The 55,639-nt window shown below is 38.1% G+C and overlaps 2 protein-coding genes across 8 annotated transcripts; both read right to left on the reverse strand.

The window, feature by feature from the left end:
* Positions 1-1,697: 1,697 nt before the first annotated feature.
* On the reverse strand, positions 1,698-3,997 carry PHLDA1 (pleckstrin homology like domain family A member 1). Its single transcript, XM_019755059.3, is given in 3 exon segments — positions 1,698-1,837; positions 2,287-3,358; positions 3,361-3,997. Coding segments are annotated over 2 exon segments (1,590 nt in total). The 5' UTR covers positions 3,905-3,997; the 3' UTR covers positions 1,698-1,837; positions 2,287-2,312.
* An 18,465-nt stretch (positions 3,998-22,462) lies between these two features.
* NAP1L1 (nucleosome assembly protein 1 like 1) lies at positions 22,463-52,566 on the reverse strand. 7 transcript variants are annotated; one of them, XM_088800906.1, is made up of 17 exons: positions 52,388-52,549; positions 50,536-50,651; positions 43,204-43,240; positions 38,849-38,934; positions 36,810-36,912; positions 30,897-31,038; positions 30,556-30,636; positions 29,689-29,817; positions 28,816-28,887; positions 27,888-28,027; positions 27,316-27,461; positions 27,205-27,224; positions 25,453-25,575; positions 24,668-24,697; positions 24,112-24,159; positions 23,468-23,539; positions 22,651-22,783 (listed from the first exon to the last, which is right to left on the reverse strand). In XM_088800906.1, the coding sequence occupies exons 3-16, from the start codon at positions 43,218-43,220 to the stop codon at positions 23,504-23,506; spliced, it is 1,173 nt and encodes a 390-aa protein (XP_088657032.1). In that variant the 5' UTR covers positions 43,221-43,240; positions 50,536-50,651; positions 52,388-52,549; the 3' UTR covers positions 22,651-22,783; positions 23,468-23,503. The 7 variants fall into 7 exon arrangements, with proteins under 7 accessions (XP_088657030.1, XP_088657032.1, XP_088657031.1 ...); XM_088800904.1 differs by lacking the exon at positions 50,536-50,651 and having other exon boundaries at positions 22,463-22,783; positions 52,388-52,566; XM_088800905.1 differs by lacking the exon at positions 50,536-50,651 and having other exon boundaries at positions 23,496-23,539; positions 52,388-52,566.
* Positions 52,567-55,639: the final 3,073 nt, after the last annotated feature.

Below are 55,639 nucleotides of genomic sequence, written 5' to 3' on the forward strand. Positions count from 1 at the left end.
CCAAACTTGACTTAAGGACTCTTTAGATCTGGCTCTCTGAGCTGCCCATAATATATATGTTTATAAATGTCTGAGTTTTTAAATCTTTGCAGCATATTTTTCACAGCCACAACGTAAACAGCCATTGGAAGTGGGAGTCTACTTAAGTTCTGCTTGCCACTTGCTCAAGTTTCAGTTTTCCCCTGTAACTTTTTGGATTAGAGGTATGAGCTCAAAATTTCATCATTTATATATTGCACTAAAAAGTAATTTGACCATGAAACTCCTTTCAAGATGGAGGGAGAATAAAGACATCTCTGGCATAAAATTCTGTTTTCATTTTTGGACTACATAACTTAGCACAGGCCTGACCTGACCATTTCAAATTGGATGCTGGAAAAATACTGATCAAGACTTTGTGAAAAAGATAATGGAAAACAGAGACCTGTTAGTAAAGCCATGCAGATAGGAAGTGATTTTCAGCCCCAAGAGGATTTGGTATCATCTATGGCTCGTTTTAAACTGAAGTAGCATCTGCCCTTGTGGATTTTGACCATTCTTTTGATTTAACACAGAAGAGGGTTTGTTCTACCTTTAAAAGCACATCCTCCCCCACCCCAACCCCTCCTGAACAAGTGGCTGTTAAAACAAGACTGGGGTTGTTTTCTTACTGAAAATCCAGTGTTTATCCAGTCCTTCCCTTTTCAAGTTCTGAGTTTAGTTAACCTAACAACAAAACACATAACCCTCTAATTTTTCACAGAGCAATAAAAAGCAAAACAGTTGGTTTCTCTGATCAACATTATTTTCAGTGTGAAAACAAAGGTATGACTCCTAGTCCTTTGAAATATTTATAAACTGTGTTTTTGAACTCCAAGATTCTAGAGTATGCTTCTAGAGTAAAGTAAGAAACCGTGGTTCAAATAATGTATGCAAAGCCCTTGGAGAAGGGGTATCTCTAGTGTGGACAGAGCACAAACGTTGTCTCAAGCAAGTTGAATGATTCCCTTTCCCCCCTCACTATATTTTTGGAAATGAAACACCTACTGCTTTCATACTCAGAAAGCATAGAAATCTCCCTGTTAAAGCCTTCACACACAGATCGTATAAGCAAGGCTTTTCTTCTCCTCCAGTAGATGCAGCCCTACTACACATTCATGATAAAACCATCCTGCCATCAGTTGGGTTATGTTTTAAATATTTTGAATTAGGTATCATTACTACCAATTTCCTTGTAGAACAACAATTAGGTTTTCATAATTACACAATTATGAACATTTAGCTTCTTTAAACTTCTATTCTACACAAAATATATGCCCAAGGGGGGGAAAAAAGAAGTTATATCACAGAGTTTAATTTCAACCACCTGGTATAACAATGAAAGTGTCAGACACTCTGAAAATGCCCTAGAAATAATGAATGAATTCTTAATGCTTTCCCCTCCACTGCCCTTTTCTTTTTCAAGATTAGAACTTACTAGAGAATAGGTTTTTGAAAATAAAGTTTCCTTTTTGGAAAACGGCCTACATTCAGAAATGTCTAAGAACAAGTATTTAAAAAAAACAACTAATAAATAATCATAAATCAAAATACATTAAAATAAAATTACAGTACATCATCGCTCCTAGAAGGTCCCCGCTCTAGAAGTTCCTTTCAAAGGTTCATAAATAAAGCTTCTGGACTCAAAATCGTTTCCTGCATTGTGATGCGTATGCAGAAAACTAAGAAGAATTCCAAGTTATCAGTCGGGTGCCGTCCCAGATACTTGGTCTCGTGCGGGGCGGGGAGAATGTTTTGTTTTCCATCCAAGTGAAGACAATAGAAAGATGCTCGTCCCACTTCCTTAAGTCCTCAAAACCTGGAAAGAAATGACACGGAATGAAGTAGGTGGCTCAGAGTCCTCAAATACCCAGTTCTCTTCGGGCCAGTCGGCGGACAAAGCGCGCTCGGAAAGACACCACCATCGCTCCCTGGAGTGCCCAGACACGGTCCAGTGGCGCTTGTGACACGGAGAGAGTAGCGGCGTCGCTGGGGAGCGCAGGAGGGAACGCGTGCAGGGTAGCGTGGGCGGGGAGGCCACGGGCGAGGCCTCTTTGCCTGGCCAGAGTCCCCTTGACCCTACCCTCTCGGCCCGGCCTCTCCTGGCTCCAGCTTGTTTCCCTTCTTTCTACCTCCCCAGAAACTTGGAATAACTAATCATTTTTCCACCCAAGAGCCAAACCCGTGAACTCCTTTCTCCTCCTCCTAACAGCCGCGACACCCACTCCTCGGAACTGCCCTTCGTAGCGGGACTTGCCGGGACCTTACCTTGTCGGGCCCGTGTGCTGCCCCCTTCAGGCAGAGTTGGACGTGCTGCGGAGAAGCCGGTGGCCGTGCGGCTGCGAGAGCGGCTGTTGGTGCGGGTGCGGTAGTTGATGCGGGTGCGGGTGCGGGTGCGGGTGCGGGTGCGGATACGGATGGAGCTGCTGGGGCTGCGGCTGGAGCTGAGTCTGAGGCTTGGGTTGGGGCTGCGGCTGAGATTGCGACTGGAGCTGGGGCTGGGGCTGGGGTTGAGGTTGAGGTTGGGGCTGAAGCTGCGGCTGCGGGGGCTGCTGCTGAACCAGGTGCTGCTGCTTCTGCCGCGTGGACTTGACCGCCAGGATCGCCTGACGATTCTTGTACTGCACCATCTGCAGCGTGATCTCGGCGTTCCAGCCCTGGTCCTGTGGGCATCGAAAGTCGATCTCCTTGCCCTCGGTCATCACCACAGTGAAGTACATATACTTGCCCTTGCGCTCTACGCAGTCCACGGTCTTCATGTTGGAAAAGTGCAATTCCTTGAGCTTGACCGGCGGCTCGAGGCTGGCCACTGCGGGGCCTCCGGGTTGGGACGGTTCGGCCGGCCCCTGTCCCGGCTGTGGCTGCTGCTGCTGCTGCTGCTGGTGTTGCAGCTGCTTGGGTGGGATGAGCAGGAGCCCCTCCTCAGTGAGGATGCAGCACTTTTTCTTCCAGAGCTGCAGCAACCCGTCGCTTCGCTTCTCCAACACACCCTCCTTCAGCGCCTTGCAGCCGCTGCTCTCCAACATCCTATCGGCATAGGGGGGGCCGCCGCTCGGCTCGGCCTCTCCACTTCCAGCCGCCCGGGCCCGGGGCAGCAGCAGCAGCCGCGCGCCGTCCTCGCCCCAGCGGCTCCCGCGGCCGCCCGCCCGGAGCGCGCAGAGGAGGCTAACACGAAGGAAACAGAGCGGCCGCGGCTCGGGGTCCGGGCAGAAGGGCAGCCGCGTCCTGGTGCGCCACAAGGTCCCGGAGCTGCGAGCTGCCGGGCCTCTGCCGTCCTCTTGCGAGCGCTCACTGAAGGGCACTGGCCGGGCCCCCTCGCGGCGCTTTTGAATGGGCCATCCCCCCACCCCCGAGTGACACCCAGCGGAAAAGGCGGCTCCTGGCGCCCGCACCGCGGGGGAAAGCCCAGCTCCGAAAGGCGCTCTGCCGCGGGCGCACGCCTCATTAACTTGGGGCCTTTCCAAAGCCGGTCGCGTCCACGCCCCCCGCGTCCCTTGCTCCGCCTCTCGCCGCCCACTCGCTTCCGCGCTCCTTCCCCGGGATGGCAGCAGGGACCCAAGCCCCGGAAACTCCTCTCCTTTGCCAGGGGCGACAGCCGAGGGCGCCCCAGCTGCCCGGCGACAAATGCCGACGCATAGAGGGCGCTGACAGGCCATCCCCACCGTCCCGCCTCTCCCCGACCTGCTGTCTGCTGAGGGTGTCTGCTGAGAGCCTCAGAAATGGAAGATGGGGCTGCGCGGTGGGTACAGCTACCAGACAGTGCCTGGAACGCCAAGCTGTCTCTCTGCCCTCGGGAACCAGCCCTGGGGATTTGCGCTGAGCTCCGGGATCCCGCAGAGACAGTGTCCTGGCCAGGGCGTGCAAGGAGGCTGGGGATGAGGCTCATGTGCCACGGAGTCCCCGGGAAGTGTGCCTACCCCGGACCCTATGTACACATCAAAGGCCGAGAGGACACAGTGTCTCACATTCGCTCACGGTCATTAACTAGGTCTCCTTGGCATCGAGAGGGTGATTGGTAAAGCAATAGCGCTACAGTCTGTCCCTTTTGGAAGGGGTAGAGGAAGGTGACCCACTTCAGATGGCATCTCGCCTTCCTTTTCTCTGTCGGCAGTGCAGGCGCTAGCCTACCTTCATCGGACACAAGCTCTCCAGCGTCCTTCTGGACTTATCCGTGCAGTCTGCCACATCTCAAAACAGTTTAACTACTAATCAGGGAACTGTCCCGTCCTGAGACCCCACACTTCAAGGCACAGCCCAGCCCTTCAAACAGCAGATTGGCATCTGCGGTTCCTTCGCTTTGCAACCATCTCACGGGCCAAATCTGTTTCGCAGTCTTATTTGTGAGCTGGGGAAGGTAACGCTGTACTCGCCCCTAGCTCTCTCCTGCTCCCACATTCAAACAATTTCTATAGAAATTCTGGGAGACAAAGGAGAATAAAGAGCACAAACGGAAACCAAACCTCTTTTTGGGGGAAATTCATCCATTACGTAAACACAGACCCCCAACTACGTATTTTCCCTAAGGATACAAAGAATCACATGAAGAAGAAAACCGGGGGTGGACAAGCCAGAGTTGGCCAAGGTAAGAGGAAAGGCTGCGGCTTGTGCCTCAGAAGGAAGAAGGGAGAGAGCTTAGCTTATCTGCTAGATTCATGTGGCTGGAACAAAGAACTCAATAGGGGAAAAGAAGTGAGTGATGAGCTTGAAGAGCAGAGCACGAGTCAAATCCTTTGTGCCATGCTAAGAAATTCAAAGTTAATCCCAAGGCAATTGAGAACAAAGGGTAATTTTTAAACACAGGAGAGTCCTGAATCTTAATCTAAGTAAGAATGTTTTAGCAAACGGGACAATTCCAGCGCAATCCTGAGTCCTACTGAATTGTACTTGGCAGGTTCTCAGAGCCTTCACATTGTTAATGGATTAGCAGTCTTTTAAGGGAAAAGGAAATTATTAAAATTACATAAAGATTTCTAGTAAGATTATGAAGGAAAAAAAAACACCAATTCTCTATACCAATAACAAACACTACACCTAACATCTCAGTTCTTTCCTTGCCTTTGAAGGACAAGTGAGCATTCCAGAGAATTTTTACGTGACCAGCTGTTCGTCTTAACAGAATGCCATTCTTCAGTTCATTTGGAAAGGATACTTTCTTTAGGTGTGTAATTCAGAGTCCCTGAGGGCAGGTGTAGTTGGGAAAGACATTTCATATAGAAAAATGAAACAATACAAACTTGACTGGGTAAAAAATAAGACATAATCTGGAAGCCCAAGCCATTTCCTTAGGAGAAACTCAATATATTTGGAGTTATCTAACCTGCAGTTTATCAAGATACAACAAATGCAGTCTATCTAAATTACTTCAGAATGTCTGAACAAAAAGCACGGTTTTCAAACGCACTTATTTTTATTATAACTAGAGACTTTAAAACTCAGAATTTCCTGGTGGGTATTTCACGACTTTGTGACCAGCCTAGAAGTAAGTACAATGTGCTCACTGACCACAGTGCACGGATTATTGGAAATCTCAGTAGTATACAAATCTTGTAGATTGGTGACAACTTTGATAATTTATTTCAACAGTCACCACCAACTCACAAAACCGGTCATATTGGCAATGAGATAAATTCACAAAAGATGAATTGTAGCAAAAAAAACTATTTCCAACACTATTAAGTTTAGCTGTAGATGTAGTGAAAATCTACGAACGTCGCTTAAAATTTACTAGTTAGAAAGCTAGCTAACAAAATCATTGCTTTGGTAAACAAATTTGAAATGGCCAATTCAAACTGCACATTATGGATGGCTGCATCAAGTTGTCTTGTGGCATCTGACAGTCGATCATTTGCTCCTCTGGGATACACTTCTTCCGTTGGCTTCAAGGACATTACTCTTAGTTTTCCTTCTACTTCCCTGGTTACTGTTTCAGTCTCCTCCACAGGTTCCTCCTCTTCCCCCCAATCTCTTATTCGAGAGCCCCAGAGCTGAGTTCTCGGTTCTCTTATTTATCTACATTCACTGCCTTATTGATCTCATCCAGTCTCACCATTTTCAGTAACATCTATGTGCCAAAGACTCCCAAGTTTATATCCAACTGCTTATTTCCAAAGAATAAAATAAAGACTACCAAAGTTTAAAAAAAAACAAAAACTAATACGCCAGGCAAGAGAATACATACTAGTGAAGACGTTCGCTGAGTAGTTCACTAAAGGGAAAAGTCTGAAGGGATTTTAGGTCATAGAAAGGAGGGCTCATAAAGCTTTGGCTAATTAAAAAAATTCTGGAAAACTGGATAGGATAGAGACCGTAGGTTTATATACGATGGGTTAAAACAAATTCCTCAGTGGAACTGGTTCAGTAAGAGTCTGGAGTCACTTCAAGTTCATGGTTTTTTAACAGCTTTAGCTGGTTAGGATGGCTCTAGTGAAAAACTGCCTTCAGTCTCGCTTGATATATTATTCCAGGCCAGTATTACTGTGAATTGAAAATTTTCCTTTTACGCTTCTCTACGGTACCATTTGGGTATCAAACAGAGAACTTAGATATATGTGCTCCCAAGCTTATCTCCTCACCGATTGATCTCTACCTGCACCCCCCTTCTCAGCTGATGGCACTTCCATCTGTACAGTTGTTCAGGCCAAAATCTTGGAGCAGCACTGCCCTACAACCAGCCAAGAGGCCCTCACCCAGAGACCTGAGCTTTAGAAAAATCAAAATGACATGTCTATCTGGAGCTCATACCTATTCTAGACTATACTCCAGGTACTCAGGATTCCAAACACCCTGCCTATATGGCCTTGACATTTGCACGGTCTGCATTCTATCACCAGTGCGTGCGTTGGTATGTAGGGGGAGAGGATTTTGAAGACACAGGCTAGAAGGCCCACACAATATGCAGGAGGCCCCCTGCCATACAATTCAGAGCCAGGGATGGGAAGAGAAGGTGGGAACATGGGCTCTGCTCGCAACTAATGTTCTGGCACTGGGCTTTAAGAATCTGAAATTCAAACCGGGTCCTCCAGGTACTTTTGAAGGTATATTTGTCAAGATAGGAGTATTGAATGTATTTTCACTTAACAAAACTTCCAAATATTTAAGTATTGGTGTCTTCATTGTACTCTTGCCCCAGGACTGCAAGTGTTTAGAAGCCTACCTTGCAATACTCCTTTACTCATTTCTTTTTGATACCCAACCCACAAATTGAGTCAGGAAATCCCATCAGGTAAGCCTTCAAACTACATCTATATTCCATCCATTTTTACCCGCTTCTTTACCACCCTGACCCGAATCACCATCACCTCTCCCCTGAATTACTGCAGGGGCCTTCTAACACGTCTGCCTGAGGCTAACTTTGTTGTCTTAGAATCTATTTCAATACAGCAGTTGGGGTCATCCTCATCCCTTTCTTCATCTTTGCTCAAATGGCTTCTCAATGAGGCTTACCCGTCACTCTAAAAATGGCAACCACCCAATTCCCCTTAATTTTCACCATAGCATGTATTACCTCCTAACATACCGTGTTTCCCCGAAAATAAGACCTAGCCGGGCAATCAGCTCTAATGCGTCTTTTGGAGCAAAAATTAATATAAGCCCCAGTCTTACATGAGAAACTACATTATATAAGACCGGGTCTTATATTAATTTTTGCTCCAAAAGATGCATTAGAGCTGATTGTCCGGCTAGGTCTTATTTTCAGGGAAACACGGTAATATATTACGCCTATTGCTTATTTCTGTCCTCCCTTGTATGGAACATATAAGCTCTTCAAGAGGACAAGGATCAGATTCCAATCACCTAGAACAATTCTTGGTACATAGTAGGGACTCACCCCATGGAGAAATTTAATTTGAATTAGAAGTTCCTGTTATAAAAAGAAAATCAATGTCTTTAAATGCTTTGGGCAACTTTTCATAATATATCCTACTTTAAAATTTTTTCAAACTGTAATAAGACTATGAAGAAACGTCCAAAACCAATATGTATTTGGTATAATTTTCTTTTAATGGATTACTACACATGGTAGGCCTCTCTCTGAATCTTAAACGCTATTTATTCTATAGGTGCTACCTAAAGTCAGTCCTACAAACCTTTCCTTTTCAAAGCAACATATAATTTAATATTGTGAGGTAGTTACATAAACTATCACCCTATCGTTTTCTAGTAAGAGTAACAAAGGATGAGAAACACAGTGATGGAACTTAATTGGTAGCAATTTCTCTTACTTAGCAGTTAAGTGGTCCATTGATTAATACTGGCTTAAAGACATTTAAGAGAACTTCAAATTATTATTTACTTTCATTTTCAACTTGATTACAAGATCATAAAGTCTTTATAAACTTCACAATTTGCAATATACAGTAAAAACCCATGACAATGATTATTAGTAAATATTTGGATAGAGCGAAGTTCAAGTGTCTCTCAAAAAATAGTTTAAAGCCAAATAGTCTACGAAAATGTCAGGTTACCCTCATCAGTGCATAGACCCACGTTCAAAGAGCAATTTAGACTTCTTAGCCACTTATTTCTTCATTATTAAATACTATACAGTAAGAATCCATCATAAAGACTGTAACTTCCAAAATGCCGAGTTGAAAAGGTTAATTCTCTTCAATTGAATACGGAACTATCCAGACTTGTCAGGTGCATGGGCCAAGCTGCCTTACTTGATGAACTGACGCCTCCTAGTGATCAATTTGTGTAACACAGCTTACATCAAGTCAGAAAAGTCAACGGTGTTCAGTGCTGTATTCCAGCATTAAAACCCACTTGTCATTACAACCCACTTGTAGATCAAGCACTGTTTATCAGCTGTCTTTTCTATTCTGCCAATAGGCTAATTCAGGCTCTCACTTCTCTCATTTATGCTCTTGTAACAGCCCAACTACTTGAAACCACCTATTCCTAAAACCATAGAAAACTCTGTCACCTCCCACTGTATATAAGAGAACATTCCAATTCCTTACCCCGGCATGGAAAACCCTCCACAGAGTAAGTCATACTTGCCTTTACAATTTTAGACTCTCCTTCCACTCAACCCTAAGTGAGCTTGTCACTATTTATTTGTGTTGATAGCTTAGCTTTCCCAAATCTTATGTAACCTTTTGTTCTCAGATTTCTTTTGGCTAATTCCTCCCTAATCATATTCCACTACTTCCAAAGTGATCAGCAGTTAACGTCTTGAGTGTTTTCATCATCGTATCTAGAAAGTGGATGATGGACTCTGATTGACATCATTTAAACAGAAGTTTAAAAAGTTAGTTCTGGCTGGAAATATATTGCTATTATTCAAAACAGGGTAGGCAAGATGAAGAGACGTTTCATTTCAGATGTTCAAAAAGTAACTGGGTTCAGGAGAGTCTGGTGATGCATTAGATACTTGTTAGGGTGTATTAGCTTTGAAGTGGCAAATTAAAATGAATGGGTAAAATGGAGCAGGGGTTCGGCTCTTTCTTTTTTTGCCCTGAGTTCAACACACATGAGATGGGAGCAGAGAGGAAGTTTGCCCAATGAAGGAAACTAAGAACCAATACTATGGTGTCACAAAACTGCTATTACCAAGTATTGACACTGACTTCTGCGACTTCAGGGGTGGCAGCAGATTCCAGTGACTGACAGTGGAAGCACTGGTGAACTTGTTTTAAGTTCCCTTTGCGTATTGCCATAGCTGAGTAACATCCAAGCCTTTGTCCTCCACTAAGAGCCCCAAAGCACCGAATAGCCTGCCCTAAGTCCTCTTCTACTCCAACAAGGTAAATGCTCCTGCTGTTTGCAACTCAAGTATCTTATGGACAGCCACTTGGGCAAATCTCTCCACTTAAGGGACTTGATTCCAAGGACAACGCTCTCTTTTGCAGTCTTCTGTTACAACATAGCACGCAGTATGACAACAGACTATTCAATTTGGTCATTATTGGTATCTGTAAAAGAAAAAAATTCAGTAAATGAGCAAAGGCCTTTTTCTAGGCATTAGAGGAAGAAAAGTAGCAGTGAACATGGATAATTATTTTCAAAAGTTTGGGGACGGGGGCAGCGGGATGGCTCAGTTGGTTACAGCGCGAGCTCCCAACAGGGTTGCCAGTTCAATTCCCACATGGTATGGTGGGCTGTGCCCCCTGGAACTAAAGATTGAAAACGGCGACTGGACGTGGAGCTGAGCCATGCCCTCCACAACTAGATTGAAGGACAACTTGACTTGGAGCTGATGGGTCCTGGAAAAACACACAGTTCCCCAATAATAGTAATAATAATAAAATTCAAGGATGCTAAGACAAATTTGTAAATGGTAAGTTTACTGTAGAAAAGGAACTCCGGTTTGTTGGCCAAGGATTGGAGTGTGGAGGTGGCATCACAGATTACAGAATGTCAGAGGACCAAAGAGTAAAAGGGATGAAAGAATTCTGTACGATAGCCAGTCCCAGAAAGGTAGAGGGATGCCTGTACCAAAGATAGAACTCAGGAAATCTTCTTATGACAAGCTTCCACACTGGTTCTCAAAAACCTATTGGAAAAGGCAAAACCCCATGTTAGAGACAACAAAATCACCACACAATTCTTAACTGCCTGACTCAAATAAATCATTATTAGAATAACTTAGCATCCTTTAATAGCTCAGAAACTAGAACATGTAGTAGTTGCTTGTAATGAGATTCCAGTTACACCTTGAAGTCCCTGTCCCAACGTCAGTAGTGTGTGCTCGGTTCTAGGAAAGGTAACATACAAGACAAAGCGACAAGCCTTGAGGACTCCAGTCAGAACGCACCCTTTGGGCTGCATTCTTTAATTACCGCTCTGGGGCCCATTTACCTATTTTTGAAATGCAGTTATTTGCCTCATGTGTTCCAGGAAATTATTCATCAAATAATCCTTTTGTAAACCTGCAGTTCATTGTATGTGGCCAATGTGGCGCCAACCCACCCTCCACTGTCCAGTTCCAAACAAATCCAGCTTTGGCTCTTGATGTCCAGGTCTCCATCTACCCGCCTGCTGGGTGCTGTAAGCGTACATCATAAGTTCTTCTTTAAAGATGGTTGGATGCCAGGACTCTTTTGCCCCGTTCTGCCCCACGCACTACCTAGAACCTGGGCATGGCAGTGAAGAGCTACAGCAGCCATTTCAGACAATAAAGCAACTTTAACGATGGAAGCCATATGCCGAGGATGGCAAAGCAGGGGATGGAAGCCTCTTTCTCTAACTCTAAAATGAAATCCAGCTTAATTCTGGTCTCTAAAAGATGTGATACTCTGAAATCTCTAGCTTAAAGAAAGTACCTATTTAACTACTATTTGTGCACGTAGGAATATCTGCAAGGAAGCCAGTGCGGGGGGCCTCTCAGAGCAAGTAGGATAGGCAGAGGCCAAAGAAATATTGACTCCAACTTGTGGCCTTGTTAAAGTTATTTAACTTCTATCCTCACATATAGAGAGGGAATTACCATCCTCAAAGTATGAAGATTAAATAGAGGATAATTCCTATTATCTTAAATGGTTAAACACCCACATGGGTCTTTCAAAAATGTTTTATTAAAATAGTTATAGGAGCGGGGGCAGTGACATGGCGACTTGGACACACGTTTGTTGTGGGGCTGTGCACAAGATACAGCATTTCACAATCTAAATTGGCATTCAAGAGCAAGGCTCCTGACTACAGGTTCAAGATGGCAGAGGAAGATCCCAGGCTCAGCTCGTATCATTGACACCAGAACTACACCTTCATACACAACAGCTCTCGGAGAATGACCTGAAGACTAGCAGATTTCCTACAACTAAGGATATAGAGAAAACCACACCAAGATGGGTAGGAGGGGTAGGCTCAATCCAGTCAGGACCCACCCTGCCCTGACACCCCATGTGGTGACCCACAGCGGGAAGAATATCACAACCCAGGTTCCCCCCCCTCCAAAGAGGTATAGGTCCGAGACCCAGCCCAGGGGACCTGCACTGCACGGGGAAGGGGAGACCCTTAGCATCTAGCTTTGAAAACCACTGGGGTTTATGTCTGGGAGAGTCAAAGAATTGTAGGAAACCAAGGTTGCACTCTGAGTCCCAGGGCAGAGGCAGCAGTTTAAAAAGAACCCGGGTTATATGTGGAGGTGATACAATGATTAGTGTTGGAGGGGCAGGGATCTGTTCCCTTTCTCCAGGGACAGAAGTGCTGGTGGGCGCCATATTTTTTTCCTTTCTTTGTTCTTCCACCTACCTGGTCTGACACTGGCAGGCACCATTTCTCACATTCCTCACTAACCTTGCTATCACTGTTCACCCCACACTGGCAATTCCCTAAGGACCCACCCCAGCGAGCACCTCCAAAATGGCTCCTGCCCTGCCGCATCAAGTGGGTAGCCTCAGCCGTCACTGGTATCCCCTCAAAGCAGCCTCGCCACATCTGGTGGGCAGCCGGTCAGCACCAGTGCACAGCAATGTCTGCAACCACTGAAGTTGGGCCTCGCAGCCAACCACATCAGAGGTTCGTCCTGCACACCAGAATGCCAGCAGCAGTGGCAGTCAAACCCACCAGCCAGCTGCACCAGGGGGGCTGCCCTGCACACAAGCACACCCACAGCAGTTGTGGTTGGGCCTCATAGCCAGGGACCAGCCTTGCTGGCCAGTGCATCTACAGCAGTTGTGGCCGACTACAACAGGCCACACTAGTCCACACAGGGAACATGTATGGAGCACCTGGTTCTGGTGACTGGAGAAAGGGTTTGGGGGTGCAGGGGAATTGCACCACTGGGCGCCACAGGACACCTACTACATAAGGCCACTTTTTCAAGACCAGGAGATATACCTAATACACAGAAACAGACAGGCAAAATGAGTGAGGAGACAAAACAGTAAAACAGTATGTTCCAACCAAAAAAGTAAGACAAAACCCCAGAAAAAGAACTAAACGCTGGTAAGCTGTCTACTAGCTAGAGTTCAAAGTAAGTCATAAAGATGCTCATCAAACTCTGTAGAACAGTGGGTCAATGCATTGAGAACTTCAAGAGATAAATAATGTAAAAAATATAACTGAAGTGAAAAATACACTAGCGGGAATCAACAGATCAGGTGACGCAGAAGAATGTATCAGCTGTCAGGAAAACAGGATAGTGGAAATCACCCAATTGGAAGAACAACGTGAAAAAAGAATTTAAAAGAATGAGGCTAGCACAAAGGAACTCTGGGACATCATCAAGCATACTAACATTCACATCATAGTTGTCCTGGAAGGAGAAGAGATCAAGAGACAGAAAACCTATTTGAAGAAATAATGGCTGAAAACTTCCCTAACCTGGTGAAGGAAAGACATCCAAGTCCAGGAAGCACAGAAAGTTCCAAACAAGATGAACCCAAAGAGTCCCACACGAAGGTACATAATAATTAAAATGTCAAAAGTTAAAGAGAGAATCTTAAAAGCCACAAGAGAAGAACTAGTTACATACAAGGGAACCCCCATAAGACTATTGGCTGATTTTTCAACAGAAAATTTGCAGGCCAGAGGGAGTGACACAATATATTCAATGTGATGAAAGGGAAAAAACATAACAGCCAAAAATACTCTACCCAGCAAGGTTATCATTCAGAATTGAAGGAGAGATAAAGAATTTCCCAGACAAGCAAAAGCTAAAAGAGTTCATCACCACTAAACTGGTATTACAAGAACTTTTAAAGGGAATTCTTTAAGTGGAGAAGGAAAGGCCATAACTAGAATACATGAAAAAATATTCTTAACTAGTAAAGGCAAACACATATAGTAAAGGTAGTAAGCAAACCATCTGTAAAGCCAGTACGTACAGAAAATGGTGAAAGTACACATGTATCAATAATTCCTTTAAATGTAAATGGACTGATAGCTCCATTCAAAAGACATAGGGTGGCTGAATGGGTTAAAAAAAAAAGCCTTACATATATGCAGCCTATAAGAGACTCATTTCAGATCTAAACACACCGACTGAATAAGATAGTCTACGCAAACAAATGAAAACTGGGGTAGCAATACTTAGACAAGACAGACTTTAAAACAAAGACTATAACAAGAGACAAGGGCAAGACATAATGATAAAGGGTTCAATCCAACAAGATTACACTTGTAAACATCTCTGCACCTAACATAGGAGCATCTAAATACATAGAGCAGATATTAACAGACAGTAATACAATAATAGCAGGGGACTTAAATACCCCACTTCCATCAATGGATAGATTATCCAGGCAAAACAACAAGGAAACACTGGCTGTGACATATTAGAATAAATGGACTTAATAAATATGTACAGAACATTGTCTGCAAAAACAGGAGAATATGTCTTCCTTTCAAGTGCATGCGAACATTCTCCAGAATGCATCACATTAGGCCACAAAATAAGTCTCAATAAATTTAAGATTGAAAATTATCAAGCATCTTTTGTGAACACAATAGTATGAAACTAGAAGTTGTAAGAGGAACACTGGAAAAAACATGGGAGGCTGAACAACACGTCACTAAACCACTAATGGGTCATGAGGAAATCAAAAATAGCTTGAGACACATGAAAATGGAAACATTACAAAATCTATGGGACACAGCAAAAGCCTGTTTAAGGGGGAAGTTTATAGCAACAGAAGCCTACCTACCTCAAGAAACCAGAAAAATCTCAAATAATCTAGCTTAACACCTAAAGAAGAACAAAGCCCAAATGTTAGTAGAAGGAAGGAGATAATAAAGACCAGAGAAGTAAATGAAATTGAAGTTGGCGACCTCATTCTGCCTTTACTACAAAGCGTTAGTAATCAAAACAATATGGAACTTGCACACACACACACACACACACACACACACACACACAGATCAATGAAACAGACTAGAGCCCAGAAATAAACTCACGCTTTCATAATCAATTAAATTTACAACAAAGGAGGCAAGAATATGCAATGGATAAAAGTCTTTGATAAACGGTGTGGAAAAACTGGACCACTCTTACACCATATACAAAAATAAACTCTAAATGGATTAAAGTCTTAAATTTAAGACCTGAAACCATAAAAGTTGAAGAAAATATAGGCAGTGTGGTTTCAGTGTTAAAAATATAGTTTGGAATGTGTCTCCTTGGGCAAGGGCAACAAAATAAAAAACAAATGGGAATACATTAGACCAAAAAGTTTTGCACAGCAAAGGAAACTATCAACAAAATGAATGGAAGATATTTGCAAATGATGTATCTGTTAAGGGATTAATATCCAAAATATAAAATGAACATAAAAAAAACACACACAAAAAAAACACCCAAATAATCCAATTCAAAAACTGGCAAACAATCTCAACAGACATTTTTCCAAAGACATGTCAACTGTGGACACATGAAAAGGTACATAACTTCACTAATCATCAGGGAAATGCAGGTAAAAACCATGATGATATCACTTCACACCTGTCAGAATGGCTGTCATCAAAAAGACAAAAAAGTGTTGGCGAGAATGTGGAGAAAAGGGAATCCTTGAGCACTGGTGGTGGGAATGTAAATTGGTGCAGCCACTATGGAAAACAGTATCTCCATACCTCAAAAAATTAAAAACTACAATTCAGCAGTTTCAGTTCTGGGCATTTATCTTAACAAAAAAACTAAAAAAAGATACATGCACCCTTATGTTCATCACAGTATTATTTACAATAGCCATGACATGGAAGAAACCTCAGTGTCCACTGATAGATGAATGGCTGCATTACACACACATATACATGCAATGGAATATTACTCAGCCATAAAAAAGAATGAAATCTTCCTATTTGTGACAACATGGATAGACCAAGAGGGAAGTATGCTATGTGAAATAAGTCAGAAAGACAAATACTATGTCACTTCAGTGGAATCTAAATTAAACAAATGAACAAAATAAACAGACTTAGATACAGAGAACAACTTAAGTTGCCAGAGTGCTGGACAGTGGATGGAATGTACAAAAAAGGTGAAGGGGATTAAGAGGTGCAAACTCATAAAATAACTCATGCAGGTGTAACGCACAGCACAGGGAATAGTCAGTATCGCAATAACTTTGTACAGTGAGATGGTTACTAGACTTCTCACGGTGATCACTTCGTAAGGTATATACATGTTAAATCAATATTGTACACCTGAAATATGTCAACTATAAAGAACTTCATGTTAAAAAAAAAAAAAAAATAATGCTATAAAAGCAAAAGTCCCACCCAGTTTAGAGAAATACTTAATGGTCACTTATACTTACCATTTTAAGGTTTCTTTACTAATCAAACTTGATTATTTTTATGATTCACAATTATGTAATTATGTGTACATTTGGGACTCTCAACTGTGCAGATAAATTCAAATGATAAAATATTCCAAGATGACAAAGTCAAACATTTTTTCTCCACAAACAGGCATACAATATAATTTAACCTTTCTTGATATTTCTGGTCATTCTGGAAGACTATTGCAACTTTTGCTGTATCAACACTATTCCGGCCAACAGTCTTTTCCAAAAAAGACAATTTATGGCCACCAGAAGATTCCAGTTCACTTTTCTAAAATCTTATCCCTCCAGCAAGATGTGGAGTCCCCTCCAATTTAACAACCTCAGTGGGTTTGTGGCTGACTCTATAACCAATAGAACACAGAAGTAATGACTTCCCAGGGTAGGTCATAAAAAGGATACACTTTTGTCTAACTCTTGGAAACTGCCAGTCCTGTGAGGCAATGTCTAGGTAGAGTTCTGGCCACATCCCAGCTGGTTTCATTTAGCATCAATCACCTGTACACGAAGAGCCTTCAGTAGAGTGAAAATGAACTATCCAAGCAGTCAGCAAAATACATCTTGTCAATGGTTGAAGTTTTGGTAGTGGTTTTGTTATGCAGTACTAGGTAACTGCCACAATTACTGATATACTCCATTCTGATAGTCCCACTGAGTTTATGAAACAATATAGAGTCCAGCTTTGTTTTGGTTTTCCTCAATACAAATGACTCAGTATGTAGAAATGTGACTACAAAGGATCTTGGAGTATCTTGGTTGAGTTACGAGACTGAACTAATGAGAATCAATCATTTTACTTGCTACAAGGCCCCATATAGTATTATGGTTGGTACACTGGAAGTTGTTCAGATAAATCCTAAGGAATCTACATATACAAAAACTTGCTATACACCTACCATGTTGCAGGTCCAATACTGGACGTTAGGAAACACAATAGCAAGCAAGTATCCCTAGGGTCCTTCTTGAACAGGTAGAACCAGTTCAGAACTGAAGAACCAAAGAGTGGGTTAAATTAATTCAATGAAAAGGTGACTGTTGAACCAGTAAGATACGCACAAAAGACCAGTGGCAGGAAGTGAAAGAAAAGGCAGCCAAGCAGAACTGAAAAAGAGCTCAAATGTAGGTTAGATAGGTCAGGTTGTTGATGTTCAAGTTGCTCTCAAGGTTCTAGGTCCACTCACCAAGCCAAATGAACAGCAAGACAACAGATCCCGCCTCTAGTTTTGAAACATGTATTGATTAGCCTAAGCCAAGCCTAAAATTACATCTCAGGACCTCTCAGTCTACCCCTAGGCTGTCCTCCAATGTCCAGGGCTCCAGGGAGATGTTAGGGACGTGCAGAGCAGACTAATGACAAGATGGGTGTTTTGGAACATAAGCTAGCTAAATACAATCAGACTTCATTTACTTTTACCCAAAATCACTTCTGGATTCAGCCAAAGGCAAATAAATCAACATATGAAGTTTTAAAAATGAATCATAAAAAAACTTCAGGTTAAGGGCAGCAAATTATTTTAACTTCCATATGTATGTATATATATTTTACAACAAACATCAAAAACCCTTCAAAATAGGGGCATACGTTTCTAATTATTATGCAGTTTTAGTCTCTGCGTTCTTTTGTAACCAAGTATGGCACCTCCTGGCCACAAGCAATTTTACCTTTAAAACAAAAAACCCACCGAATTCTGAAATTAACTGCCAAAGTCAATTTAAAAGGTGATCCCAACCAAATTCTAGTTTTTCTTATGTTAGGAAGCACATTTACACAAACACACACACGTAATCAGCTTTTAAGTACTCTTCAAGTACTCCAAGCACTAATATTGTCTGTTCACCATCTTTCACAAGATGAATCAAAACATCGAGCCTGAATGAACAAGTGGTCAATAGACTCCAAAGCGTTTAATCCTCCTACTACCTAATGTTATCAACTATTTTACTCCCATATTCATTAGTCATTTGTTTAGGGGTTACAAGGTTTCAGTATAAAATTAGACCTTTTCCATTTTTATTAATTTCTTATTTCTATATCGAGCAATCTTACCTACATTTCTCAACTGGATCAGCTACTAACCCCACCTATTTGAAGGTAGTTACAAATATGGACTAGGGTAAGGCTTGGAATCCTGTGTTGGGTTAACTTTGAAGTATTCAGTGTGTATTTTAGTTTTAGATCTATTTCCTAAGTCTGTCACGTGAAAAGGCCTAGGAACAAGGACATCCCAGAAATAAGCATATCCAGCACCCAGACTTGGTTTCTAAACACCATCCCCAATTAAAAGAACCAGGGATCCTAGGAGAAAAAGCCTAAGAAAAGCCCAGTGTTTCAGCTGAAGTATGATAAGTGCTCAAACGATGTATACGACACAACAAAAGAGCAGAGGAACCAGCTTGAAAAGGATACCACTGGTCATATCTGGATGACTTAAGCATCAAAATGAATCGTGATCGCATAGTTTAGATTTCCTGAATTTGATTCATTGTACTGTGATTCTAAGAATGTCTTCGTGCTGAGAAAACACAGCATTGAGGTAAAGGCACGATGCCAGCAACTTTGTCAGAGTTTTAAAAAACACTGTGTACATACATGTTCGTATAATATAAATGTAGCAAAACCAATAAATGGCAATTTAAGTATAGATCTCAACTACAACAATTTCAGAGAAATTGTTAACACCAATAAAGACCCCACCACCCCAAATCATGGAATTTGACTTGAAGAGGATTGAGTAGATAACCCTGAATCCATTGAAAAAGATTCACCCCTTACTTTTGACAAGGTAGATAGACTACTTTAGACCTAGCCTCTAAATAGCCCTGAGCATAAATGTTATTACCTTCAAATGGCTCTTATTAGTTTAGCATGTCTTAGTTTAAAAATTATCTTCATGGAAAGGTCCTCCTCACTTGAATTACTCTGAACAGGTGGTTTTCCGTGTTTTAAAGCCTTTAAAAGGATTTCTATGGCTAAGTCTTCATAGCTTGGCCCCTTGTATTTCCACCCATTCTTTCAACACCCTGAATTGCCCTACTTAAGGACCCTCATTTGTTTCCTCCATTTGTTGCTCTCTGCTCAGAGGCTCCATTCCATCCCTCACTACACAAACTCCTACTCATTCTTGAAATCCCAGTTAAAAGTTCATACAAACTGAGTATTCTGGCACAAACTATTTTACCACTCCATGAAAAGTTAAGATCCACAACCGCCTAACTTCAGTGTGACTGACAAAATTATGAATATCAATACCATTAACTCTTGCTGAGATACGTTAACTTCTGGCACTATTTTTGATCACTTGTCCCCAGTACCTCCTTGCTTTTAAGTTTAAAATACGTGAAGAACTAAAAGTACTGTTTTTATTTTAAGCAACATTTTATCCTGAGTTTAAAAATTAAACAACTGGATTAAGGACTTATTTCCTTCAGTCAATTTATTATTTCTAAATTGTTACACTGTTTCTCATTTCATACTTAAGAAAATTAGTCAATAACTTTTTTTAATCTGAAAAACCTAACAGCACAGTATGTCAAACAGAAGAAACACAAGATACAAAGCATGCTGTATTTTTTGAAAATATAATTAACTGAATACATCAATTAGAATTTCTCATGGATAAACACTTATCCTTAAATAATTTCACACTCCAACAAAGATGTTTGCATTTCTCTGAAGTGGTCCTTAATCAGTCCAATAAGTTGTTTTTTTATCCAAGTTATAGTTTAATATTTGGATTTTAAAACCAGTAGACAAAATCACTATACAATGATTAAGTTAATCTCACTGTTATCATTTACATTTTCAGCTATTAGAGACTTAGGGCTTTAAGTAGCAAATTACCTAAATTATGAACACATTATTTTCAAAACAAAATCCAGTTTACAATTACCAAATATATATACAGTGCAGATTTGTTAAAAAACTAAATTTGCCATGTGAATTTTCCTTTCTAAGTTCCTATAAAGAATGTATGGTTCCTCTAAGCTATCCGTTTATTCTGTACATTTAAAATAACATCTCACTTGATTTAAAGTCAAAAATATAAAGGCTAATATTTTTATAAGACTAACCCACAAAAATGGACTCGAATTCTAAATCAAGCCCTGAAACCATTCAAAGAATATTTGAATATTAAATAGTTTAATATTTCTGCATGGTACAATAAGGTTTTCACAAACAATAATTCCAAGTTTTATTTTGTCAATGCAAATGGTCTACAACTCAGATAAACCCACAATTGTATTACAAGCAACAGTAATATAAAGTTAATTCAGTTATCTTAGGGGACTTATTGCATACCAATCAATGTCATTAACCTAGTCACAAAATGAAAATATTTCTATCAAACCTATTGTCTCCTTTTCAGGTTTATCTGTTATTAAATGAGCTAAAAAAGGAAAGAGGTAGAATTCCCACTCAATTCCATACAGTTAAGATACTTTTTTCACAAATACTAACACTGCTTCAGTGAACCAGATAAACTTACGTAATTTCTCAGAATTCTTTTAACTTCCAGACACCCATATTAAACTACAAACTAACAATTTATGGAACTATTCTGTTTACTTACCATAGTTGACTGACCATAAAATGTCAAAAACGTTTTCACAGTGTTACTTTTTAGGTGATCATATTGGATTTTACCATTTCTAGAGGGAAAAAATGAGAGAACTTCTTGGTAGCCAGTGCCAGGACTAGAGAAAACTATAAACTGAAAATGTAATATAAAGATAAAATTTGAAGCGTCTCAAAAATGTCTATGGTTAGGCTCAAGTAAAATTTGTAGAACTGCGGAATTCCTTTCTCATCTTCCAGTAACAAACTCCATTTAGCAAGATTTGGGAGGTTGCTCATAATTTGAAATTATGCAAATTTACAGGCCACCATGGTCTAACCGAAGAATAGCCTATTCTAAATATCTCTACTCTTTGTTCTTCAAAAAAAAGGCATATAGAAATTTTTTTTTAAAAAAACCACCCAAAATATCACCAGTACATTTTATAAAATTAAATGCAAATTTTATTAAGGATTTCAAATTACATATTTCAAATTTCTAAAATGGAATAGAACCATTTTGGAACTGGAGAGATGGCATAGATGAACACTGATAACCCTTGAAACTCCAACTTTATTGAGAGAACAATTCCTCTGCAAACCACATCACCTTTATAACAAGACGAAACAGTATCTACTCCTTCACTTTGGCAATAGCTATTTCCTAAAGGAATGGAAAAAATAAAAGTAGTGGCTTTGCTACTTTAAGGTCATTAAAAATGGAATTCTATCTTTAGATTAAAAACTTTAGGTACAAAAAAAAAAAATCTGCACAGAATGTCTAATCAAAGCAACCAAAATCATTTTGAAAATGAAGAGGAAAAACATAAGGTGCTTTCATAGCATTTTTTCCCCTGACAAACTATTGCAATTGGTTAAGGATTTCCAGTAGTTAATTAAAATCTCAGGAGCGGAATGGGTAGTACTATAGAAATGGCAAAATATGTTCACATTCCAAGATCTTAATACTAAATTTTCAAAATGGAAGCTCTATTACCTCTAAAAATGAACCTAATGTAATTTCATTAAGTGCAGAAACTCTGTCCTCTAATTACAATCCAATTAGTCCACTCTCACTGTCAAAGCTTTAAGTTCACCACAAAAAATTAACAGTAATTAGCCTGAGGTATTTTAAATGTGGCTCCAGTCTCAAATTTAATGGCATTTTTCCCCTAAAAATGGTCTTATTTCTATTTTAGTCCCATAATCTCTACAATATGTTTGTAACTAAAATACCTAAAAACAATCCTTGGACCTTTTGAAATAGTTGGTTATCCATCTACTTGTATTAAAATAGGAGCCACACAAAGGCCAAGAGTGCTGCCTGACCAGATCCAGAATAAAGTACTTAACTTTTGTTTCCCAGTTTATTTATCAAACCCTGGTATGAATAAAATGCTGAATATCATACTTGTGATGCAAATAGGTCCAAATTGTTAAGGTTGAGAAACATTTCATAAAATTTAACATAATGTGCCTAACACATCTGTGAGGTAGTTAAGTAAACAGTACTACCCATTTTAATACACAGTAAACAGAAGCATGGGTAAATAACATACTTACACTTTAAGCACTAAGAACTGGAATTAACCATAGAGGCCTGGGGCCCTCTCTCATTCTAACCAAAGGAAATAAAACTTAACTATTTTTAATTTTTTTAAAAAAAACAACATTAACATCATTTAAGATTTTGTCTCTCTTTTTTACTTTCTTATTAGGAGATGCAGTACACCTCTTCCAAAGTTGGCACCCTTTTCTTCAACATGGTAAACTGGGTACAATGCTTAATTCAAGCTAGGACTTTGCTTCTACCTGAATTAGTACAAAATTAAGACATTACCTTGTGAGAACTAAAATTATATTTGACATTTTTATTTTAGGCTGCAAAAACAAAAACAAGCAAACAAACAAACAACAAAAAAACTTGAAATACGCTTGTCAAATGATGAAAATTCATCCTTTCCAGGGAAGCAGAAGGTAGACCCTACCACAAAGAAAAGATGCTTAGTTAATGGAGGTTAAATTTAAAAGTACGGTTAAAATAATGAAGCTTAACTTCTGAAAATACTAGGTTTTATTCACCTCTCTGTGGTAACCAGTAACCATACTACTGAGTTAGGGTTCTTTAGTTAACTATATCACCTAAAATACCAAAAATCCATTAACAATCTAAGTCAGTGGGTATGGTCTTACTGGAAATTCTTAACCATATACTTGTCTTGACAAGCTTTGCTTTTGTTTTTTTTAAATGATGAATTGTCTTAGTATAAGCACTGCATTTCTAAAACTAATGAAAGTCAAAGCTAGTGCAAGCAAACAAACTCATTTCATTACCAGCTGAAAAAATACTTTGGTTCTTCAGGAAAAAAATTAGCAAAACAAAAAATCTGTTTCATTTAACCACTGTGTTTATTTTCATAGCTGTAATCTAATAGTTACAGGATAAAAATACTCCAGAAGAACCAAACTATGTAGCAATGAATGAAAATGTGTAAATTTCTACATTCAACATACCTGGCAGAAAAACTAAAGTTAAAATGCTAGTTAGAACAAATTGGTCTTTAAAATATCAATTCCCTTCCTTTAAAAAAAATTCATTACTGAGTCTACCAAGGAAATACAAAAACATAAGGCTGTAAGTAAATAATAGTTGTGTTTAGGCTATTACAGTGCAGGGTATCCTCAAGGCCACATACATCCTGCTTCACTGCTGCTTGCACTCTGCTGGGTTTTGATCCTTCTGTTAAAGGAAAACAACAAGTCAATCTACCTTTTTCTACCTGCTTCAGTTAACTTTTCAATAGTAATTAACTTTATTCAAACATTAGCAAGTCACAAAAATGCTAAAATAAAGCCCAAATTTTACATTGTAGACTGAGACTCCGAGATGGAGAACAGAGGTCGTTGTTCCCAAGCACTCCTGCATTCGGATGATTTAAAAACTGAACTTTGTTTATAAGAAAGGTTGTTTTCTCTCCAAAGGAAAGCTAAGACCACAAGCTGTAATTAAAAATGCTTCTAAAAAACCATTAAAAATGTGCAAGATGATGTGCCATTAAAATAGAATCCTAGGGTTTACTTAGCCTGAAACTATGAAAAACACCAGGTCAGAACCAAAAATGTTTCTTAGAAGAGGTGCACTGAAATTACATGTATGTTGAAATGCCACTGGAAGTTAAAGTATATATAATCTCCAGTCAATGGGCTTATTAAAGACTTTAATGGACAAATATAAAACTGTATATTCAGAAATAGCAACTCTTATTTAAACCTGCCTTAAATTTAATAGAAAGCAGGACTAATTCTGCTCACCTTTGAGTCATAGTCTGGATCATTTTCCTCATCTTCTTCTTCCCCTTCCTATATTAAAGTTCAAAATGCATCCATGAAGTAGGTACACAGTAGCAAGAAATGGCTCACAATGTAGGGAGAATTTAATACAAGTTACTCTATAGGTCAACAGATTTTCATGATTACAGAGTTTGGTGACAATGTAATTTAATCTGAAAGCTTCTAATATGAAAAATTTCCCAACACAACTTGAGACATCCAGACAGCTTTTATTGAAAAGATTTACTGCAGCCAACGTTGAAAAAGTTTACTGCAGCTTTTGACTTCTTCAAAGAGCTGATAACCCTGCAGCAGAACAGAATTATTTGAAATAAAAAAAATGTTCTGAGTTTCGCAATTTATTTATTGAAACCTTATACATACATTGTTTGGCTGTAGAATTCTAAAACCATAATTTTTCCAAAAATGCTTTTATTCCGTATCACAGAATAATGATTATAGCAAAGGAATACATAAGTCATTCAATTTGCTTCTCAATGTGTTAAACAGAATTATTTGCTCATTTGGTAAACATTACCTCATCCGCTTCTTCACCTTCTTCATCATACTAAAAAAAGGAAAAAGGATCAAGTTTGAATGAAGCTAACAAACATTTGAGAACAGCACATCCATCATTGTATCCACTAATATCTAAAAAGAGGAGAAACACTTCCCCTAAGGTGACTGATTATAAGTTAAAACAAGGACAATAGCTGTAGGAATCACTCAGCTTGGTGCCATTATATAAACCTGACAATCTGTAAAATTAGAGCACAGTAAAATTGTGAATAAAGTGTGATCAGACAACCATTAGTGTAAATATTTTACTTGCCTGTACTTATGTGTGGAACACAATGCACAAAAAGGACCTAAAGCCTAACTGAATGATTGCCATTTAGCAGTAAATATCCAAAACATTTGAATTTGAGGGCAGCCTAATTTTACCTTAATCACTACTTAACATTCCTCCGGATGAAAATTCTACGCTTCCTAATAAATATTGTTATTTTAAGCACTGAAAAAGTCCTAAGCATGTTTTATTTGGTCAAAGACAAGAGCATAATAGATCTGTAACAGTAAGCAAACATAGTAAAGTTTCATTAATTTAGAGTAGTCTTCTTATTAGCAGCAAAATAAAAACAAATGAACCCAGAGGACCTATTTATAACAATTCAGGAAAATTACCTACAGGACATCAGTAATTATCTTAATTGCATTATCTGTTTTGCTTCCTAAAAAAATACATATATTCATTAAACCCCTCACCAATTCTGACCATCACACCCTCATCAAATGATTTTATTGTAGGGTTGATTCACTCACATCATCATCATCATCTTCAATCGCTTCTCCAGTAAAGTATAACACTGATCTTGGGATTATACGCTCACGTAAAAAGTGACCAATTTCAAAGTCTGCAGCAAGGATAGCTTCAGCATCATCATCCTATTTAAGAAAAAGAAAAGCACAAAATTTAGTAACTTTATTTATTTTGGTATATGTGAGTCTTGGGTTTAAATCACGAAGAAACTCTCAACTTCACTTTTAACTTCCCATCACTTTTACACTAGCGTACGTGGATGTGATCAAATAGTCATCTACATATGCCCTAGGTTTACAATACAGGTTTTTAATAAAGTTAGCAGGCCAGCGTACAAACTCAGAGAAACTATGGGAAATAAAAATTAGAACTGGTTATTGCTTATTCTTTTTTCTGGCTTAAAAGACATCAAAAAAAAAAAAAAGCAACTGTTGTATGACTGCAGTTTTCCTTTTAAAATATTAGTTACTGAAAACATCAAACAGAGTAACAGAAGAATCGCACGCAGGCTTTTGTAAATAACGTTAAGTATATGACACATAATAAAAGACTACAAGAGGATCATTTCACACTTCCTACAAGAAAGCACCCAACCAGCTGTATAATGCTAAATGAGGAGACAGATTCCTACTGGATAAAGACTAAGCCAATCTAGGATTTCTATTTAACAGCAAAGTACAGCACAGAAAAGCACAGCACAGAAACAGCGTGCTGTTTTATTTTTATTCAAAATAAAAATAACCCCATTTAAGCTATATGACACTAAAAACTGACTAAACATTCCATGAATTCCATCTTTATTTTGATTCATCAACAAAATCTACTAATAAAGCAACAACAAAAACACAAAAAGGGGGATGCAGACTTTAAAGGAAAGAATTCTATTATAATCAAAGGTAGACATATTCTATCAATAACTACTCAAGATTGTTTTGTTACCATCAATATTTGGTAAAAATCTTAAACTCTAACCCATCAGTTGACATAAAATAGTGCAGAACTTAATAAATGCTCATTAAGTAGTTCTTTTGACCTAAAATTCACATGCTGCTTTATTTTCCCCATTTTTGTCCTATAAAAGACATTTTCAGCCAAGAAGTTGTTACTCTTTACAACATACAGAAATACTTGCCTTTTGCAGATCTGGTCTAAGTCTTAGCTAAAACTATTCCAAATCAAAAGTATTCACAAACATCATTTCTAATTCCATATGTGTATAAAACTATTAAAAAACCTGGCCAACAGAAAACCAAATTCAAAACATACCTAGCCTACCCTGCATGGATAGACTTCTTTGAGGTTGTTCCTCATTCCAGGCTGTATGCCAGGCACATCGTAGGTCCTGGCTATATAGCCATATATATAAAACTGTATTTCCATTGGAATAACAAACAGAAAAAGAGTTCTAACTAGAATGTGGTTAGACAAGTTTAGTAAATAACACACATAATTTAATACATTTTATTTTCAATAAGAAAGCGAACTATTGTCTTGAAAACTTGAATCCCTCACAGCAGTACTTGTAAGTCTCAAAAGAAAAGAAAATCTTTAGCTTTCCTTTAGCATTTCCCAGTGGAAGGTCTGAGCATTTTGAATGCAGTAACTTTACAAATGCATAAAGGTCTTCCCCAAGCATTGCACGCCTCAGCACAAAATGCTAGCAGCAATTACCTTACCCCACTCCCCACTTTTGAGAACCAGACCTTTCATTTCATTTATAGTGAACAATTCAACAAATAAACAATTTAGCTTACCAGATCTCCACTCTCAGGAACTGCAAAATTAAGAAGAGAAATTCAAATGAATAAAAAAATTAAACTTTATAATAAAACAATCATCAATACCCACACTAAAACACTATTTACCTTCAGGAGGGGCAAAAAAGTTAAAGAAAGAATCATTGGAAACTGTTTTGGTCACAGTACGAACTGTTCCACGTCCCTTATGTTTCTGCTTCTTTTTAATGGTTTTCAAAGTGACATTCTTCCCCTTTTTCCAATCTATCTGACACCTTCCAAAACAAAGGGGGGGGAAAAAAATCACAATTAACACATTACTTTCCATTTCGAGAAGAACTAAGATTTTTTCTAATTAAATGGTATATTTAATTTCACATTTTAGAGAGCAAAATTGGTTCAAATTTTTCTGGAGCAGTGTAAAGAGAAAATATTTCTAAACACTCTTTTTCTAAATAAATATATTTGCAATTACCACAAACTCACAGCATAATTTAAATGTACATTTCCTTTGGAGACACATCTATCACAGTCTACAGGCCAAGGAGAATTCTAGGAAAATCGATAAGGTCTTCTCAGAAAACATTTTACTCCAACTATGTATATATGTTATCAAGCACACACTAGGAAATACCAACTATCACAAATCCTAAGTAAAACAAAAACATAACATTCTACTATAGTAGTAAAATTAAACTCACCCTGTACAACCCATAATTTCTGGTCCATCAAAAGAAAAGGGATCAGAATCATCTGGTTCTGACCTCATCCTGTATGTCTTTGTCAACACTTCATTTGTGAAATATTCATTGGGTTCAAAGTGAAATTCTAAGACAAAACTCTTTAAAAAAAGTATAAGAACAAATTAAATTCCTACATCATCAATTTTGATGTTTTAGTAAGTAAAGCTTAATCTGTGATGTTTATAAACATAAAATTCTAAGTGATCTATTTTTCCTACTCTGGGAAATGACCAGATAAATCCTAAATTATATTAAAAGCAAAATGAGGCACAAAATAAACGGAATAAAATTCAGCTTACACCACTATTTAGCAACATGTTTTTGAAATAGGTTAGGCACACCTGAATAAAGTGACCAAGTCCCTCTTCCTCACAAAGAGGACTTTAAATCTTACACTAGAACCTGAGTTTGACAGAGAAAAAGCCCAATCTTATTACATGCAAACACACGAAGCTACACCTATAGGATAGCTCTACCCACACTTTACATTATACTGATGGTTCTGGAGAGAAGCTGCTGATCTTTCATGATGGGGAAGTGGGCCCTGAACAGCTTGTTTCATGTAATTCCCAGACACATGCCTTTTAATACAGAATTAAGTATTTTCTTGCTTTTTAAAATTCATTTTTAATTCAGGATGAAGGATAGACTATACTTTGAAAATAGTTATGTTCAGAGGGAGGAAAAGGAATAAATGTTACACCACACTATCAACATCCAAACATTTATTTCCTACCAACAATTAAGAGTACCAAGTATCGGTTTCAATTTCCTTTTACCCCCATCTCTAACACTTGTATGTCACACCTCTTTTTAAAAAGTTCCATTTAATCTACCTGTTAACATCTAACGTTACAAAACTAAAAGTATTACAAAATTCTTTTACCATAGGCTGGCCAGCATCTGAGAACTTCACTTTAATATCTTTCAAGTGCTTCAGAATAGGTTCATCATGTTCCTTCAAATTAAAAAAAATAATTAAAGTAAGTATCTAATATGGCATTTTAGTATTAGTGTTCTGTTATTGGATAATAAACCTTTGGCTGTCTGATATTTTATAGTGAAGTTTTATGTAACAATGAAATCATTATACAGACTGAATGGGCTGACAAATACAGAACCAAATCTAAGAAAGGTATATGTCTGCTTTTAGAAACATTTCCTGACTGTAACTGCCTTTAGCTGCTCTTGTTCCTTTCCTTCTGCCTGATGCTTTCCTACTTTGCTAAAGTAGAAATTCAACAAGCAATCATTGTTTTGAGATAGTTTTTCTTGTTAAACTTCCATCACAAGTACAATGTAGATGGTAGTGACTCAAAAAATGCTTAGGAGAGGCAAAGTTTCCAGAGAAAGTGACAATCATAAAAGAGTTAAAGATATTTATAGTATTCTTTTAAAATGCAAATGTCCCTTGGAATAGTTGTTTCAGACTGAAAAAGTCTTTTGGATAAGACAACTGAAAGTGCTAAGTCTCTGTCATTCTATCTCCACACTAAGCATGTAAAGACAAGGCTATGAGAAAGCACCAGGCAATAATAAGCCATTATCAAAAGGACCATTTCATTACCTAATTTTTGAAAATGAATTATAATTTATTTGATTATATCAATCAAAGCTGCAATTTTCCCTGTACAGATAACAGCTATTTCAAAAGAAAGCAATCATTGTACAAAGGTCAACAATGAAGAGACTAGTCATTACAGAATTTAAATTTCAAAGGTTTACTGGGGTAAACTGGTACTTTAATGAATAATATTACCTGAACCATATCACTGAGCAAGTCAACATTCTTAAAAACAGTCAACCAAAATTCAGGAATTCCCTTGGGGTCTTCTTTTTCTTCATCTTTTTTCTCATCTTCAATCTTGGCCTTTTCTTTCAGCTCCTCCTTGTTAAATGACAGCATACATTATTGAATACCTCGATCAGACCTCTTGATATAATATTATACATGCCCGTAACTTAAATGCAGGGGCAGTTTAGAAACCAACAAACCCTTAATCACTAATTAGGTGGTAAAGGGGTTCAGAAGTTCAGCCCAAATAGTTCTAGTCTAATTGTGCAAACACTGCTGTTATATCCATACCAAATCTTACTTGTGTAAATATTGCTACTATGATACCCGTCCCAAAAAGAACCACTATATGGATGAGCAGTTTTAGGGGGTAAAGAAATTTTAACTTCATGAAAAATAGAGACTTTTAAACATCATAAACAGGAAAAGTGAAAATGTATAAACCCTGTTCAATGCCTCACCCCTTGTTTTATTTTATTACATATTGTATTAATTTAATTACATTAAAATAGCAATTCTGGAGAGACATGTTCATGTAACGAGCACTGGTTTTATGTCACGGCTCTGCCATTTATTAGTTCTGGGCAAGTCACTTAGAAGCTTCCATTTTTTCACTTGAAAAGGGAACAATCCTTTGTATGTCCATCATGAAGTTCAAAGAAATTTATATAACTCTACATACATTAAATACTATAAAAATGTAAGGAAAAGTCAATCTGGATATAGATGATGGTGCCACCAAGTTGAACACTGGCTCATTTGCACTCACTACCCATCTTATAATAAAGAAAATATTTCCAAGGTATAAAACACATTAAAGTTAATACCAACCGAAATTTCATCTTCCTCATCTAGCTTCCATTGACATTCTTCTTCTGTAGGTTCATAAATTGCATTAATGATCTCAAATCGCTAAAATGATTAAAAAAAAAAAAAAAAAAAGCTTGCATGAAAACACTGGCATCCAAGTTAAAAACTAGCCACTTCTCATTAAGAACTCACGGAGATTTAATTAATGCATACCACAACTTGAATTGCTATTACTGACAGTTTCCCCAAATACATCTAATACTGGTAACCACTTTGCTGAGAGGTCTAAAGCAAGTTTATGTTTCCAGAGCTTTATGTTCTCTAATTTTAGATAAATAAAACAAAGTAGTAGAAAGCATTACCTTATCAAATAAAGGCTGATAGAGAACAGCGTACTTTCTTTCAAGATCATGAACTTCCTCATAGAACTTGGCTTCTATGTGTGCACATTTAACTTGAAGGTTTTTGAGAGCATTCACTCGTCTTTTAACTACCCTAGGCAAGCTGAAAGGTTAGAAAGCACGAGTTATATAGCATCACGGTACAAGTCACATTTCATTTATCATATTGAAATTGAAGCATAAAAGTTAGTGAATGATAGGTTTCCTATTTAAAGCAAAAGATAGACAAGTCAAAGTAATTAAAATTCAAGAGATATTAGTACATGGACCTCAGGACTGTAAGAGTTCTAAAGCAGAAATTTAACCAGATACATACAGTGAACTAGTAGGAAAGTATAAATTATATCAACCCAAATTGTCCACTGTACTCAAGTTCAGCTTTGTTCTTATCAGTGCTGGCATCTAAGCTGTAAAATGTAGTCTTATAAAGCGAAGAAGTCATGGAATGATGATTCTAACTCTAAGAACAATAACCTGAATTTTTAAAAAAACATAAATATCTCACCTCTAACCAATTAGTATTAGAGAAAAGGAGGGGAGCATATGTATATTGGCAAAAAGGACAGTACCCTACAGCATTATTTCCTATTTTAGTCTCTAATTTGGAATTTGAAACCATATTAAATAAGAATGTAAAGTTTTATTGAGGGGACTTTTTTTTTTAAACAACAGCTTTATTGAGATATAAATCATATAATACAATTACTATTGGGTATATACTTTTGAAGGGTTATACACATGTAGTCTGTAAGTCCCTTAAAGAATGTTTAAACGTATGAACCCTCTATCAACAAAATATGTTTATACTCAAAATGTACCTAACTTCAGGGAATCTGTGCAACAGATCCAGAATCTAAGTTACAGTTTCCTGCCATAGACAGATGTTGTAAATCAAGTAATTATCTTACTTAAACCAAAACTTAAGCTAATCAGAAGTAAAAAACAAATACCTAAAAGATATCAACCTTTTTATTTCTTACAATTAAAAATAAAAAGCTTAATGTTCTGTCAAGGTCAAATAGCATGGGTTGCAGGCCTCTCCTCCCACCCTCATTTTAAAAAATAACCAACCCTAGAAACTTTAGAACCAAGAAGGAAACTATTTCAATGTACATGTACATACACGTACATACATGTACACATACACAAACACACCACGAGCAACTTCTGAATGAGACTGAAGCTGTCTTTAACTGGGACAGGGTGAGCTACTGCCTGGGGAGGGAACGGGATGGTCAGAGGGGGCAGCAGTGAGGACAGTTTGGAAGAAAGTTGTTTGCGTTCTGTGTTTGCATTGCAACACTCACCCCTGTCCCCTTCACCCTTCGCAAAGCCCAGTGCGTGTTACTAGGGTAACATGAAATAGATGAAAGCTGGACTGGCTCAGAGCCCACACTCACTCCTCTACCCCTCCAATCCAGGTACTATGGATTACCATCAAAGAATACTTTAGTATACTTTAGCCCAGAATTCTTCAGCATACTTTGAATCTGAGGTGACTGGAGCTCTCCTTAGCTTAGACTCATCTTATCCCCTTCTTAAACTCCACAGGACTTCACAAACCCGTCTGATTTTCATTCCTCCCTCAATACTCATTATAGGAGTAACTTGCCCAGTATTCCTGAGCTCTAAGCCAAAATAACTAGAAACTTGAGGAGCACAATTTCTACGACAGAATGAAATACTTATTATCTGAAGTAGCATTATTAGACTAAGACTTTCAGCAGAATGTAAATATATGTAAAGAGATGAGGGAAAAAGAGACAAGACCAAGAAATCTAAAACAGGGTGGGAATATTATGAAAAATACAGTAACTAAAATAACCAACAAACAGGATAAACAAGATAAGGTTAAACTGAATAAAAAGTCCATGAGACTAAAAAGCTTTTCAGAAAGACAGCAGGAAAGACGGACAGAAAAAATGATATGGATGACAAATTTACCAACAGCTGAAAAACAAAGAGAGGTGGATAGCTGAAGAAATGAGAATTTCTTAAAGCAATATGAAAATCCTTACTTGAACCCCAGACATGCTGTGATTTATCTCTATCTAAAAGAAAATTCTAAGAGTTCAACGAAGAAAGCAAATAACCTACAAAAGAAATGGAATCAGACTTCAAAAGAAAACACTATATACAAGAAATGAAGTAAATTTTAAAGATAATTAAGAACTTCGAACTTACAATTTTATAGGCAAATTATTATTCTGATCTGAAGGCAAAATAAAAATTGTATGAGGTATATCAGGCTTCAGAAAGTATGCCAGATACTCATTATACTCCCTAAAAATAATTTTTAAATTAAAAAAAAAAAAATCCACGAGATGCTATATAAAGGTATGGGTGGTCAAACATCTTTGGTAAATTTTACTGTTGTCTTGAAGGAAAGAAACTGGACTAGAGAAGTTCTTTATAAACAATACAGACAGGTAAATTTTAAAAAATCACAATAGGGCTAAATAAATTTAGGTATTAGGTTATAAGTCACTTTACCATAACAACAACAAAAAAGGAATGCATTTACTTTAAAACCAGCTGAAGATAGACAATTCTATCTGCTTAATGGAAAGCAGAGAAGGAAAAAAAAACAAAGTACTATAAATTTAAAAATTAAAGCTGGGGTAGCTATCTTAATAACAGACAAAACAGAATTTATGAGACAACCCAGAACTGATAGAATGACATGGAGAAACAAATAAATTTAGAGATTTAAAAACTTCCCCAGCACTGTTAGATAAAGCAAAAACTCAATCAATAAGCAGAAATAAAGAGAACCTGAACAATACAATTACTAAGCTTGAGCTATTAATTTCTACATATAGCTCTTCACACTTTACACTCACAGAACAGAGTACTAAGGCTACAAAATATACAAATTAATGTTTTTAAAAATTAAATGAACTAAGCATTCACTTAAAGAAAATGGAAAGAGGAATAGAGCAAATACAGATAAGAAAATAATATTAAATCCAGAAGGAAAGCAGCAATAACAAAAAAATATGGAAATGGAAAATCACAAGCTGGTTCTAGAAAACATTAACATTAAGATACCTGGCAAAATTAATGAAGATTCAAAATACAGAATATAAAAGGAAAACAATTGAATTTTTTTAATATCATAAATTGTATATTAATCAATTTGAAACCTAGATAAAATGCACAAATTTTTAAAAGAATATAAAACTCCAAAATTGGCATGAGAGAACTTGAAGAGCTCAATATCCATGTTTAGGGAAAAAAAAAAAAAGGACTGCTGTGAGCAGTTCAATGACCAACTGCCTTAGCCAGGGGGAGCGCAAGGCTCCTAATACCAGCATGGGCCAGGGGGCTGTGTCCTACACAACTAGACAGAAACAGCGGCTTGAACCGCAGTGGGGAGGCAGGAGGAAGAAAGGGGGGGGGGGGGGAGGGAAAAATACCCCAAGACCTTTAGTTCCCAAATCCTAAAGGCCCATGCAAATTTTAAGGTGTTCTAACAACTATTCAAAGAACAGATAATTCCAATCTTAACACAAGTTGTTCCAGAAAACAAGGAAAAAGGTAAAAGCAACCATTCATTTCATTAGGCAGTTGAAATCTTGACTCTAACACCAGGGGATACAATTACCATCCCTGAAAAGATTTTTTAATGTACATATATACATGCACACATGTATATGCTCATTTCACTAATAAATAAGGACCCTGAATAGGTATTAACTACCCAACTCAACCGTGTTAACAACACATCATGATTAAGCTTATTTCAGGAATGCAAGGCTAGTTTGATATCCAATATATGTACTTCCAAAAAAATATATACTTAATAGGTTCAAGAAAATGTCAAAAGACCAACTGAATTGATACAGTAAAAAAGGGTCATAAAAATCATAAACAGACACAAAATTTAATGGAGATTTTATATTTATCCCTAGTTAAGATTGGAAATAAGACAAAAATGCCCACTTTAACACTAATGTTTACATAATACTGGAAGTCCTGGCCAATGTTATAAAGAAAGAAAAGTAAACATGCAGCGTAGTGTAATATGGAAGATGAGAGCTAAAACTGCCATTATTTGCAAATAGGCTCTTTTGCCAATGGGAGAAAAAAACATAACAAATCACTGTTAAGTGTAGTGAGACTTCTGTATACAAAAATCAACTTAAAAAAAGGAAATCAACAGCCTTCCTTCTCTACATCAAGAACAGCTAAGCAGAAACACATTAAAAAATAAAATACCAATCACAATAGCAACACAACTAATGTATTCAGGGATTAACCTAGAATAGATTATGAAGAAACTTTGTAATAAAAGATACAGAATATGATCTGCATAAACATAGTATGGATAATCTAATATCAAAAAGGATTTCTACCATGTTAATCTATATATTCAATGTAATTGCTATCAAAATTTCAGTTTAGAGAACCCCGATAAACATACTGTTAACCATATGTTCAATAACCATCTACAGACAGTTAGGTCAACCATGGGAGGTTGGGGTGGTGAAAAAAAGCAACTCCCCCTCCCAGATATGAAAACATACTATAAAGCCATAGTAATTAAGTGTGACAATGACAAAAGAGACAAAAAGATCAATGAAACAGAAGAGGGCTGCTCAAAGACAAACACAGCTGTTTATAAGAAAATGATATGCAATAAAGGTGGTACCATAAATAAGGAAGAATGAACTATTTAGTGAAGTGTTATAAAAACTAGCTCACTAAAAAAGAAAAAAGAACTGATGCCTATTTACATCAAATACAAAGATGGATTCTAGAGGGATGAAAGACCTAAAGGTGAAAGGTAAAACTAGTCAATAGGAAATGGAGAAGGAACTAGGAAGGACTTAACTTCAAAGAACAAACCATAGGTCAAAAAATTTAATGAAAATAAATTAACAATTTGTTTAATGAAGGATGCTATGGATAAAGTTAATAGAAATGACATAATAGATTATTTACAATGTCTAAAACCGGTAAGGGATTATTAATGCCTAGAATACATAAGAACTTTTGCAAAACAAGAAAAACACAGTAAACTCCAATAGGTAACAGGCAAAGGTTACAAATAAGCATAATCATTATGAAGAAAAGCTCAAAATTCATAAGAAATCAGAAAATACAAATTAAATAAGCCTGCACCTGGTAAAAAAACAAAAAAAAACAAAAAGCTATAAAGCTGAATGATGCCAATTATTGGAAAGGACACATGGATAAAGCACCTCCATGTACTAGATACAGTCATTCTTGAAAGCAAGCTGGAAGTACTTAAGGCTTGCAAACCCGTAACTAGCAATCCCACTGATAAGTACATATCCCAAAGAAATTCTTACAGTTCCTTAACAGGACATGTGCAAGGATGACCATTACAATAGATTTTGTGTTGATGGACTAATCTTGGTGTCCACCCAAGAAAAAAGCATACAATAAAACATGGAGGACACACATCAGAGAGTTAGGCCAACAAGCTAGAAGCTACTAGAGATACATACAGATAGCAACATGAATGGATCTTAAAATCATAAAGCTATGTAAAAAAAATCATAAGCAGAAGATACTTGCATTGTTAATGATTTATATCACCAACGAAATAAATAAGAAATCTGTATTTGTAATTCAGTGCATTTCAAATAAACCTCTAAACAAATCTCAGAAATGGTAAAGCTCAATCTACTTCCCGTGGAGATGAACCAAAATAAATTTTAAAAGACCAACTCTAAATTGGTGGTACGTAGCAAAACTTTCAACTCCAAATAATCCTATACTAGATACTAACAAACATTAGCTTTCCACTATTATATACGTAAGTCGTAGACGGTCTTAAAAATAGACAGACCTGCAATGTTAATTATAGGAAGATAGGTAAGGGCTATGAAAAAGAACTTGTACCTTTCAATGTATCCTGTTGGTGTTTCTACCAGACCATCAAGTCTTTCTTGGAGGGCTGCAAGAATCTGAGGATTTTGCATCATCTGAACAGTCAGCTGACGCGCTTTGAAAGGAAAAAAAAAAAAAAAAAAAAAAAAGGGCATCGAAAGAAGGATTTTATGAAAATACATTATGCTTTTTTAAAAGGACAATCCAATCTTGAGGTTTTCCTGACTAGTCCATAAATGACTTGTATGAGTAGAGACGAGCAGCAAGCTAAAGAAAATTCTCTAGGAAAACCCAATGTACAGGATAAGTTCAGATTCCTAATGATCTCTAATGCATGCCATTTCCACAACTATCAAGATCTTTCCTCTTCCTACTATCTCGTTTCACTTATCTTGCATTTTGGGAAGCTCAAAGCTTCACCCAAATGCCTATCTATGACTCTTGACAATCCTTTGAAGGCAGACAATGCATTCAGAAAACTGCAAATATGGTTTCAAGTTTGGAAGACAATGGAATGAGTGACCTGAATGTTTACTTGGTGATTGTATAATGTGCCTGTGTATCTCAATAGGGAAAATAAAAGCTGAAATAGTCAAAGGTTATAACCAAAGCCAAACAAAAACTGATTATTAATGGTGTCTAAAAATTACACTCACTCCAAAAATAGGCTTGATTTAAGCAAAACAAATTATTATGTCATCTTATCTTCAACAGACATTACACAAAATTGCCATTTAATTTTCCCAGTTGTTTTAAAGTTCAATTTACTTCTAATACTAATTTGATTACTAGATGATGTGCAGTTGTAGCAACAAACATGCCTTTAGAAATATCAATATTGGCCACTAAGGATACAGTCTTTACCCTTTAGGAAAATGTCCCAAGATGAAAGCTAAATCTAGAAGTTCAGTAGTCTTTTAACAATTACTGTATTTTGCCATGTATAATGCGCACCCACGTTTTTGGCCCAAACTTTCTTTGGTTTTAATTTCTTAATTCAAAATTTACATTTAGATACTTGTTTTTTTGTATTATAAAGGAATTTCATCATTTTTAAAAACATATTATGTTACAAGAAATTTCATGTAACAAATATTTACAAAACACAAGAGCGGATACAAGATATAAGAAATTTTATGTACCGGTAACAAATTTACGATCTTTACACATTAAGAAAGCCAAGAACTCTTCATTGTTGCAAGTTCATCGTAAGTTCAACAAAACCAATTATCTTCCAGGGAATTATTTTGCATACAGATACCATTATTGATTTCTAGAGTTACACTTTTAACTCATAAGCATAAATTGAAGAATTAAAAACATATTTATAGATACAGAATTAGTACTACCCATGTATAATGTGCATCCTTTTTCCCGTACAAATTTAGCCCCAAAAGTGCGCATTATACATGGCAAAATATGGTAATCTCATTCTGGCTTAAAAATGAAGTCATCTGGTACACCTTGATATTCTTGGCCCATATCTACCAGGCATTACCTAAAGCAGTGTAATTCCCACCACCATCACTAACCCCCTTTAAAATCATCTGCTTAAAGAAATATTGGAATGATTTTGTCTACACTTAATGTCTCTATTTTGTTGTTTGGTTGGAATGGATTTAAAAAGACACACACACACACACTACATATTAAATACTAAACATTTTCAAATAAGTCTAAGTTAGTGGTCTTTGTCTAGAAGCACCACCAAGAACAACCCCCACCAACACGTGTAACATTTCTAAATTCAGACAAAACTCATGGGTAGCTGTTGGACACAGCTTATGCCGTGCCACTCTCTCAGTAGAGGACACACAGTGACTTCTGAGGGGTCACTGTATCCATCCCTTCCTCCCTTACTACCTACCACTTCATCTCCAGCTCCCTCTGCCCACCCCCACTTCCCCAACACACACAAACTGTTAACTGAACTGAGGAATGGGCCACTGGATAAAGCAGACAAGGCTCCAAAAGGAGAATGGTATTTATTACTACCCTCTAGAAGACATGTGCCAGCAATCACTGGCTCCTGAAGAAATTTAAAATAATACCTTTGATTTTTGTTTCTTCACCAGTTTCTTCTTCTTCTACTTCTTCAACATCATCCAAATCTTGATCAAGTTCAGACTGTTCTTTGCTACAATATCATAGTATCACACCAAGGTTCAAATGTACCAAATTACCAAAAAATTTTAATTAAAAAAATATATATAAACTTGAATTTATTTCCTAGGTTAATATGCCTTTCAAAAATAGGAAATCCAACGGTAATTCATTTGTCTTTCTAATTTCATATGTAAACAAGTACAAATAGGAAGTACTTAAAATTTCATTTAAAATCAAGTGGTCAAATATAAAGTTTAAACTTCAAGCTTTAAAGATGTGGTTTCATAGGTTTTGGTTCAGAGAATGAGATGTCAGGAAATACGCATTTTCTATTCAGTACCTATTCACCATTTTTCTTAGTAACAGCACGCTAATTTTGAGATGGCAATACACCAAGCTAAAAAGTCTGTATTTCCCAGCCTACCTTTTAGTTAGATGTGGCTATGTGACTATGTTTTGGCAGTGAGATAAAAAAAGTAGTAGCGTAGAACTTAGAGGAAGCTTCCTTTATAGGATGGTGAACAGCTGGGAGGCCTTTTTGATCTTGCTTCCTCCCTAGAATAGGGATCTGATGGCTAGAGCTCTGGCAGCCACATTGGACAATGAGGCATCCTAGAAAATGAAGTCACCAGCTAAGAATGAAGGAGGAGCTTGACAAAACAGAAGGATCCTGCATGGCTGTGGAGTAACCACTGTCTGTACTATCTTTGTGGACTTCCTTTTTTTTTTCACTTCATAGTGAAGATGGGGAAGAACAGTAAAAGCTAAGGAGAAGGCCTGAGTCTACTTCATGCTTAAAGCAAAGCCAGGAGGATGGCACCATGGAAGAAGGTAAAAAGTAGTAAGATAACATTCTTCCCATTTCATCCTAAAAATCTAGTTTTTGAACATGAGACTACAACAGGCATTAAAAAGGGGAATAAGAATTTTATAAGTCAATGTACAGGTCATCATATAATTCCCTCTGTGATTTTACCTTTTAACATTTGGTTTAGCGATGTTGTTGGTTTGCATGTATAGAGACAGCACTTGAAAATTTTTCATATATGGGTAAATACTATCTGATTTTCACATAGGGCAAGTACAGAAAAGGTCAACTGTACTCTGCTAGCAAAATTTATGTTCCTGTCAACTAAGGGGAAAAAAAAATCAGCCTTCTCATCATAAATGATACAGATTATACCTGGAATATCTCTGACTTAATATAAACCTAAGCATGCTCACTCAAAGTTAAGGGTAACTAAAGATAACATAACATGGAACAGCTCTTTATTCAACCATTTATTAAACATCTAAATCTTGAAGCTTTGTAACAGGTCAACCAACTATGTCAAATGGCCAAATCCAGCCCACTCCTATTTTTGTAAGTCAAGTTTTACTGGAACGTAGCCACATTAACTCATTTACATATTGTCTACGGCTGCTTTCACACTACAACAGCAGAGCTAAGTAGTTGCAAGATGCCATACGGCCCCAAATGCCTAAAATATTTAAGATCAGGTCCTTTACAGAGAAAGTTTGCTAACTCTTGCTTTAAAGAACAAGAATCCCCTTTCCCCCCCACCCTTCTAGGGCTCAAACATCCAAAATTAAATAATGAAATAAGGAATCTACTTTTTTCAAAATTCAAAACCAAATGAAGGCTAAGACGGCAGACTGCACATACTCATCCAATCTTAATCCTTCCAGAATCCCCACTAAAATTACAATAAAGGGGTTTTTAAACAAACACTGGACAAGGATACAAGAGCAGCAACTTCACTGAGAACTGAAATCTAAGCAGTGGGGAAAGCTGAGAACCAGTCCAAAAACAGAATCTTAAAAAGGCTACTTCTATAACTACGGCTGGGATTAATGTGGCTAAAAAGAGAGGACTAAGCAAAACCTGATAAGCAGTTAAATCCTTAGATCCTCTTCCTCACTCTAGCAGAAGTATGGCAATTTCTTTTCTGGAAAGCGTTAAACTGACAACTTAGACTACAGGACCACAGACACAGTTAAAGAGTATCTAAGATATGACAACATATACACTAGAATGCTGAGAATGGAGAGACCCTCCCTAGCCACCTTCTCCCAGTTTGTCTCCCAGAAACACTGGAAGTCAGATATTTACACACTCTTCATTGAGAGATATCTGACCAGCGCAGAAAAAAAGACCATTCCGACACTGGGGCTTTTCACAAATGCCCACCCTGACGACCTCACATTAAAATCCCAAATGGACAAGCATCCTCCTCCACACACTCAAATTTTCCACTCAATTTTTAAAAAACATCCTTCAACATCCCCACCCCACCCCAATCTTCATGAGCAGACAATCAAGGATTACCTCTTTTGAGGAAAGCTTCTTACAGTGAGACCAAAGAGGAAAGAAAAATTTAAGAGCAAACAGACTATACAGGAGAAAAAACATGCAGAGAAATTATGTTACAATCCATGAAACAAGAACAAGATGCTATAAAAACAGGAACAGAGAGCAAAGGAGCACTTGAAAACTAAAAAAACAGATTCAGAAACTCAATACAAGAGTTGAAAGATAAAGTTTCTTTAGCTCTGCCTAGAAAGAGCAGAGACAAAGATGGAAAATAGTACAAAAGGTAATTAGAAGAAGCAATCCAACACACAACAGGAGCTAGAAAGAGAAAACAGAAACAAGACAACCAACAAAGAATGTTCCCCAGTACTGAAAGCCATTCAATTGCCACATGAAAGGGGCCACCACTGAATGCCTAACACAAGAGATTAAAAAACAGGCGTAATGTGAAAATTTCTGAACTCTGAACAGAGTATCGTCCAGAAATGAAGATACATGTTGTGTATATTTTTTAAAAAACAAAGTGCCACATACAAACGATCAAGAATTGTAATGACTTTGAACTTCAACACAACAGCAGTGGAAGACATGTGACAATGGAACAAATGCCTTCAAAATTCTGAAGAAAATGACTCCTAAATTAGAATTCTACACCCAAACTATCAAGTGTAAGAGTAGAAAAGTAATTTTCATTCATGACATTTCAAAATAATCGACTTCCCTTGAACTCAAGGGAAGAAGGTACGAAAAACCAAAAAAGAAAACATGGAATACAGCAACCAGCAAACCCAAGAAAGAAGGTGGTAAAGGAAGGAGAATAGATGCACAATGACAACTTTGTAACCAAGGCTAAGAAATGCAGATCGGAAGAATGTGATTCAGGAGACAATCACTTGAGAGCCATTATCACTAAAACACCTGCTGCCACTGTCTTTCTGTGCTGAAGGCAGCATGCCCGGGAGATTAGCTGGATTTTTCTATGTACAGTACCTGAATGTGCTGTCCTTGTACTGAAATTCCCAGCCCTTACACCTCCATGTTCTGCTTCCCACAACAGTTGCAGGTAATTCCCTCCAACCCCACTTTTGTTTAAACCTACCCCACTAAGTTGGCAGGCTACTATAAAATTACAAGCAACAAATAGAGCCGCGCATCCCGTTTTCCCTGACCATATTTCTGCAAACACCCATCCACACGACAACCCTGCCAGATGCCGACTTCATTAAACCTGTTTCCAGGATGAATGTCCTTGCCCAATGACTTCTCCAAAATAAGCCCTTAAGAAGCCTCAGGAAAGGTGAAGCCACACTATGACCTAGATCGTTTCTTTTGCTTTTTATTTTCCGACCTTAGAGCCATCAACTAATAGTGGTAGCGCTGCCTTTTTCTTTACGTATCTAAAGTTTGTTACTGCTATTCAGATTTTCAAAATTAAACACTAAAAATCGGTCAGTGGTAAAACTAAAGAAAAACAAAGAAATGAATTAGACAAAAACCAAGACAGTGCTTCCACTTCCTCTGGAGAGGAAAGGTAGAAGGTGCAATTAATTGAGAAGGGGGCACACAGGACTTCTAATCGTAATGTTTGTTCTATTTTTAAAAACTTATACACAAGTGTCTTATTATTCTTTAAACTCTACATATATATTTTATACGCTTTTTATCTTGTATATATACATTACAATGTTAGTAAAAATCTTTGGGAAACGTATGGTAAAAATGGATTCTGCAAGTATTTGATTCATTGTTGTGCTCAGCACTTTCCTAAGAATAAACACTGACAAATGGCTTACTATATTTATGACAGTGATTATGTATACTATGATTTTGTCTTGGATACACTGTACCCAACTTTCATAATAGCAGGCACTAAACATAAGTCATTACCATACATTTTCACAAACATAATTAGTACTGCTGTTAACTTTATCACAGTACAAAATGATGACAAATCTCTGAAAAAAGAACCAACTATCTGTCACTTACTTGTCAATGTCTGCCATGTTTTAAGAACGCCAAATATCTATGGAGAGAAACATCAATGTTAAAAAAAAAAAAGCACACCATTTAAAACCAATAAAAACATTTAAAACCAAAACCCCTTAAATCATAGTACATTGAAAACTATCCCAAGAAGAAATGGATGGATACTCCCATTAAAAAAAGGATCAGTATCAGGAAAAACCATGCAACATAGACACTTGCAAACTAATCAAAGTAATTTTTTCAGAGGATACTGCTTAAAACAAGCAAGTTACTAGTGGGCATTTAGAATCTATCACTTAAGGACTTTCACAGTAGCACTGTTGGTATGCTAGAGTGACAGAAAAGAATACAAAAGGTCTTTATTCAAATTCCTGTAACAACCATGAATCATCAAGTTTTGCTTATATTTTTAGGTTACTTAAGTACCTCACAAAAACAAACCCACTTCATTTTTAACAGCATTAATTTTTCACTCCATGTTAAAAAGCCAAAATCTGCCACCTACTTACTACACTCATTATGCTTCTCTGAAGATCTTTTTAAAAAAAGTTTAATAATCCCCATATCAAATGTCAGCCTTTTAACCCATGTCAAGTAAACCTTACCCATCTCTTCAAATGCACTTCATGTCACATCACTGATAACCACACCCCCTACCTACCCCGGAATATGCTGGCACATTGTCAACTATGCTCTTGGTTAGCAGATCTGAATACTGTTAGAACTGATCAGAGCACGTCTAAGTTCTTTCTCTCTGTAAGACTAGTATTAACTAAAATACTGCTTTTAGAAAACCAAAACTTAAAATGTTACATTCAGGCAGAAAAACTGGCTGAATACCACAGGTAATGCAGATTACTTTAAAAAGAATTTTTTAGGCAGCCAGATGGCTCAGTTGGTTAGAGCGCAAGCTCTTACCAGCAAGGTTGCTGGTTCAATTCCCACATGGGATGGTGGGCTGCACCCCCTGCAACTAGAAACAGCAACTGGACCTGGAGCTGAGCTGCGCCCTCCACAACTAGACTAAAGGACAACTACTTGGAGCTGATGGGCCCTAGAGAAACACACTGTCCCACAATATTCCCCAATAAGATTTAAAAAAAAAAAAAAAGAATTTTTAAAATCAAGCTTAGAATCCCACATTAAAATCAAGTTTTTATCTTTTAAAAATTAAAACATTAGTCTTTAACTCAGAAAATGCTACAAGATGTGATTCCTTATACCGACATGCTTAATACACTTAGTACATGGATTTAAGAAGTTACTGATTCTAGCAGCGCAGAGCTAATAGTTGGAGTATTCCTCATATACTGCTAACCCTCAGTGTCCACTCTGTGGCATTACATTCAGAATTCAACCTCTTACAACGAAATTATTTTGATTCTTTATAAAGAGGATTCAAGACAGAACAGGATGGCATTTACTTTTTCAGAGATGCCTTCTCCAATATGCCCATTCTGGATAAATTAGATTTCTTGGTTATACATACTTAAAAAAAAAAAAAGTATTCCCAATTTTGTAGTCAGATCATTTGGGTTGACACCAATCTTGCTTTGGGAAACTTCTAGCCTTATTTGATCAACAAAATTAGGAAAAAAACTGTTCTCTCATTGGCCTTATTAAGAAGCACATTCATGTAAAAGACTTAATTCACTGGGATGACGGTTAAAAACAGATTCTTTTAGTTCTGACAAATGTATAGACTGACCAGTAAATGGACCACAGTAAGACATTAACATTAGGAGAAACAGGGTAAGGGGTATATTGGAACTCTCTAAACTCTCTCTACAACTTCTCTGTAAATCTAAAATTACAAGTTAAGTTTATTTTAAAAAGAGATTTCAATACCAGGACTCTGAACCAATAAGTCTGACGGAACGGACACAAAAATCTGCATTCTAAGTAAGAAGCATAGCTTCTGAAGTAGGTAATGTCAGATAATCAGATTACACTGAGAAACACAGGTTTAGGTTAACACCTACATTAATTATTTTACTGCAATCAGCATTAAATAAAATCAATGAGAATTTTATTAATCAAACATAAAATTGCTAAGAGATCTGAAGAATTTCAATTCCTGTTAGTGACAAGCTAGATTATGCAGACCAATTCTATCAATGAAAAATAACTGAAAGTACACACAAAAATATCTGTTAAAATCTTAAAAGCGTGGAGAATGCTAATAAGGTAGTAAGGAATTATTAACACCAAACTGAAGGCAAAACAGGAAGCAAAATGATAAGCAGAAGGAAGTCACATGTGCCCTGAGGGCAACTGCCAACCTCAAATTTAAACTACGTGGGGTGATATCAAATGCACTGGACTTATCCAAGGTAAGGTATCTTTATTGCAACCTTCCCAAATTAAGCAGGAGCCACAAAGTGCTAAATTCTCAGGGATAATAAACCAATTCTAGACCAAAGCCCAAATTCACCTCGTAACTGTTGCCCTCAAAACACCTTAAGCAATGAGCTTCACGTGGTCTTTCTTCCCTGGGCCTCAAAGGATTCAGAAAGGAATTTTCAAGAGCAATGGGGGCAACAGAATACAACAGAAACCAGTCTTATGAAGACTTAAATATTGTCAAAAAGATTATAAACAAACTTGTAACTACAAACTGAGACAACAATAACCGTGCTTACTAAGTTTGAAAATACAATGTTTGCAGACTCATCTACAAGGAACAGTCACCTATTAAAAGGAGACATAGCAAATGTGGCAAAGGACTAAACAGAACTTCTAGAAATAAAACTATAATGAAAATCAAACTAAACAGTCAGGTTTAACAGCAGACTAAACACAGCTGGAGAGAGAATTAAGTGACCGGGAAGCAAGTTTAGAAGAAATCTCAAAATATGGCAGAAAGTAGAGGATGGAAAATACTGAAATTAAAAAGCATTTTAGTATACAATAAAGTCTTGAAAAGATTTACCACAAGTTCTAGGAGACAACAGAAAGAATATTTGAAGGAATTAATAGCTAAGAATTTTCTAGAACTAATGGAAGATAGCCCCACAAATCCCAATCAGGATAAATAAAAAAGACACCCACACTTAGATAATATCAGTGAAAAGGCAAGGCACTAAAAACAGAAGTCACCTCAAAAGCACACAGAAGACTTAGATTAACTTCAAAGGTACAAGACAGCTGTTTTCTCTTCAGTAAGAGACACCAAAAGACAACAGAATGTACTGTTGTGCTTAACATGCCTGAAAATAACTGATAATTTTAGAATATTATACCCAACCAAAACATCCTTCAAGAATGAAGGGCAGCCAGTTGGCCCAGTGGTTAGAACGCAGCGCTCATTAACACCAATGTTGCCAGTTCGATTCCCACATGGGCCAGTGAGCTGCGCCCTCCACAACAGATTGAAAACAAGAGCTGATGGATCCTGGAACACTGTTCCCCAATAATAAAAAAAAAATTTTGAAAAAATAAATAAAGGCAAAACAGATGTTTTTAGGCAAAACTATCTTTAGCACTAATAAATTCTGTAAGTATATATTCTTCAGGAAGAAGGCATGTGATCCCAAATGGAAGGTCTAATATAAAAGAAAAGAGGGGCAAAAGGGATATCCACATATATCTAAGTAGTTAAAATATTTTAAATATAAGTATTTTAAATAAATATTTTAAAAGAAATAGTATCACACTGTGTATAGTGTTAAAAATTTTAAACTACCACAACATGAAGTCAGTGGTGAGAACAAGGAGACAGGAAATGGATTCAAGTATTCTAATGTTCTTCTTTATTCATGCGTATTGTTAATTTATAGTGATCCCCAAAAGATTAGAAACAAAACACGTAAGTTCTAAAGTAGAACAATTAAAATATATGTAGTTTTATATCAACTTAAAAATAGGATGGACAAACAGCACAAAAAATCAGCTCTATTCATAAACACCATAGTAATTACAATAAATGTAAATCACCTAAAGACTCCCATTAAATATTATCAGTGAAATACAATCCTAACCAAAAGAGAGCTGGTATTACTGTACTAGTATCAAGAAAAAGACTTTAAGGAAAAGCATTACTAGAGATAAAAAGGTGAAAGGTTCAACTCACTACCTAATATATTACAGGAAATCTCAATGTAAAGACATGGTTCTAATAACATCACTGAAGGCATATTTTAACCCGAGAACTTGAACACAAAGAAAATCTTTTAGTGCAGAAAAAGAGGGGGAACAAGTTACTGAATCAAACTATAAAACTGATTTTGTGATCTTGTTGTAACTAGATGTCCAGACATGTGCTATCAAATAACTTACCATTCTAGTAAACCTGTTCTGAGTAAGTTCTCCTTACTTCTAATGGGAACGAAAAAAAGCTAACATTTTCTGGAGCCTACTCTGTAAGGGACTATCAGACTTTCCTCCTATTTGCAGATAAAATATTAAGCAACTTGTTCAGCAACAAAAGTGAAGAAACTAGAAATTAAGAAATCAGACTTCCAAAACCAATGCCCAGTTCATTATTCCAAAAACCAAGGGGCCTTCCCTATCAGCCTACTACTCCATAGATTACGTACACAGTAACAAACTGGTTACTGTTCCTTTGTGGAAAATTACTACTTCACGATAAAACAGGCAATCAGTAAAAACTACAAACGTTTTAAGCAAAAGAGTTCAAGAGAGCCAGTAATAAACATCCCAAGGATAATAAAATGTCCCTTTACCTCAGACCTCATATCTCATTCCAAATGCACTGTAACAAATCTTTCAGACATTGTTGTTCCATTAACATTTTCCGTGGTCCAGGGTCTCAGTACTTTATTTGGCTCCAACACAACCTCGTAGTCAGAATATCATATTCTCTATGCTCACTTTTTCAGTTAACTTACAACTGACTTTATCAGAATCCCAAACAAAATAGACTCTCGTTTGAGAACACTATCTTTTGTTCAAGGGATCGCATTTATCTAGAATATTATCTGATCCAATGGCAAAGAAACATACTGGGATGAACTGGTATTTGAAAATTCATCCAGCATAAACAAACAAAAAAACCACAATTTATTCAAGTGGAGTATATACGACATGTTTGGAAAACGACTTCATAACCATTAAGTGTTGTAGCTTTTCCTTGGAGCACAGGAGAACCCAAGCAAGAGTGCTTTTGAAATCCAAACTGATGTACAGCATTAACAATTTAAGGCAAGGGAACTCCCTTTAAAACCAATACAAAATCCTCATAAATCATCATTGCTCCCTTATGTATCCTTGAGTAAATTCTTTACTCTGGACCTCAGTTTCCTCATTAGAATGTTCATAGTATCTACCTCCAGGAGCACTAGATCAGTTAATAATATGCGTAGAATAATTTTAAATATTGCCTGAATAACCACCCCGTAAGTACTATTACATTATCCACCCATTGTTCTCTTCTGTATCTTCATCTTAGAAAATACAAAATAATTAATACTCTTAAAGATTACAGTCCCCTTTCTCAATAAAAATCAAAACATACAAAGGTTCTGAACAAATAAAAATGTATCAAACTATGTAGCAGTAAAAGGAAGAGTTGGTAACCACAAGCATACAGACTACCTTCAGTGGCAATCCCAATAATGTGACCTAGTGGTCTACTGTCAATGTACTAAACAATTTAAAAGGATGAATAGCAACAGCACTCACCTTCTAACTCCTACTCTGCACAAGGAAAGAACACATTCAGATGAAATCAGTATGAAATGGGACTTAACATCACCATTGTTAACAGGTTCCTTCATGTAAAGAATGTTATAAATGCCCAAATAGGCACTAAAATATTTACTCAAAGAATCAACTAAGAACACAAGTAATTACAGAGTTGATTAGACTTGAAGGATCTCAATAGATGATTATTGTTCTAAATTGATCAGGCTTCATTCCCTCTAATTCTACCTTTCATTAATATTTCAAATTCACAACCAAGCAAACAAAGAACAAAAAAAGCAAAGTAGCATTTTGACATTGTTAAACAGAAAACCAAAAGTCCAAAATGGCATCACTCATGCTAAAAGCCCATGATACCAAACCTAGATTTAATATCTGATCTAACAACTGCAGTTTTAACCTCTCCCAGAAACATAATCTATTAGTCTGGAATTTTCTAGTCAACACCAATGAGGTAATTTGTCACATGGACCCTCTGCCCCCAACCCACAGAAAGAGGCAATTCATGATAAAAACACCCCTGCAGAAAACAATCCTTTCTTTTCTTTTGTTAATAGCAACCCTGCCCTACTCTTCCTATAAAAACCTTCCATTGGCTACAAACCCTCAAAAGGCCTTTCTGGTTGCTGGATGGGAAATTGTCCATCATTTTAAAAAGCCAATTAGATCTTCAAATTTACTCAATTTTGTTTAACATCTTCATTACCTTGAAGCTGAACAGATTCTGCCTCTTTCAGCCCCCTTTCCTACAAAAAGACTGTATATTTAAAAAATTTTGGGATGTTTAGAATCAAATCAGACACGTGGCTACTATGGGCAATCAAGTAAGTAATGAAATAAGCAACAGCATTTTGGATTAAATTAGTTCTGGTGCAAATATTTGTTATTTTTTCATTTTGTTTTTTTAGTCTCTAGAGGACAAAGAAGTCCAACACCACATTTATTATTAGCTTAATAACGTTCTCTGTTAATAGACCCAACATCAAAAATAGATACTTTGCAACACGTAAAATTTACCGATTTTCAAACAGGTATAGTGAATTTTTAAAAACTATTTACAAAATTAACGTAACATTGACCTGAAAAGACAATGAAGTCAAGCTTTTTATATTACATGTCCAAACAGACCTACCAATGTTTAATTCCACCTACCCTCTAGCTTTCTTAAAAAGTGAATCGCACATTTTAGATTTGGCCCATTTGAAGTCGGACAACTTTGAACAAGCATTTGAGACTTAGTACTCCCAGATCACTGTAAACCTCTTTTACCTCCTATCAATTTTAAACAAATTATTGTACATACAACAGGTTTTCAAATATCATGGTTTCAGTCAATGTCAGTTGATTCTATACTCTGACAACTTAACCCTCGTTGATAACCATTAGCCTACCCTAACACTGGTTTCCTTATACATCGTTTCACTTCAAGTCGAAGAACCTATCCATGACATTGAGGATTTACAGTATAAAGTTTTCCCCTTATTCAAAGATAATGTGGGGGCAGCCAGGTGGCTCAGGAGGTTAGAGCTCCATACTCCTAACTCCGAAGGCTGTCGGTTTGATTCCCACATGGGCCAGTGGGCTCTCAACCACAAGGTTGCCAGTTCGATTCCTCGACTCCAAGGGATGGTGGGCTGTGCCCCCTGCAACTAAGATTGAACACGGCACCTTGAGCTGAGCTGCCGCTGAGCTCCTGGATGGCTCAGTTGGTTGGAATGCGTCCTCTCAACCACGAGGTTGGCGGTTTGACTCCCGCAAGGGATGGTGGGCTGTGCCCCCTGCAACTAGAAAAAAACAGCAACTGGACCTGGAGCTGAGCTGTGCCCTCCACAACTAAGATTGAAAGGACAACTTGACTTGGAAAAAAAAAAAAAAGGCCTGGAAGTACACACTGTCCCCAATAAAAATCCTTAAAAAAAAAAAGATAATGTATATTATTTCCTAAGTAAAATAAGTATAGAAGTAGTGTTAATTCAAGTTGACACGAAAATAAGACCTAAATACTATTTTGAAACGCTATTTTGATGCTAAATTAAAAAAATAGCAAATTTCGTTATAAAGCTCAGCTCTCCACAAACCAGGCAAGTGGTGTTTTCGTTACAAACGTAACTAATCAGACAGTGATAATCTAAAATACGAGCTCCTTGAGGACATCCTGCACTCAGTTCATTTTTTGTACTCTGAAACCCTAACATTCCCAGATAATGTATCCAGATGGGACCCCCTTACCCACCCCCTTTACTGCCTTCTTTTTTAAGGAAAAAGTGGGGTCACTGATAAGGCAGCAGGTTACAAACTTGGATCAATAAGTTTACATTAACTATTCATTCCATTCCCTAGTTCCTAGACCATACCCCACTCATCTTAAAAGAGCGAGTAGTATCTCTTTCAGGGAACTACAATAAAAGAATTTGTAAGAAAATATTAGTCCTTGACAAATTAAAGACATTGCAGACTAAATCCTCCAGCATTGCCATCTTAGAACCATTTAGAGGACTACACTGATTGGGATCAATTCTCCCCGAATAAAAAAGCCTGGTAGAGACACCCATCCAAATTCTAACTATGCTTGAGCTACACAAAAAAATCTTTTGTAAGAACTAACGTAAGCATTAATTCTTTTAAACATCTAGCAATGATGGCCCTGCTTCGTTATCCATCACCTAACATTCGTACTTTCTTCCAGTACCAATAAAAAGGTGAAGACCAAAGAGAAGCAGGCCAAAGAGAAGCAGGGATGAGTCTGAAACCCAGGGGCTGAACCTATGGGCTCACTATTCCTTTTCACATCCCACCGTCTCTACAACTTTCAGTAAGGACCACAGACACAGGGGACGCCAACCTGTCCTAGGCGGCGGCCACGTGTCGAAGGAAGCCGCCGGGGTTTCCCCGCCCAGCACGGTCGCCGCCTCCAATGGGCGGAGAGCCCCAGAGCCTCGCAGCCTCCCCGCCCCCTCCCAGCCTCGGGGCCTCGTCCCTTCACAGCCCCTCCCTCCCATCGGAATTCGCAGCCTCCACCTTTCTTTCCATTCCCCAGCGGCCCCCCTCCGGGTATTAATTTTGAGAAAGCTGGGACAGCGAGGCGGCAGGAAACTAGGCACTCGCGCCCGGCCCGCACCCCGGGAGCCTCCCGGCCTCTAGCGGCGCGGCCGTCGCCTCTTCAGGGCGCCTTGGGCGACGCCGCGGCCTCGCCCCCGTCCGCGCGTAGAGGCCGGTGGAGCTCAGGGCACCTCCGCGCAGACTGGCACGGCCCCCGGCCCTCCCGGGCCGACCAACCCCCGCATCTCCTTAGCCCGTTCCCGAAAAATGCGCCGGCCGATCCCAGCGGCCTCCCAGGCTACGGGGTCGCAACTCCGCGGACGGCTCCGGCTCTGACCTCTTAGGACGAGCCGAGAGGCCCGGAGCGGCCAGCAGCCGCTGCTCTCGGTTCCCTGTCCCCCATCCCCCCGTCCCTCCCCTCCGCGCCGGCCAGCCGGCCGACATTACGTTCCTCCTTCCCTTTCAGGCCCCCATCCGTTACCGGTGGCCAGCACGGGGAACCAGGCGGCCGGAGCTGCGCAGACAGTGACTCAGGGAAGCGGCGGGAGGAGCAGGAGGCGGCGCCGCGAGCAGATGGCGCTAAAAAAGACCCGAGAGCCCGCTGCTCGCGCTCATATACAATTAGCGTCAGCACGTAGGGCCCGCTCAGCCGCCCTCCCCCGGCCTCGCCGTCTCCTAGCAACGTGAGCGGGAGGCGGGCCTAGGGCGGGTTGCATAGCAACAGAACTGTCCTTCTTCCCTGGCGACCTCCAACCCTCTGCGCCTTGCTTAGGTTCCTTGGGTTCCTGCCGCCGCCCCCTACTACGTACCCGCCATCTCTTCCCCCACCTCCCCGTGAAAGGAAATCTCAACCCCTCCCGTTCTGGGACGGGCCCTGACCCGCGCGCCTCGACCGGTCCACCTCGCCCGCCTAAGTGTGGTGCAGGGAGGGATGAAGGTTGGGGCCAGCCGCCCCCTGTGGGCTTGCCGCATCCTTAGGGCGAGTGCTCTTTAGTTCCCGTCCTCTTCCCAACCTAATTCCTGCAATTCCCCTTCCCCGTAACCATTTTCTCTCCCTGCCCACTTTTTCCCTTTGGCGGAGTCTTCTACCGGTTTTGCTTCTCCTAACTCAGTGGACCTCCATGGCTTCCGGGGATGCTCCTCATTCCTACTCCAACATCCTTTTACTTGACGTGCGATCCCTCATTTCCGCTTTAGTTCTTTTGATGGATGTTTTACTGCATGTTTGTGTATTCTCCGGATGCTGTATAATGAGGACAGTCGTTTCATATTCCTGAAAAAGGAAACCCTATGTAAATCCTCAGGACTGTGAAATTGCTTAGCTAGTTTTCAACTGATGCTGGATTGACTAATATCCACTTTAATAATGACTAATATTAAAACAGTGGTCCTCAAAGTGTGGTCCGAGGGTTCCCAGACTCTTTCACAGGTGAAAGTCAAAAGTATTTCCTAATATTTACTAAAACGTTATATGCCTTTTGCACGCTCATTCTCTCACAGTGGAGTTTTCCAGAGGCTACATGACATGTGATGTGGAAACATGGAAAACAGAAGCCGATATTAGGATCCAGCCATCTGCTGTTAAACCAGAGAGAGATTTGCAAAAATATAAAACAATGCCATTCTAACTTTTTTTGTTTTAAAAAATAGTTACTTTGGTCAAACCATGGTCTTGGCGTCAATTCAATGACAACAGGAACCCCCAATTTGGGGTAAACTGCATATAGCTCAATCCTAATACAGCATAGCTATAGAGCAGTTTAATTATGTACGAAATAGCAGGACTGTAAATCCTGAGCGGAGTCCCCTCTCCAATAGATAGCTCTGCTCTGCCCTATTCCACTTAGGTTCATTCTGTTCTGCTCTGCTTTTCCCAGGTCCACAAGCCTCTTCAGTATTTCAGGTCCAGCCAGCGAAGCAGTCTTTAATGGAAAGGAAAAGTGCTCTCTCTGAACCACTGGGGAGCTGACTTATACAGAGAGAGGTACCCACCCCTGGTCCCTGATTGGACCATCTTCATGCAAATGAGGACTTCAGATCCTCACAGTTTGATTGGTCCAAAAAGCACTGTCCTCTTTGGTTAAAAGGGAGCAGCTCTGATTGGTCAGTGACATACAATCGGGCTTATAGAGCTGTGCAGCTTTGATTGGATGGGGAAAGTCTCAATGCTATTGGTTGAAATGGGATTCCAGAAACTCCTTTAAAAGGGTTGATATTTATCATATTAAGATATGAGGCAGGCAGGAGGCAAACGGCTTAATGTGGGAGCTAGGCAGCTTAGTACAGACTTAGTACAGGCTTCTCCCTGAAGCATATGTGAGAAATATTTAGAAAATGGTTGCGAAACTTTGGTTTTAAATTTGAGCCTTTCTTAGTGGGTATCTTCTGTTTTGGGGTCAACGTTTTTTGTATAAAATATTCTTTATGTTAACATTTAATTGGCTTATTGTTTTAAAATAAGATAATAACTCTTAAAATCTACTCGTAAAATTTCTTAATTTTAATTCTAATATGACAAATATCAGGAAATGCACATAAAAGTTCTTTGTAATCCTCAGTTTTTTAAAAGTGTAAAGGGCTCCTGAGACCAAAAAATTTGAGAACCTCTTCTCTAAATGTTTCATTCCTTGAAACTTCAAACTGCCTGGAGTCCTCTTTCGTAATCCTCACTCCCATATCTCATTGAAATGCATTGCCTTTCCCACTCCGTGCTACAGATGCTCAGTTTATCCATTCATTTTTATTCTTCATAAGTGATTCTTTTGTATTTCTTAACCTTATTTCTTCATGTACATCATACTTGACAATGATGTAAGGCTAACAAGGATTATAATAACATCAGTGATGATTCCTCATGAAGAATCCACAAAACATAAACTAGGTAGACCAGTGTCCAACATGTACATACACTTGGCACTAATTTCAGTGGAGGCCTCAAGAGCACTCTGCATTTTATTCAAAGCTATACATAATGCAAGATAATTAACATATTAAAAATGAACTAAATAGATTTCTCCTTTCCATAAACCTTTTCAGGGGTAGAACTTATGAGACTGAATTGAGAAGTTAGCTTTCATGATGGTTTCTGTCCCACTCCAGGGACCCCCACAAATTTCAGGCACTGACCAAAGTCTCCAAATTTCTGACGTTTCAACCCCCACTCCCATATTTAAGGGCTTATCATTACCAGTTTATATACATTATTTCCCCCTTTTCTACAGCACCCTCCTCCAGCTCTTTCCTCCAGCTTCCTCCTCCCTTTCCTTTAATGTATCCTAGACAACCTAAAAATGAAATACTAATAAAGTGCTAATAATGAATATCTTTTAATGTGATCTTTTCAATCATAGGTTGTAAGTCTAAACCTTGGCTACTTAAGTCCAGGGAAGGCCAATCATTTATGCATTCATTCAACACATACTTATATGTTGGAAACAACTTGAGACACTAGAAATACAGTATTGAACAAGATAGACAAGGTTCTTGATTTTATTGAACTTATGTTCTAATGAGGTGGGGCAAGTGACAGACGAGAAATGAAATAATTGTAGATATTAGTAAGTGAAAGTGCTATGTAGAAAATAAAATGAGACAAAGGGATAGAAGATGACTGACTTAAAGAAACCATTGCGCTTTGCACATTGACCCAAGTCACACAGTGTAGCTAACTCATCTAATTACTATAAATTGTGGCCCTGGTCACTGACCTTGGACCATGCTAAACTTTAGGTTA

Source organism: Rhinolophus sinicus, chromosome 1, assembly GCF_057876585.1.
Source record: "Rhinolophus sinicus isolate RSI-liver-muscle chromosome 1, RSI-T2T, whole genome shotgun sequence".
Lineage (NCBI taxonomy): Eukaryota > Metazoa > Chordata > Mammalia > Chiroptera > Rhinolophidae > Rhinolophus > Rhinolophus sinicus.

Coding starts and splice junctions, on each gene's coding strand:
- NAP1L1 (XM_088800904.1), bottom strand. Junction 28,028..28,815: donor CAGATGCTGGCCAGCCTATG/GTAAAAGAATTT, acceptor CTTTTTTTAAAG/AGTTTTGTCTTAGAATTTCA. Junction 27,462..27,887: donor GAAATTATGGGTTGTACAGG/GTGAGTTTAATT, acceptor TTGTTTTGGAAG/GTGTCAGATAGATTGGAAAA.